General features: G+C 38.8%; 1 protein-coding gene, 1 non-coding gene and 1 pseudogene across 3 annotated transcripts; 2 read left to right on the forward strand and 1 right to left on the reverse strand.

The window, feature by feature from the left end:
• Positions 1-4,941: 4,941 nt before the first annotated feature.
• LOC112315769 (small nucleolar RNA U13) lies at positions 4,942-5,045 on the forward strand. The gene has a single exon (XR_002975918.2). It is a non-coding gene; the product is annotated as a small nucleolar RNA U13 (small nucleolar RNA).
• Positions 5,046-7,482: 2,437 nt separating this feature from the next.
• UBXN2B (UBX domain protein 2B) lies at positions 7,483-38,057 on the reverse strand. Of its 2 annotated transcripts, XM_053930024.1 has the most exons (8): positions 37,953-38,056; positions 32,372-32,475; positions 26,216-26,366; positions 24,294-24,377; positions 23,367-23,476; positions 20,760-20,897; positions 15,813-15,974; positions 7,483-11,863 (listed from the first exon to the last, which is right to left on the reverse strand). In XM_053930024.1, the coding sequence occupies exons 1-8, from the start codon at positions 38,031-38,033 to the stop codon at positions 11,701-11,703; spliced, it is 993 nt and encodes a 330-aa protein (XP_053785999.1). In that variant the 5' UTR covers positions 38,034-38,056; the 3' UTR covers positions 7,483-11,700. The 2 variants fall into 2 exon arrangements, with proteins under 2 accessions (XP_053785999.1, XP_053786000.1); XM_053930025.1 differs by lacking the exons at positions 7,483-11,863; positions 15,813-15,974; positions 20,760-20,897 and adding an exon at positions 22,842-23,049 and having other exon boundaries at positions 37,953-38,057.
• A 17,911-nt stretch (positions 38,058-55,968) lies between these two features.
• LOC112315354 (transmembrane protein 170A-like) lies at positions 55,969-56,252 on the forward strand (annotated as a pseudogene).
• The last annotated feature ends 15,837 nt before the right edge of the window (positions 56,253-72,089 follow it).

The raw sequence follows: 72,089 nt of genomic DNA on the forward strand, positions 1-72,089 counted from the left end.
TGACCCAGCAATTCCACCTCTGGGAACGTACCCTATGGAACCTGAAACACTAATCTGAAAAACTGTATGCAAGGAAAATCTTACCTTTTGCACCATATGGATGTATCTTGAGATTATTATTCGAAATGAAATAAACCAGTCAGAGAAAGACAAATGCCATATTATGTGTTTTATATGTGGAACCTAATGAACAAAATAAACTAGTGAACAAAATAGAAATAGGGGCATGGACACATGGCACAGACTGACAGCTGCCAGAGGGGAGGCGAGGGAGGAGACTGGATGAAAGAAGGTGGAGGGATTAGCCAAAGAACACATGTGTATAACCCATGGACACAGACACCAGTGTGGTGACGGCCTGAGGGAAGGAGGGTCAGGGACTGGGTGGAGGTGGGCAGCGGGGGCTGGGGGGCGGGATTTGGGGACATCTGTAATAGTGCCAACAGTAAAAATAAAGTTAAAAAATAACCTTTAAAAAAAGGAATGCAAACACCTTTTATAATTTTATTTTCACTATTAGATTCAGTTTTAAATATCTTATTTAAAATTAATTTAGAAAAAGAAAAAATAAACACAGTTTGTGAGTCATCAGTTGTCCCATGCACTTGAGATTATATTAGATCAAATGAACAGACGCCATGGCATTCCTGGAGCGAAATCTAGCCTCTTCGCTATTTTCATTGTACCCGAAACAAATGGCCTGCAAGGCCTGCGAATAAAGCGCTGCATTAAAAGTAGCTTCTTATTTCAAGACTGCACATAGAGAAGCCCCGGTCACTTATAATTATAAGCTCTGGTGCCATTTTTAATGTTAAATATACTTAAGATTTGTACGTACAGTGTTTTTAAAAGGAAACCTATGCACATTAAGCAAGTACCGGTTGACTATTTTAACATATATAAAAGGTTGTAATTAAGAAATATCAAAATTAGGAGAATTCTATAACATCATTGCCTTTCTGAAAAATAAGCACATGGAAACTCATAGATGTTTGCAGATATGCTCATCTGTTTAAAAGGTTATTTGGAAATCAGTGACTCCAGGTCATTTCTGCCTTCTTTGCTTGCGTGGAGGATTGGGTAATGGGGTTAATTTAGAGAACAGGAACAATGTCTAATGACTACCAGTGAGTATTTTCTTTGTAAGTTCAGCCAACCTGAGAGGGTTGCCAAAGTCCACACCTCCTCAAACTAGTGTGATTTTAAAGTGATATGTGATGAAAGGGCCTAGGGTCGTCCTTCCACAGCTTTTCAGTTTATAAAAGTGTTTGCATGTATTTTAGCACACTCCCCATTTACTGTGACTACATTTCATAGAGTCGACTTTCACTTTTTGAGCTTATCAGCATTAAAGTAAAGAAATGATGATGTGGTATTACATTCTAAAATGAAACATCAATGGCTAACAATTTTTTAAATTATGTGTAATTAATACAATACATCAAGTAATGGCTATTATAAGACTAGCAGTATTTTAACTCTGCTATAAAGGTAAAATCTATGAGAAAATTATTATTATGAGCAATCAGATTATATTAAAGTGACCAGCACACTTTTCTGAGCAATCAAATAGATCTTACCAGGGTGAGAGGTTTTCATCATGCCTCCATAGAACAGTGTTCTCCTTGATCTCTACATTTCTAAACTCACAGCACCTACCTGCTACCGGATTCAGACACACCTAGGTATTTCACATACTGTTATTTTCTCAGGAGGGCATTCCTTAGCCCTCTTCACCCCTATTCTCCCCTGGGGAACTGCCAGGACCACTCACTTACAGGTACAGGTGCCCCCATGCCTGGAAATGAGCCAAGCTGCCACTTACACAACATGTCTCTACCCCTTCCCATAAAACCCAATCAAAATGTACAAGGGTCTTCTATCACCATTATTGATTCTGTTGGCACTATTCTGAATCTTCCATTTTTAAACCATCAATGCATATATTCCAATGTTCAGAGGGTCCCATTCTTAATTCACGGATTTATTACTTGTTAACCATGTACGGAGTGACTCCTACATTTACCATATTGCTCTAGGCTGTAAGGATACCACAGTGGAAAAGAAAAACCCCTGCCCTCACAAAGTCAGTCTGAGGATCTGGGGTGATAAAGTTGATTCATATATCGGGACTCACAAAACGGGGACCACCCCACATCACAAATCTAAATCTAAGTCAGACAACTTACGGTAAACAGCTGTCAAGGAAACCTAACATACACCAATCACAGTGCTCCAACTCAGTTTTAATTTGCTCACCCTGCCCTAGAAAACAGGACCTACTATCTTTATAAGGAGATCCTCCCCTTTCCAGCCAATCGTGGCTTACTTCAGGTTGCCATTATAAAACTCACTCTTGCCCAAATCCCTTGCTCCACTGCTTGTGAGGCACTGTATTTCCCCTTTCCTCACCATCAGTGGATTTTTTTCCACTTAAATAAAGAACATTAACTACATCACTAAGTTTTTTTGGCATATGACAGGAAGTAAGAATGGGAAAGACTATCTCTACCTTAGGAGATGGGGTAAATGTCAAGCAGATCTTCCGGTCAAGATGGCGGTGTAGGCAGACGTGGCTCACTTCTTCGCACAACTACATTAAAATTACACCTAAAATACAGAACAACCATCACTCAGGACCATCAGATATCAAGTTGAATGGAAGTCTGACAACTACAGAATTAAAGAAACCACATCCATCCAGACTGGTAGGAGGGGTAGAGACACAGAATGGGCTGGTCCCACACCCATGAATGGTGGATAAAAATTCTGGAGGGATATCTTGGGAGGGATATCGTGGGAGCAAGGAGCCCCAGTCCCACACCAGGCCCCCCAGCCCAGGGTTCCAGTGCCAGGAAGATAAGTCCCCACAACTTCTGACTGCAAAAACCACTGGGAATTGAGTCGGTAGAAGAAACTTCTGGAGCCCCAAACAGTTTCGCTTAAAGAACCTATAACTGGACACACCTACTCAGACTCACTCCCTCTGAGCTCCACCACCAAGATTGAGAGGCACCAGTGGCATACAGGGAGGAACTAAAGTGTCTGGCATCAAGACAAGAGCTAGGGGGCAGCTTCCTCCCAGACGGAAAGGCAGCCAGAGGCCATTGTCCCTTTCTTAAACCCTCCCCCCACAGAGCCACTGAGATGGCAAACAGGTGCCATATCTGAGACTCCATCAACCTGGCTAACACTGACCTGCCAGGGAGATCCACAGAGACTCCAACCCACCCAGCTTATGGACCCACCCAAGCTGCTTTTCCATATAAATGGCTGATCTGGCTCTTGAAGCACAAATTCCTAAATCTGTTCAACAAGCAACAGCTGGTCTCAGTGAACCCCAGGCCTGGCACTAGCAGCAGCCAGCCTAGATTCACAGCTTGGCTTTGCCTGGGAATCTCCAAGCCTCACACAAGTAGCAGCCCTCTCAGATTGCTTTATAGTTCAGGCAAGGTGGCCCTGGGCAAAACACAGGTAGGGGCTGACCTTGTCCTGTACCACCCTGGAAACCCCGGGGCCAGCACACCCAGTGGACAGCTACAGACCACATTAGAGCACCACTGCCCTGTCCCTGCACAGCTGATCTACCAAGGAGGGCAGAGGTTGGGGGTCAGTGGTCACTGCCAGTCCTTGCAGCTGACTGGCCTGGGTAAATCCCTCCCATTGATCTGCTAATAAGAACCAAGGCTCAACCACAAGAGGAGGATGTACTCAGCCCACTCAAAGGGTGCACTTCACATACCCAGTTGGGTGATATGGGAGGCTGTGCCACTGGACCCTACAGGGCACCTAATACATTAGGCCACACTACCAAGATACGGAGTCAAAGCAGCTCTACCTAATACATAGAAACAAACACAGGGAGGCTACCAGAATGAGGAGACAAAGAAACATGGCCCAAATGAAAGAACAGATCAAATCTCCAGAAAAAGAGCTAAACAAAATGGAGATAAGCAATCTATCACATGCAGAGTTCAAAGCACTGGTTATAAGGATGCTCAAGGAACTTAGTGAGGACCTCAACATGATAAAAAAGATCCAGTCAGAAATGAAGGATACACTAATTGAAATAAAGAACAATTTACAGGGAAATAACAGTAAAGTGGATGAAGCCGAAAATCAAATCAATGATTTGCAACATAAAGAAGCAAAAAACAGCCAATCAGAAAAACAAAAAGAAAAAAGAATCCAAATAACGAGGAGTATAAGTAGCCTCTGGGACAACTTCAAGAAGTCCAACATTCAAATCATAGGGGTTCCCGAAGGAGAAGAGAAAAAGCAAGATACTGGAAATCTATTTGAAAAAATAATGAGAGAAAACTTCCCACATGTGGTGAAAGAAAGAGACATGCAAGTACAGGAAGCACAGAGAGTCCCAAACAAAATTGTTGCAAAGAGGCCCATGCCAAGACACATCATAATTGAAATGCTAAAGGTTAAAGATAAAGAGAAAACTTTAAAAGCAGCAAGAGAAAAGCAGTTAGCTACCTATAAGGGAGTTCCCATAAGACTGTCAGCTGATTTCTCAAAAGAAACTTTGCAGGCTAGAAAGGATGGGCAGGAAATATTCAAAGTCATGAAAAGCAGGGACCTACAGCCAAGATTGCTCTGCCCAGCAAAGCGATCATTTAGAATGGAGGGCAGATAAAGAGCTACCCAGATGAGAAAAAACTAAAGGAGTTCATCATCACCAAAACTATTATTATGAAATGGTTATATATGAAATGTTAAAGGGATTATTTAAGAAAAATAAAGATCAAAACTATGAACAATAAAATGGCAAAAATACATATCTATCAACAATTGAATCTAAAAACCAAACTAAGCAAACAAGAACAGAGACAAAATTGTGGATATGGAGAGCGTTTTGATGGTTGCCAGATGGGAAGGGGTGCGGGGGAATGGGTGAAGAGGTGAGGGGATTAAGGAGTACAAATAGGGATCCTTTTGTAGTTCATAAGTGTGATGATTGGGTGTTCACACTCTTGTGTGACATGTGCCTCCCACAAACCTTGTTAGGACACCGGCACATTACTCGTCCGACATGAAAAAAAAGAAGTACAAATAGGTAGTTACAGAATAGCCATGGGGATGTAAAGTACAGCACAGAAAATGGAATAGCCAAAGAACTTATACGCATGACCCATGGACATAAACAATGGTGTGGGGAGTGCCTGAGGGAGTGGGGGTGCTGGGTGGAGGAGGGCAATGGGGAAATCAGGAGCACTATAATAGCATAATCAATAAAATATAATATAAAAAAAGTAAAAAAGAAAAAAATTCAGGCAGATCAACAAGAAAATATCAGGTATTGCTAATGCTCTATAGTAAACAGAGTGATGTACTGAGGGAGACAAGGGGATGATCTTAGGCTGGGGCATCAGGAAAGGCTTCTCTGGAGAAATCACATCTCAGGTGAGGTCAGAGGACAACTGTGACGCTGCCCATAAGCAACAGGCTGCTGCCAAATACAGGATTCTGCTCTTTGTAAGCCTTCAATAAATGTCCAGCACAAGTAGTTATCGCTAAGATATGTACCCCTTATTGGCAATAAATCACACAATGCTTAATATTAAAGATATAAAGTCAGAACAGTGTGAGTTGCCCTAGAATACCTATGTATACAATATTTCAAACAGTGGCATTTACTTACACTGTAAATATTTAAAATAGGTTTTCAAGGGGAAAAAGACTTCCTAGCCTTGATGTTATCGCCACATATTTTATATCATGCATATATAAAAGATTTTTGCATATAGTTTTACCACATGAATAAAAATGACCAACTGACCTCGGGAAACGTCAAAACTGACATTGATTTGTAGAAAGGATGAACATTTCTTTCTATTAGATGTTACTTCATCCTACCACCTACTATGCTCAAAAGCCCAGGCCCAATTTAAAATTCCGCGCTGCTGAAGGCAGGACTCCACTTGAACTCAATCATATTCATGCTTCCACTTTTAAGCCTATGGATGTTCTGAATATTTGTATTATTGCTACTTCTAAATCAACATATATTCTTATAGAAAACTAAAAATTATACTTTTTACCATCCCTGATTCTAGGAAGAATGGTAAAATCTGTTAATACTAGATTTAATAGTGGTTAAATCTTTTTAACCGCTGTTAAAAGGAAATGACAAACCCCAAATGGAGTCACTTGTGCTAAGCAAAGCGAGATGTAATACCTAAGTTACCTGCCGTTGCCCAGGAATGCAATAGCCACTGGTCGGGGGGAATTTTTTGGTCATCATCTATAAAGTAACCTGCCGCATAGGCCTTTCCCTTCCTCAAAGGAATACAGATAACAGAACATCCAAGCCTATAGAAGAACTTTACAAAGAGTTTATTTGAGTCAAATTGTGAGGATATGCCTGGGAGCAAGATCTCAACATATTGAGAATATGCTTCAGAGAATTATAGTTCTGCGGTCCCTTTTACACATTTAAAATCAAAGAAGAAAACGATAAGGAAGGTACATGAAGTGCACTGATGGTACATTTATGTTGGGAGAAAGCAAAGCAGGGAAATCTCTAGGACTGGATAAAAAGCAACATGGAGAAACACACACTACATCTACATCGGTGGTACAGGATAGTTAATAACTGACATTTACAGCCACAGAGATGGTATTTTGGGGGAACAAGACAACAAAGAGGGGTTCTGTGGTCTCAGGCTCTGGTGGGAGGTTGTGCCCTGAGGAGTCTGTAAAAGGAAATTACTTTGACATATCTAAGGTATGTTATCTTCGATTCAAAAGAACAATGGAAAGGGCTCACTTTGCAAAGGTAAAGACTGACCTTTGTAAGAAAGTAATAGGCCTGGGCAGTTAACTACCGGCTATGACCTGACCAGCTTGGAATTTGTGATCAGTGCACCCTGCGTGGTTACTTTTGGTTACTGAGCTTGTCAGCCTGCCGGCCGGGTGACCTCCTGAGCTTGCCAGGTTTACGACACAGCCCTTTCTGTTCGCAGGAAGATGAAGTAATCTGCCACACAGACTCCTTCCATCCCCCACCCCAGGAATGTTACCTTGACCTGAAATAAACTTTCTTGTCTTGCCTTTAAAAACCTTTCCCTTTCTGTACCCTTTGGAGCTCCTCTCTACTTGCTAGATGAGATGCTGCCTGACTCATGAATTGCTCAATACAGCCAATCAGATCTTCAAATTTACTCCACTGAAGTTTTTGCATCACTGAGCAGGGACAAAACTCAAGGGGGAAAACCGGCTGCACTTTATCAACGTATGTTGTGACAAGGTTTTCAGAAATCCACTGTGGCAAAGAGTTGAGAAAAATTTGCACCTTTATTTTGGTGGAATAAAACCAGAAACAGTAATGGGAAACTGAGATTCCATTGCTACAGCTCAGTTTTTTCTCTGCCCATCAAAAAGATGCATTGCAGGAAACACCACTCCTGCTTAAAATACTCTATGAAGCCACTCAAATAAAACTGCAAATCAAGGAAACTTTGAAAAGGATTTTCAGTGAGTTTCTGTGAGAACATTCTTTATTGGTAAGCAGACACTTGCAAAGTTTGTGACTATATATGCCATGCAAAACCACCGACTTCGCACACGGTTGCCTCGCTGTTCACTGTGACAGACTCTTCTGAGAGGCTCACGGACGTTCAAAGGTACCATGACTGCAGCAGTAAAAAGAAACCAGGAAAATGACTCTACATGAAGCAAAATACCATGCAGTTCATGTAGAGAAGCCCCGTTCATCCCTTCTGGACGTCTAATTCTTTCTCCTAATGCAAACCCCGTCCTTGGGAAGACTACCGCACGCAAAAATGGCAGCTGTTCTGTATGTGCACATGATTGATAAAAGCAAACCCCAAGAATAAAATGTCATGTAATTTTACAGGGTTTGGCTACCCCCCGCGCACCTTATTTTGTTAACTCAAAGCAGAACAATGCCCTTTTATTTAAAACGCTCATTTGTTTCAATAGCTTATTTCCTTAGGAAGATGATTTTGCTCCTGAGAAAATGTAGTGTATCCCTTGTCAACTTTCTGAACTGAGATTCTTTAAACTATTATTTCTATATTCTCCAAGTTGTTTGCAGTGAGTGGGGAGAAACAGGGTGTCCTACTCTGAGGAGAAGAGTTAGGAATAATCTTCTTACTCTATATTATGACCCTCACAAGTTTTCTTTGTGGTGGTGGGACCAACGCTTCTGTCGGTGGAATTTCTGATAGCACTCCCAGTTTTATCCCGCCCCCCCCCCCCCCCAGGTAAATCCTCTGCCTTAAAATAACCAGGGCCCCTGAGAAAGGTGAATTCTAAATCTCTCATTGGCACATTCAGGTCACCTGGCAGCAAGCAGGAAGAGTTCTCTAGATACCTGGAAGCGGGGTGCTGCCACAACCATCACCTGGAACTACAGAAGCGGCTTTGAAACTGGCCGGTGAGGAGAGGGTGGGAGACATTTTAGGAGCATGACAGAAAAAGCCAAGATCGCCTTAACACTGCCAGTCAGGGCTCCAAGGGGGGAAGCCGCATGGCAGGGACTCGCCACAGAAAACATCTAAATTGTGGTGAATAGACTGTGAGGAGAAATAGGAACACGAAAGGTGCTGCCTGTGAGAGCTCAGAGGGAAGCGAGGAGCATGATGTGGGAAACTGCAGGAAAAGAGATTATAGTTAGCGGCCAAAAGCTCAGCTGCGTTGTGTCCTGCGGTTATGTGAAAAGCAGAAGTTTTAAGTGATGAACTTAGTATGTTTAGCTAGAGATTTCTAAGCAAAGTGCAGAAGGTGAGGCCTGCTTCCTTCTTGCAGATTGTAGTAAAATATGAGGGGAGATAAACTGAGGGAACAACTGTTAAATATAAGGAAAACAGGACTTGATGACTTGAAAATTCGTAGCCTACCCAAACGGCAAAAGACATTAAAATGACGAGATTCAGGAAAGCCTGCGCTAGGGAAAGAGGCAAGAGGGCAGCTGTACAACCTCTGCTAACACCTCTTGGAGAAAGATAAAAAGGCCCGAGTGTTCAGTCACACGAAAGGCTCTTGGAAGAGATTAGGAGTGTGACTTACAGATGCTCTCAGCCACCTCAGAACAAAATCAGAGATGGACTTATTTATTTTAGGCAAAAGCATGTGGAGGAGCCTCTAGTCTACAGTGAATCCTGTAACATACACAGAAGATCCCCCAGTTTTTTGTAATGTTATATATACCAGCAGACAGCGCCCTCTTAAACTAAAAGGTATAGAGGGTGTATGAAATGGGAGGTGATCGGATCTCCCAGAACTCCAGACAAGAAACAAGTTGATGAAACTGTATGGCTGCAAACACGCACTACGAAACCTTTCACGAGAAAGTTGAGGACTCTGAGAGGAAGCCGTAAGCCTAGAGGACGGTGCTGTCCGCCACAACAGACCAGTTCCAGGCTCTGGGACCCAAGGAGTGTGCCTAGATTTCTAGGTTGCTTGGCACTGGCGTGTCCGTTTTTCATTCCGTTTTCTGATTTTTGAATGGGAGTATCTGTAACTGGTTTTCTATGCCTGTCCTATCTTCACATTTGGGAGAAAAGAACTGGTTCTAGGCTCACAGGTGGAGGGGACTGTGCTTCAGGAGCCATACACAGGTCCTCACTCAAACCTGGTTTAGATGATTTATTTAAATGAGATTTGGGATTTTTGAGTGAGATTCAGATAAGATACTGCATTTGAAGCTGATGCTGTAATGGTCTGAGATTTTTGAGCACTTCTGCATGGGATGACTTTTGGGGATGGATGGGAATTTTTGAGGCAGCAGTAAACTGCGGGGAACAGTGCCCCCACCCCCGGCCCCTTAAATCCTTATGTTCTAATCTCCAAACCCATGAGTTTTGCAGATGTCATTATATTAAGCATTTTGAATGAGATTATCCTGGATTATCCATGTAAACTAAATGTAATCACAAAGATCCTTAAAAGAGAAAAGCAGAATTAAAGTTGGCAGTAAAAGAGGTAAGAACAGCAGCAGATCAGAGGGGGAGGGATACAACCATCGGTGAGGGATGCTAGCAGGCTCCACAAGCTGGAAGAGGCAAAGCACAGATTCGCCCCTGGAGCCTCCAGAAGGAACCTGTGATATGTCACTTTTCATGGTAAAAGAGAATTTAAAGATGTGGTTAAGGTTCCTGTAGACCTTATGATGGGAAAATAATCCTGGATGACCTAGTGGACCCAATCTAATCACGTGAGTCCTTAAAAGCAGAGAACCTTTCCTGGCTATTGTCACAAATGTAATGACAGAGAAAAGTCAGAAAGATACAATGTTGCTGGCTTTGAAGACAGGCACAGAAGGCCACAGGCCAAGGAATGCAAGTGGCCTCTAGAAGCCGAAAAGGCCAGGAAATGCTTCTCCCAGAGTCTCCAGAAAGAAATGCAGTCCTGTCAGCACCTTAATACTAGCCCAGTGAGGCTAGTTTAGTTTCACCTGAAGAACTGGAAGATAATGAGTCTTCGCTGTTACGGGCCACCGAGTTTGTAGCAATCTGTTAGCAGCAGCAGTAGGAAACTAATCAGGAGTGGTGACCTAAGATGAAGTGGTCTCTGGGCAGAACGAACAGCTTCTCTATGATTCCTGACATAGCCCGCCTCACTCAGGACATAGCTGGCTTCAGCAGAAATGCAAACATTCCTGCTGGCCATTCTTTAGATCTAGGCAGCCTGACAGAATCGACACTCTTGTATTTCTACGCTTGTTTTGTTCTGGAGTAGAATACATTCTGGTTTTGACACTTAGAATAGTGTTAATATCTACAGTGGGTCCCCAAGAACAGAGGACTCCAACCTGTTTGGCACCAGGGACTGGGTTTGTGGAAGATGGGGTGGGGGGTGGGGACAGGCTGGAACAGGAGGTGAAGCTCAGGCAGTAATGTGAGCAAAGCTTTACTCGCTTGCCTGCCGCTCACCTCCCGCTGTGGGGCCCGGTTCCTAACAGACCATGGTCTGGGCCCGGTCTGCGGCCTGCGGGTTAGGGACCCCCACCCCAGAAATACATGCCGAACAAATAAATGCATGTGATCAGGCAGGCTCTGAGAGGGCCTGTGATTTCTCTGTGTTGAAGTGCTGTTGACCCCATCTTAAGACTGCTGACTGTTATGTCTGTTTCTAGGTTATGATGCTCATAGTTCTGTAAAATACAAGGCCAAACTATCTTTTCTTGATACAGTAATACAGCTAAATCCATCAGTAAAAAGGATGCATAATATCTTAATAGGAGAAATAATCATCGTATGATCAAAGCACTTCAAAATCAGCATACAGATACTCTTTAGTATATATTACAGAAAAGTGTTCAAAATATTGGATCAGAAGATTCCTTAATGGCTCTCGATCGATGCAGCATGAAGAAACTTTAGTACAAATTTCCCTAAATTTATCAGAATGGAGTTTTGTTCATTTTCTCTACCAACAAATGTTGTTACATTAACACGGAGAATGTAACAACTTGGTTTGACTGGATATTTAAACCTATGAACATCAGTCAGCCCTACAACTAAAAACTCAAACACATTTATCTTGAGATCCATTCCTTGCCCAAATTCATCTGTGCTAAGGTTGGAGGATAGAATAAGAATAAAACCAAAAAGTATCTGTATAAATAATAAAAACAGTTTGGTATTTTTGTAAGAAAGTTTTCCTTTTAAATATGGCACATTATCTCTCTTCCGTGTTACTGCATGAACAGGAGGAGCAGTATTATTTTAGTTGCTGGAGAAGCACAGTGTTAAGAATATCTGCTTCCTGTAGTGTCAGGCTTTCATCTGTTAGCTCTTTGTTTGGAAATGAAGTCACGAGAATAAAGTCAAGAGTTGCAAATTCAGGGCGGGACTGTACGATGAAGTCCCGAACATCCAGGATCCTGAAAAATAAAATAAAAATAATTTGTGATATGTAAGTTTTATCGCTATGAAAGCTTTTAGCTAAACTTTGATAATAAAAATTACACAATTCTAAACCTTTAAAAAATGTGTTGTAACTTTCTTTAATTTATGCTCTTTCAATGGATGGACTTATCTTAGCTTTAAGATAAAATGTGAGGATTAACTTTGGAGAGTACCTAGTATCCACTTTTACTGTAAAACAGAGACAATCTTCACGAGTTATGCACAAAATGTCAATCATGTTATTTTTTTTTAGATTTTATTTATTTTATTTTTAGAGAGGGCAAGGTGGGAAGAAAGAGAAGGAAACATCAATGTGTGGTTGCCTCTTGAGTGCCCCCTACTAGGGACCTGGTCTGCAACCCAGGCATGTGCCCTGACTGGGAATCAAACCAGCGACCCTTTGGTTTGCAGGCTGGTGCTCAATCCACTGAGCCACACCAGCTAGGGCTCAACCATGTTATTACAATGAAAGTGCAGCCCTAGTTTATACAGAGTGTACAATATTTTAGCAGCACATCACCCAGACAAAGCCACCTCAAATTGGCCTGTGTCAGAGTGATTCTGAAACTATAAAAAGTGTAAGTCATACGAATAATTTTCAAAAATTATTTTGACATAGGGCAGCCAGTGAAGATGGTGGCATACGTAAATGCAGTGCACATCTCTGCCCACAACCACATCAAAATTACAACTAAACTAGAGAACAACCATCATTCAGAACTCCCTGAAATCTAGCTGAACAAAAGTCCCACAACTAAGGATATAAAGAAGAAGCCACACTGAGACTGGTAGGAGGGGCGAAGATGCAGAGTGGGCTGGTCCTATACCTGTATGTGGAAGATAGAAATTGGGAGGAACATGTAGGCTGCAAAAGTCCCCTCCAAGAATAACGGGTCCCAGTGCCAGGGAGAGAAGTCCCCATAACTTCTGGCTGTGAAAACCAGCAGGGATTGTGGCTGAGTGAGATAGAGGATTCTGTAGTCCCAGGCATTCCTCTTAAAGGGCCCACACACGGACTTACTTGGACTCACTCACTTGAGCCCCAGCACTGGGGCAACAGCTCAAAAGGCACCAGGGACACACAGGAAGGAACTTAATATCTCGCATCTGGGGGTGGGGTAGGAGGGGCAGCTTTCGCCCAGACAGAAATGCTGGTAGAGGTCACTGTTCCTTTCCTGAGCCCTCCTACACAGAGCTGGCAGGTGGGCACCATATCGGAGTCTCCATCAACCTGGCTAACACTGTTTGACCTGCCATGGTGACTCCCTAAGACCCTGCTCCACCCAGTTTGTGGGCCCACCAAGCTTTTTCCAGTGCCTTTTCCATACAAATGGTCTGTCTTGGTGTATGATTCAGCTCTTTCTAAAATCTCTAAAACAAGCAGCATATGGTCTTGGCGTGCTCCGTACCTCTTGCTAAGTGGCCCTAGGCCCAGCATGAATGGCAGCCTGCCTTGGTTCACAGCATGGCCTTTCCTTGGCATCACCAAGCCCAGCACAAATAGCAGACAACTGCAGATCACTTTGTGGCTCATGCCGGGTGTTCCAGGCCGAACACAGTGGTGGATAACCTCGGCCTACACCTCCCTGGAGGCCCCAGAGCCAACATACCCAATGGACAGCTTCAGACCACATTGAAGCACTACCCAACCACCTCCACAAGTGATACACTCAAGAGACAGACTCAGTGGGCACCAGAGCCCGGCTGAAGTAAGTCCTGCCCTGTGGGATGGTCCCCTGCACAGCTGATCCTGCCCAGTGGTGACTGCAGCTAGTCCTTACAGCTGGCTGGCCTGGGGGTAAATCCCTCCCACTGACACGCCAATGGCAACCAGGGCTTAATGACTAGAGCAGTAGGGTGTATACAGCCCACATGAGGAATGGGGTGCACCTCAAGTACCCAACTTGGGTGATGGGGAGACTGCCACTGGACTCTACAGGACACCTACTATGTAAGGCCACTCTGCCAAGACTGGGGCACATAGAAGTTCTATCTAATACATAGAAACAAACACAGAGAGGCTGCCAAAATGATGAGACAAAGAAACATGTCCTGTCAAGTCCCTGAAAGAACAGATCAAAACTCCAGAAAAAGAACTAAACAAAATGGACACAAGCAATCTACTAAATAGAGAGTTCAAAACACTACTAGATACTAGTTCAAAACACTGTTTTAAGGATGCTCAATGAACTTACGGGAAGAGTAGATGAACTTAGAGAGAACTTCATCAGCATAATGAAGGACATGGAAGTCATAAAAAAGAACTAGTCAGAAATGCAGGATATACTAACTGAAATAAATAATAACTTCCAGGGAATCAACTGTAGAATGGATGAACCTGAAAATCAAATCAGTGATTTGGAATATAAGGAAGCAAAAAACACCCAATCAGAACAGCAAAAAAAGAATCCCAAAACATGAGGATAGTGTAAGGAACCTCTGGGACAACTTCAAGCATACCAACAGTTGCGTTACGGGGGTGCCAGAAGTAGAAGAGAGCATGAACTTGAAAACCTATTTAAAAAATAATGACAGAAAACTACTCCAACTTGGTGAAGGAAATAGACATACAAGTCCAAGAAATACAGAGTCCCAAACAAGATGAACTCAAAGAGGCCCACACCAAGACACACTATAATTAAAATGCCAAAGGGTAAAGACAAAGAGAGAATTTTAAAAGCAGCAAGAGAAGAGCAGTCAGTTACCTGCAGGGGAGCTCCTATAAGTTTTTCAACAGGAACTTTGCAGGCCAGAAGGGACTGGCAAGAAATATTCAAAGTCATGAAAAGCAAGAACTACAACAAAGATTACCCAGCAAAGCTATTATTTAGAAACAAAGGACACATAAAGAGCTTCCCAGACAAGAAACAGCTAAAAGAGTTCATCACCACCAAACCAGTATTACATGAAATGTTAAAGGGTCTTCTTTAAGAAGAAGAAAAGAAGAAGAGGAAGAAGACAACGACAATGGAAGGATGAAATATGAACAATAAAATGGCAATAAATATGTATCTATCAACAATTGAATCTAAAAAACAAACAAACAGAACAGAAACAAACTCACAGACACAGAGAACATTTTGACAGCTGCCACACGGCGGGGCGGGGATGGGTGAAAAAGGTGGAGGAATTAAGAAGTACAAATTGTAGTTACAAAATAGTCATGGGGATGTAAAATACAATATAGGGAATATAGTCAATAATATTCTAATAACTGCATGGTGTCAGCTGGGTATGAGACTTAATCAAGATGAGCACTTATTAGTTATATAATGTCTTATCACTGGGTTATACACCTGAAGTTAATATAATATTGTATATCAACTTCAATTGAAAAATAAAAAATGATTTAAAGGAAAAAAGATTACTTTTACGTATACATAATAACTAAGATCATAAATGTATCCCTCAGAGGGATGTAATGAACAAAAATATTAACACAAATGTCGATGTCCAAATGAATGTTAAAATGGCATTAACAACGGTTTATATGAAGTACTTGACAATACACAATTAAACTTTACACTACAAATTTATATTACAAAGAATTAGCTATGTAAAAGTTAATCCCGATCAGAATTACCATAAATTTTTATATGAGTAAAGTCCAAATAAGGTTTTACTATATTAAATTAAATCTGATTCCACTTCACATGGTTTTAGCAACAGTGCAAAACTGTAGCATTTAACTTTTTTCTTTACTTTTTTGAGTGATATCTGGATTTGCATTAATATTTGGACAGTTTACAAAAGATGTTTAATTACTAAGTATTTCACTTCTACACATAGCTATGACCCTTTTCAAGTTTTTCTTTCTTTTGTTAAAAATTTACTGCAAATCTAAAGAATCTTCTGCATTACTCAAGTCACATGCAATTTACACAGGTAAGTAACCATGTGCGTGACAGCCAACTCGAAGCTTACCTGTGTGTACTATTGAATCTTTGTATCAAACGACTCCCATCTACCAGCCTGATCTGAATCTTGGTTGTTGGCACTGAATCATCAATAAGAACAACTGCATTGAGTATTGACTTGTCCTCCTCTTCTGGTGAGGAAGGAGTACTGACAATTTCAGGTGTAAGGCTATGAAAGAAGAACGCAAGAATTAGAACACAAATCCAAACACATGAGACAAGATGAACTGGAGAAGTGGACTAACCACTTAGTCCTACACCTGGCTCTCGAGCTATCCCCCCTCCTCCATGGCTGCTGGACCAGCAGGAACATGGCTTGCTGTGGGTCTCCTATACTTCTTCCAACTTCTTTCATTATATTATACATTATTTTGGATCCTATGATTTTGATTTAGTTTTCCAATCTCTTTCAAAAGCCTATCTGTGTATTCTTTCCTCCTTTTATCCTTTGAAATTTCATGAAACTGTTTATCACGCATCAACCTTTAGTCAGAAATCTGAGCAACTTAGAGTTAACATCAAACAATGGCTAAGAGCACAGACAGACCTGGTTTCAAATCTCAGCTATGCTCGTGTGTAAACTTAAATTAATCTCTTTGACTCACAGTTCTGTAATTTATAAAACAGGGGAATGTTATGGTATGAAGGTATGTTACACAGGCAAACCTCAAAGATAATGAGGTTTGGTTCCAGACCACCGCGATGAAGTGAGTACCACAATAAAGCAAGTGGTAATCTTTTTGCTGGTAAAGGGTCTTGCCTTCAATTTGTCAAAAATGTAACACCTATGAAGCCCAATAAAATGAGGTGCAATAAAACAAGTTATGCCTGTACCAGTAATCCTAGGACAGTGTACCGACAGGCGCCAGCTACTTTTGCACATATCATAACTTAATAGGAAATAAAAAGTTTAAAAAGTTATGTTAACTTAATGTTTAGCCTTCAAAGTTTCATCTATTTGCCACTTAAAACTTTCTCCTTATCAAATAGTATAGGAAATGGAGAAGCCAGAGAACTTCCATGGACATGAACTAAGGGGGGTAATGCTAGAGGGAGGGAAGATGCAGGGCAGAGGGGAATAAAGGGCAGAAAAAAATGGGACAACTGGAGAGCATTATGCTAAGTGAAATAAGCCAGGCGGTGAGGGACAAATACCATATGATCTCACCTTTAACTGGAACATAATCAATAAAAGAAAAAAGCAAACAAAATATAACCAGAGACATTGAAGTTAAGAACAATCTAACAATAGCCAGAGGGGAGTGGGGAGGGGACAGTGGGGACAGGGGTTTACAGGAACTACTATAAAGGACACATGGACAAAATCAAGGGGCAGGGTGGAGGTGGGGGAGGCAGGTGGGTTCGGATGGGGTGGGGTGGAGGGATGGGGAGAAAATGCAGATAACTGTAATTGAATAACAATAAAAATTTTAAAAAGTGGGACAACTGTAATGGCATAATCAATAAAACATACTTAAAATAAACCTTTCTCCTTATCTTCCAATTAATCAAATGATAGTGACATTATTAATATATTGTTTATATGTTTCAAGAATTACATTAAAAAGAAAATCTTAAAAAAAGGAAATAGCGAAATTAATTGATAAAATGAGGTTTCCAGAGAAGCTGGAGGAAAGGACATAGGATGTAAGCATACTAATTCCCTTGGACAGGAGAAACATCTTCTGGCTGAAAAGAAAATAAATTTAATAAACTTAGAGGTTAAGGGGAATATATGAAGAAAGTTAATTCTTACCAGGCTCTATTTTCTCCGCAAAGCTAGAAGCAAAGACATGTGCTGCGGTAGAAGGGGGAGAACGGGAGGTTTAGGGAAAGCAGGGATGATGTGGGAACATTCTTTGACAATGGGAGAGGAGCAGCTGGCCTGCCCAGCCCTGGTGTGCAGTCGCCCCCAGCAGCACCAAACAGCACAGGGACAGACAAATCCCATGGCTGTACACTAAGGCAAGGGGGCCGCAGAACTCCTGGGTTAAGAAAATGCGGAAAAGGGAGGAAGGAAGAGACTAGCTGTTAGATTTTAGAGAAAAACAGCCCTGAAGGTCCAGAGACCAAGGTGAAATCAAACCTCAGGTATAGTGGCTGGAATGAGTGAGGGTAGCAAATAGAATCTTTTGGATTGAACAGTATGACAAACAGTGACTACTAAGTACAAAAAGAGATCTGCTTCACATCATGGTCTTCTGCTCAACCTGCTCTTACTCGCTAAACTTATTTTAATAAAATAGTACCATCTGTTCTACCATTGTTAACTGTGCAGTTCTATATCTATGATTTATGCTCCTATTATATTAACTGAAGGTACCGGTTAATGCTTTTCTTTATGTTTAGCTTTACCCCATAAATATCTGTATATCACAATAAAAAATTAGGTTAGTTTTCAACTATGTAATAATCTTTTTGCAATTAGACTGCCAGCTATGGAGGACAATATAATTATTTCCTTTTTTTTTCTTGCTTCTTTTTAATTATTTCTCTGTTCAATAAATAGTTGTCTGAAAGTATGGGGAAATGAACTACTTTAAAAAGTTACTATTGTAACTGTCAGAATTTTTATATTTCAACACACAGTCATATGTTGGTACCCACTTGTCAAGCCCTAGACTCATCACATTTTGACAAGAAAAAAAATGTTCTGGCACTTGGCGCCTGCTTGAGACTTGTCGCAGTTGCTAGAACTTGGATGAGTTATGCCACTGCTCCGCAAGAGAAAATGTGTTATCACTTGTCACTTGTTCGGTACTCGTCGGTTTTGGCACTTGTTACAAGTTCCAAATGAATTAACGATAAATACTGAGGTACCACTGAATTTAATGTAAAGTCTTCAAACGTTTCGATGCAATTCTTCGCTTTCTTGGAATACATATATTCAATTATTCAATATTTGGGTTCATGTGCATCACACAGGCTCATGGTACTCTGATAAATTTCCTATACTCGAGAAGCTGAAACTTCTAAAGGCTACATTTCTCAGACTCCTCTGCAGTTAGGATTTTATACAATTCCACCCGTACTGAGCAAACCAATGGTGAAAGTAAGCACTGGAAGTGGAAGCAACACTTCTTCTTACCACGGTGCTGGAGGCATTTCTTTCTTCTAGAGCCACGATAGAGCGTTCTAGCGTCTGGTCCCGAGATTCATGAGCACTGAGCAAACTGTTGGGGACACAGGAGGTGTTTCCTCTACAAAGTTCCCTGTTGGCTTATTTCTGTCTAAGGAATGCTTGGTTTGCTCTCTCTTTCAGAAATTCTACAAACTATCCAAGGCTCTGTAAGAAACTCTTTACTATTTAATATAGCAACTAGATTTAGCTTTCTGCACTCAAACACCCTGACCAGTATGGCTAAGTGTTAGTGCAGCATTACTATCTCTAATCTTTATCATTCTCCTCCATCATTTTCTCCTTTTTTGGTCATTCTCTCTAGCTACCTGCATAATAAGAAAAAGAATGGCCTTTGTAAGATACTATAACCAAATAATCTCCTAATTTTCATTAGTGAAAATTACCGATTATAATCAGCTATCTTTCCTTTTTGCTAACTTCTTCAATTCTAGATTTATTGTACTTCTATTAACAAAGACACGCAATCTAACATTAATTATTGGTCATAAATTCATATAATCAAAAAAGAATATGTACAGAGAAAAGAGATGACTGGGCATTTTATCTATATTCTAATTAAAATAATAATCTCAATAAATATTAAGTAAAAATGAGAAGTACTAGAAAGTATTTTAAAAAATATATCTGTGGTCAGAGTTATAAAGACAAAAGGAGGGGAGAAAGAGAACAGTTCAGAAGTCTGACCTGTGCTGGGAGTAGAGAGAGATGAGGAAGAACATTCTCAAGTAGACTTGTGACCAGGCACTGAAGGACCTGGGTGCTAAAAAAAGCCAGGTCAATACACGTTCCTGTATTTCCTACATGTCTCAGAAATCAGTCTCTACGAGCAGAAAAGGCTACAAAAATAGGGACCTGAGATATGAAAGACAGGAATTAAGAATGAATATTGAGTGGGGAATAGAGAACCAGGATGCACAAGGCAATTGAGAAGAACTTGGAAGGGAAGGACTCATATGAAGAGAAACAAAACATGTATAAGAGTACACTGGACACATGGCCAACGCCGCAACTCCACGGTCACCTGTAGCGATATGCGGACAAATGGGGGGTGACTTTTACCAACTTATTTTACAAGGTTTATGAAGTCTTTTAAGCCAGGCTGTCATAAAGGAGTCAGTCCACTCGTACACTATACTATGCACATTGGTTTCTAAACTGTGCTCATCAAAGTCCTAGGGGTTCTTTGGAAAAGTCTCAGAAGATCATTCCTCCTTCTCCTGTGACCCCAGGAACTCAGGTTTTATGTGTTTTATATATTGGGCTTCCATAACTTAAGTAAGAGTTTGGCTACTTAAAATACATTGAAAACAACCAACTTAAATACATTGTTCTTGCTGCAAGAGCTTAATGGCAGACAGGCATGCTTAAAGCTATCATCTAAGACATCTATTGTTTTACCTAATCAACAATCCTTACAATACCCCCCTTTGAGCCCACGTAATCAGAAAGAGGCAGGACAGCAAAATGGTAAAAGCAGACTCTAGAGCCAGAGTGCCCGGTTTGAATTCCACATACTAATCACTTCACAGCTCAGTCACTGTGGGCAAAATACTGCATCTGCAAGTGGAATAATAGGATGGGCATGTGAAGAGCTGTTGTGAAGATTAAGTGAGTTCATGTATGTAAGGTGCTTAGAGGGTCCGGGCTATGACAATTGCTATCTAAGTATTAGCAATTAATCAGATCTGCATATCTGATTCCATCAGCAAAGTCTTAGTTTTTTACTTTCTAGGTTATTTTGATTTTTTTTTAATCCTCAAAAGAAATTCACATTGAACAAAGACAAGTCTTTTTCTCATTTTAGAATTCTACCTTCCAAGTTTTTGTCCTTCTCCACTAAAAGCCTTGAACCTCCACCTGGGTTTTATGTATTCTTGATCCTGATGGTCCTCCATGTCCAAGTTCACTTGGCCACCATGAACCAGTCGCTGAAGCTCCGGAGGAATTTCTCTTAAAAAGGAGAAAAAGGTCTTTGGTTAAGTTTTGAAAAAAAATGAATCAAATTGTGAGCTACAATGGAAAACCACACTTTTTGTAACACAAAAATTTCTGTGATGATTGGTTAGATGTTTATGTACAGATATTTCTGTAGATATTTCCTTCTTAAAGTTGCATCACATTTTTCCTTAGTGATTCTCAACAAGGGGTTTTCTTTGTTGTCATAGTCATCTTGGAGTGGTTCTGACAAATCTTGAGACAGCAGTGCTTACCTAAATTAACACTAGACAATTCCTGTGAGGACATATAGTTAATGCAGATATTTCTTTCTAAACTCTCTGAAGGAAGTTTGCACAATGATAGGGGTATTTTTATTAGTGTATGACTCTGAGAGCTGCTGTTCAGTGAGGGCGGGGACGAAAGACGCTCTGGCACGGGGGAGTTGTCTTTCACAAGGAAGACTTGTCTCGGGTTCCACTGACACGCTGAATGCCCTGCCAGAGGGTCATATGATGCCAACATGTCTGAGCCTAAAACCTAAGGCTTACGCTGTGTCTCACATATAAACAAAAACTCAAAAACTGGGTTTTTTGGTACTGTATTAATATGCTTTGAAATTTCCATCTTCCATATAAACTGAGGGAAGATTACAACTTGTTTTACTTAGAACTTGACCAAGTCCCTGATTGCAACGCCACTTATAGTAATGAAGTTGCCAACTTCACATATCTTATTGTTCTGTTTTTACGACTGTCACAGTTACATGAGAAGTGCTAGACTGCACATAGGAGCAACCTACCTGACTGTGTTGTTGTATCATCTGGTGTGGTCATATCCAGGCATTTAGAAATTGAAACATGTGTAATTTTATGGTAAATTACTTTCTTTTATTCCCTGAATATTTTAAAGATATAGTTTACATTTTTTTTGAAATGATATACATAGATAGATGATTTTTTTAAAAAGACTTTATTTATTTATTTTTAGAGGGGAAGGGAGGGAGAGAAACATCAATGTGTGGTTTCCTCTTGCATGCCCCCTACCAGGGACCTGGCCCGCAACCCAGGCATGTGCCCTGACTGGGAATCGAACCAGCAACCCTTTGGTTCATAGGCCTGCGCTCAATCCACTGAGCTACACCAGCAGGGCAGATGATATTATTTTTGAGTTCTCCTTTGATGATGATAAAGATGGTGTTACAAAATATTTGTTATAAAAAGGGAATAATGATTATACAGTAGATAATCATTATCTGACATCATTCGTTGTTTTCAAGGAGTTTTTTTAAACTGTTCTTGATCATAATTTGCACTTGAGGACATGGTGTGGTTCAAATTAAACAAAAAAATAAGTATACCATGATTGTGTGAACAGTAGCCTACAAAGTTGAGATTATTTTCATTTAATACACTAGTTTTGATCTACAGCATAGTACATTCATCATCAATATGTTTTCTTCCACCATCTTGAAAAAAGCATTGATTTCAACAGTATTGTTGATCTTCACTTAGCAGATGAACACTTTGCCTACTCATTCACTCCCAGCTCTTCCAGCGATTCTGCAGGGTTCCATGTCCATAGCGTTGACTTAAACTATTATATACTTGTATTTATCACTCACCATATACTCCCCCCCAGGACAGCTTCCCACCTTTCTCAATGACTTCAGCATATTGCTAATAGCATCTCCTGTGTTGTTTTTTGTTTTGTCTTTGGATCCTGATATTATCTTTCTAGAATTCAAGTTGATAATTCATGCTAATTAGTGTTCTAAAATACCTTTCCTTCGAAGTGCCTTCGCTATCTCAACTCCAGTGAATTTCATCCTCATTCCACTGAAGCCACTCTCCTTGGACATATTTCATCACTTGGATGGGTGGAGAAGCCCCGCCTGCAGTTCCTGGGTGGAGTATAACCTCCTTCACTGCTACTTAAATCTCCCGGTTCCTCACCAAGATCTCAGCAAAATATCTTATCCTTCAGAAAGAAGAGCTACTGAGTTATGTTGTTCTTTAGATGGGTCAGAGTACTGTATATCCAGTTTACTTTCATAAACTATAACTTCAAGCTAACCTTTTGAAATCTTCTGCGAGGAGTAATGCCACTTTAAAAGATTTCTAATGTAAGTTGCTGAGTTTCAGGCATACATGCAATGACAATCACCCTGTCAACAGTAAGCAGGACAGTGGCTTAGTGGATGGGCAGCTACATGCTAATCAATTCACTGACTTACTACACTGAGATGCTTCTTCTTAGAGTTGGGAGCATAGCTTCCTCAGACTTTTAAAGGGACCAAAGTCTTACTGCCTCCCCACCCCCCGAGTTGAAAACCAGCAATATATCCTTTATCTACTTAAAACAACCCTTCCCCAGGAACCACTCACATAATATAACTCTTAACCAGTAGTGCCAGTAGTGCCCTACTGAACAGCATTCTGCTAACAACAGCAACAACAATCTAACACAAATAATAAAGCTTACCCTCTTTTAACAGACTCCAGAAACTGAGCATTTGTTGGGTCACTGTAAGGCCTCAATTCTCCATCATCTAAACTGAACCCGTTGCTCCACAATTTAAGCAAAACCTGAACCTTTTGAGCATAGGGGGAAAAAAGATAAAGTAATTAAAAAATCCATCGGCATCAAACAATTTTAAGTTTCAAATGTGGTATTTCTGAACATATTACATCATTTACTTAACTTAAAACATGGAGTATTTGTACATTTTTTACCCACAGTTAAAATAACGACATAAATGAAATGACGTGTGCTTGCTAAACCGATCTGCATTTGGTGTAACAACTGGACAATGGCTGAAATACTGAAGATCCCACAGGCCCCTCCCCTGCACCCTGGCCTGGAAGTAAAATTATTCTAGTTCACTGAGAAAATGAAAGCAGTAGAGCAGCCAGTTGCTACTCCACACCCACCCCTCTCTTTCTGTGTCCAATTTTCTGGTACAGAGCTTACATATTCATTCCAAGAGGCAAGAGAGAATTTCCAGTGACCCTCCAAGGCTAACCTACATGTTTAAAATGAAGTTATAACTATAAAATTTCAAAAGGTAATAGAAATAATGACTTAAGGTGTTGCTATATTTACAACTTAGCTCACTCTATATTATGACAGTACACCATTTATAATAATTATCATCATATATATGTAAGCTCATTTTACAATGAATCATATATTCTTTCAACAAATAGTTATATGTCTATTTTTGTAAGGCACATTTGGGATACAAAATATAAAATTTGAGACTGAAAACATACACATCAACATTTTAATCCATGTTTCACAAATTAAGAAAACAAAGAGATATGTATATAAACAATTTTTAATTTTAAAACAAACAGTAGTAACTAGAGGCCGATATCTCTAATTTCCCATTTGGATTACTATACCTACATCCTGCAGCTGGTTTTCTCCATAGATGTACTCGGACTGCTCACAAAAGGAATTACCCAATCTGTACCCTCCACCTGTAAAAGACTAACATACACAGCCAGTGAGCCAAAAATTCACTAAGGCTTATTAAGCAAAATCTTACAATAATGTGTCATATGTATTTTAAAACTAGATAAAACTGTAATTAGTCAAACTGGTTTGTAATTTCTAGGAAAATGTTATAATAAAATTAAAGTCCTATGTTACAGAGAAGTGTATTCAAGTAAGAAATTATGTTTCTTTCCATAAAAACATTCGTAATTCATGAGCAGAAATAACTTAAGCCAATCTTAAACTCAAAAATGCATATATACACTGAAATATAAATTTTCAAGTATAAGATTTTTAAAAGCCATCACTAATATTTTATGACAAGTCTTATAATAAAAACTATGTTTAAATCATATTTCACAAAGAGAGTCATAAAGAAAAAATTTTATAAGCAGGTATAAATTACCCTGAAGAAAAGCTCTATACTTATTTTATACGTTGCTTTTTATTCAACTTTAACAAGACAATTATGCTTTTTATTTTGCTACACTGACCACAGATCTTTTGTTTTTCAGGAAGGACAGCTTATGAGTTAAAAACTCCATTCCTTTTAACCACCATTTATATCATAAATGAGCTTTTAATGATCACACTGCTTTCTTTTCTATAGACTAAACTGTATCAATTCCACATTTTTCTTACAGAATTAGAGAACTTTCAAGAACCAAAATTACCTTAGATTTCACTAAAAAAAGAATTTCAAGCTATTGGTAAATAACAAAAACTAAAAATTTATTTTTCACTTAAAATAGTGTCTCTCAGCAGAGACACCTGTCAGGACGACACGTGTGCGCCCGGGCACACGGGAAAGCTGCTGGTCTGTGGCATCTGAGACGACGCGGTAGTTCAGCAAATCTCCCCAAATGATGTGACGGGGAAATCAGGTGGGGAAATGTTCATTGTGAAGACACATAATAATTAACACAGAAACACACTAGAAGTTTTCTTTATATACCAATACCGTGTCTATAGTTTTGCAGAAATTGAAGAAGGTACAAAAATAATCCAATGAAGGAAAAAGAGCCTTTTCAATAATGGTGGAGCAACTGGTCCTTTATTATGTCAAAATAGGAACCTTGACTTAAACTTTATGTAAAATTAACTCAAAATGGGTCACAGGTTTAAATGGAAAATGTAAAACTATGATATTTCTCTAGATAACACAGAGAAAATTTTGGGATCTAATATGAGGTGAGAAGTTCTTAGACAAGACACTAAAAGCATAATCTATTTTAAAAAAAGATAAACTGGAATTTACCAAAACTTCTGCTGTATGAAAAACCCTGATAATAAAATGACAATACAAGCTACAGTCTAAGAGGAAATACATGCAAAAAATATTATCTTACAAAGAACGCACACCTATTAAAATAACTCTCAAACAATTTTGTTTGTAACAAAACAATCCAATTTGAAAATGGGCCACAGTCATGAAGAGACACTTTACTAGTGAGGATAATAAAGACAGTGGCAAATAAGCACATGAAGAGCTATTCAACACACAACTGTTAGGGAAATGCAAACAACATTCGCCATTGGGGTAAAGGGGGAAACGTGTAAAAGGTACACAGGACCTTTCTGTACACATTTTATAAATTCCTGTGAGTCTATAATTATATCAAAATAAAAACATAAGTAGAGGATTTACATAAAAATGTAAGAAACTGCCTCAACTTTCAATCATTAATAGAAAGATTATAATCATATGAAAAGGAATAAAATATTTAAAAGAGAAATATATAGTTAGAAAAAAAGAATGTTACATAATATAAAAAACTATACAGGACATCAAAAATATAAACAGCATACTTAGTTTTAAAATTGAGCATTACCTTAGATTTGTCATCACCTGAAGCTCTCGTGGCTTCATTCAGAGGGACAGCCCCATGTTCCCTTGCCTCTTTGAAAAGTTCATTCACAATTTTCCCAGTTGATGGTCGAGCTATATGTAACCCACTGTATTCATGCTCACTTGAATAGAACCTTTAAATATCACAGTTCATGAATAAAAACTTAGAATACAGACATAAACTACTTTAAAGTAAAAAGCTACACAGTCTTAGAACAAAACTTTTATTTAAAAAGAAAAATGTATATGCCTTCTGGGGAAATACTTAATTTTAAATGTAGGATTAAAGAATTAAATAGTGAACAGTTCATATAGTTTCTCATGGGGTTTGTGGAGATTCCTGTAGCAAGCTCAGCACGTGGCATGAGAACCTGCTTGTTCTTCCTCCCTCCGGCTTGGCAATGGTGATCAAGTGCACGTTTGGTGTGTGGGGAAGAAGTGCTGATGGAAGCTAAGGCTCTTCCCCAAGGAACCCACACTCAGTACGGACCCAGTTAGTGAAGAGACCTCTAGATTCAGACAGTGTGAACACTTAAATCTAGACTACAAGGCTACACATAGAAGGTTTGCTCAATTTTTTGGATTGAAAAATTATAACCCCCTGTGTAAAGGTAAATAATTTAGACCACAAACAAGTTTTTTCAGTGTATAAACTAATATGTTGAAACTGATTCTTAGTCTCACTCCAACTTCAGAACATAAGAATTTCCTTTACGTTAGTGTCCTATTTTATTTTTTAAGATTTTTTTAAATCAAGAACAGAAAATACAACCAATGAAATATTAACATGCAGATTTCTAGTGTAAGATGACAATCAGAGCTCATGTTTTGAACTACCCATTCCCTCCAAACCAGTTTCAAATTTGCACTGAACCAACTCACAAAACAAAAGGAAGGGGGCAAATTGAATCAGCATGGGAGACTAAGAATGGAGGTCACCTTCAATACTTTCTCCAAAATTAGTATCTGCAAAACTGGACAGAAAGAGGGAATGGCAAACCAGCTCCCAATTCACTACAAGTGAAGAAAAAAGTCCACCTGGAGAACAAGTGGACACCAGCAAGCAGAATCCACTAACAGACGCTAACATAAGGCTGGCTCACAGCGGCTGAGGGCCTGGCTGGGAGTGGAGGTCGGGTTGCATCTGTCCTGCTAGCACTCTCGGGGATACACTGGGGCCCCTGGTTACCCAGAGCCAATGGAAGCCTTCCTGCCAAACCTATACTCAGAGACCATAAGCTGACATAGCTGGCTCTTATTTCTCTTCTCTTTATTTTTAAATTTTACTTTTCAATTACTATTTATATTCGATATTATTTTGTATTAGTTTCAGGTGTACAGCACAGTGGTTAGACAGTCCATATACTTTACAAAGTGATCGTCCAATATTTCAAGCACCCACCTGGCACCATACATAGCTGGCTCTTAAGACAAGTGTTAGTATTAGGAGCTGGACAGCAGATGATTTTAGGTAGCTAAGACAAAGAGAAAGGGAAATAAAATGATAAAGAAAGGAAGGGGAAGGAGAGAAAAGAACAAGAAGAGGAAAGAAAAAAGAAAAGAGAAGAAAAGCAAGGCTTCCGGATACAGCTATCTCCTGCAGCAGGTCCTTGGCTCCCTACCCCACATCTCTCATCTGGGAAGTACAAGTACTGTCTCTAGTTCCTTTTTATCACCGTCTTGGTAAGAAAGACTTTACTGGAGAATCAGACGTTGGAAAAAGACTTAACTAGCTCCCTTATGGTTAATGCTTTTCATTACCTGTTTAAGAAATCTTTGCCTACCTCCAAGTCATGAAGACACTGTTCTGTTTTCCTTTTATATTTAGATCCACAACCCATCCATCTTTCCTCTTTCGAAATTAAGTACGACTGTATCCTTGACCCTTGTTCTGTTTAAATTCATCTGATCATCAAAATATTTGTCCACTCCCATAACTAACAACATCCTCTATAAAGATGACTCTCAAATATGTTTTCAGCAGCCTCTTACTTAGGGTATAGTGATGAATTTAAAAGCTCCCTACTTGAATCAAGTTCATTTCTCCAAAACCAAATTTATGATCCCCACATGAATCTTCCCATTAGCAATCACATTTTTCCTGTATCTCAGAATAAGAACTTTTAAAGACTTCTGTCTTTACTACTCACTTATTCCCTATATCTCATGTCATCTAGTTTCAACAATAATTTTTTGAAGGTATCCCATATCGATGTTGGCCTTTCTCCTCCATTCTACTGATTCCACCCAAATCCAAACTTTTACATTCCTTGGATTACCAGTTGTTTTCTTCGTGATTTGTCTCCTTATCCTGTTCTCCCATTACTACTAATTTTATATTGTGTTTCCCTAAAAGTATGTAATAATAGCTAACATTTGTGAAGGTAATTTGTGCCCTTTTACTCCTCAATAATGATATTCTCCCCATTTTACGAATAAGGAAACTGAAGCTTATGGAATTTAAAACACTTTTTCATTGGCAAGACATAGAAAAAAATTATAACTGACAGTAACAGCAAAGCATGAACCCAAGCCTGGGTCCCTTCTCAGCATGGGCCGCGGACTGGCACATATCACATGTCCATGAGGCTTGCCCGGGAAGCACTCCACCTGTCCCGCCTTATTTGCCACTGGTCTATTGAAGTTCTGCTGGGTCCTTTTCAAGGCCCTTCCTGTCATTTTTATTATTTTTTTCCTTTGCGCTTATGTGTTTCTGGAATTTTGTCTCTTGTCTTCTGTGCTAATCAATATCCTAATAATTTTTAAGACCCAACTAAGTACCAACACTGTGCTAAACAACTCAAACACTTTATCTAGTTTAATTCTCAAACCAATACTAAAATCTAATTACTTGTAGAGGACATTTTTTTAAGTTCTCACACTTTTGAAGAAGGATATTCAAATTATTTTTAAAGTTCTACCTGTGATATATAATCTTTTGTGGATAAGTGTGTTACCACAGGTGTCAGGATATATTCTGAAAGTGTTTCTGTAAATTCTGTTCTTTCTCTTGCAAACATAGACCACATTATGTCTACAGTTCCAGACAGTAAAAATATATTAGCTTAAATGACAACAAGCAGATACATGTTTTAATATCTAATACTGTCTACAAATGTAGAATATGGAAATGAGCACTATTTTCTGTACCCAAGAAAGTAGTAGGCACATAATGAAACTGAGAAAATGTCAATATTGAATATGAACTCAGAAGAACTGTATACTTAGCATTAAAAAACATCATACTTAGCAAAAAAGAAAATATTGCTAATAATGTGTTTCACATTGTATTTTAAGCAGATTAAACATAGCTTATGCCTCAAGCAATATCATTTCAGGCAGCTCCTCCTTTTGGATATGTAATAATTCTAGATCCAATCTGAGGCATGCTGTCCTTAAAAACTGCATTATCACGTTACAACTACTAACGACAACATTCTTTCAGATGGCCTATCTAAACATATGTAGCACACAAGGGAAAAGAACATGCATTAAAATGTCTTAATGATTATATATGAACGGCAAAGAAAATATTAATATACTAATCTTTTAAGTCAAATATTTTGATTTATTATACAATGAATAAATTAAGTCATTCAAAATATACCCACATTGGGAAAACAATGGGCAAATAGTTAAATATTCTTTAACTATTTGTACATAAATATTTTAAGTATTTTCAAAACTTTGGAGAATGTATAAACTAAGGACAGTTAAAATATATGATATAGATATTACACACATCTATATGTATGTATGTATGTATGTATGTATATAGACACACACATGTCAAATAAGAATTAAATGAAAGGTGGGATACTCAAATAGTGCCAAGATACCAAGCTACATGTTACACAGGAAAAGCTGTACCTTACAATGGAGTGATGTGGTGGTCAGCACCTTAACCAAGTGACCATATCACCAATTGTGGGGAAACCTGAAATTATATGGCTCCTGATGTGATACAATAAATACCAGACAATACTAGTATTCTGGACAAACATGTTTAACAAGAATCTAATCATGAGAAAACAGTAACTTTGAATGTGGGACATTATATAATACATCTGGCCTAGACTTCAAAAAAGTCAATGTACTGCATTGGCCAAAAGGTCCATATAGTTTTTTCCATAAAACAAAAGATACATTTTTCATTTTTACCAACAATCTTATTGATTTGGATATTTTGAGTATGTCCACTGTCTCCTGCTATTGGCTTATAGTGGGGAGAGGCCAGGGATGCTGCTAAACATCTTCCAGCGCATAAGACAGCCCCCCAGCAAAGAATTATTTGGCCAGAACATCAGTAATACCAAGAAACTTTGCAAACCACTTTTGACACATATGATCAATCACAGCACCTACTCCATATCCTGCACAAATCTTTTTCTGCATTTCAGTTGTTTTTACCTTTCTTAAAATAATAAAGCATAATATGCTGAAAATGTTGCATATTTTCTTCCATCTTCAGTATTAAAATGGCCACACAAAAACTCACCAACTTTAATGTTTGTTTAAAAATGCTGTCACAATACAATCTAACAAAATTGTTTTGAATGAAATTAAAGACAATTAACTGTTACTAGAGCCATTGTACAGAAAAGACTACATGAACTCTTTGGCCAACCCCATAAATTTTAGATTATACAGATAAGCTTAAAGAACAGAACAAAACGGTGGGGAGGATGTCTGATTCGGATTTAAAACAAGCATAATCAAATGGAATGCATGGCCCTTGGCTCTAAGAGATATCTGACTAGGGGTTGTTAAGTGATTTAATGAAATTACTGTTCATTGCCTAAGGTGGATGTGTGATCAGGGTTATAAAGGAGTGTGTACTTCTCAAAGTGTATCGGCGGCTGCGGTTTACTTCCTAACGGCTGAGTAAGAGAGCGCTTGCATGAGTGTAATGCCGCAACATGTTAGCAACCGACCAAGCACACAGAGCACGTGTTCATGGTGCAATGTTCTGATTATCTACAGGTTTGAAAATTTGTAAAATAAAAAGTTGGGGGGAAATTTTAAATATTATTTTCTCATTCAGGTCCAGAAATATATGTCATTTCTAGTTCCCCTACAGAAAGAAACGATGCGGAGTAGCAACAACAACAAACAAAAGTAAAAGATGACAGACTTTTCAGTGAATTTTTTAGCTTTTGGTAAAATGACAGACTTTCTGACACTGAGACATAATGGGAAAATTCAAGTGTCTTCCCAGTAATGATATTTGCAGTACTAAAAAGATGGTAATAAAGATTCCTAGGAAGAAGAAAACTTGTGGAAATAAAATATACCTGACTCTCATCTCTTAAATCTTCACGGTTGGTTCTTTTTATAGCCCAGGGATTTTAACAATACTAAATACTATCTAGGAGATCACTTATTAGATGGATATCCATCCAAGGGAAGCAAAGACAGATTCCTGAGTTATAGATTCTTAAATGGAGAACAATAAACATATAAGGGACTCAATGGATGGGCTTTAAAAAAATTTTTTTATTTACTGATTTTAAGGAGAATAGGGAAGAGATAGCTAGAAAAAAAAATAAAGAAACATCAATTTGTTGTTCCACTTACTTATGCATTCATTGGTTGATTCCCGTATGTGCCCTGCTTGGGGATCAAACCTGCAACCTTGGTGTCTTGGGACAATGCTATAACCAACTGAGCTACCCAGCCAGGACTGGATGGGCTTTAAGAAACAGAGAAACCCTTAAAAACAATTGACAAAATTGTCCATAAATGTTTTGAGAGGAGAGGAGCTGTAGCTTTCATTAGAAAGCTACTCATCCTCAATGAGTCCTATGACTCAACAAAGAATCACACAATTCTATGTTGTATGTATTTAAGATTATGTTTCCATAAGTTTCTTCCAGCTTTCTGAATATTAGTTTTAGAAATAGTACCTAAATAATATTTATTTTCACAAATTACAGATTTAAAAAAAATGTCCAAGGCCATTTAAAATAATTTGGGGTTAGTAAACTAAAAAGGGATTCAATTATTTTTTTAAAAAATTTTTATTGTATTTTTTCCATCACCATTTAATCCCCTTATATACCCTACCACGTCTGCAATCACCACACTATCCATGTCCATGAGTTCCTTTTCCTTTTTGCTGGATCCAGAGAAAACTTACCTTTGAGGTGGTGTTCGTGGGCTTTTAAAGACTGAAGCTTTAGGTCTATCAGATGTGGAAGATTTGCATTTCACTTCATCCTCACACAATTCTGCCAAGGCCAACTACAAAACAACAGATTCATTACTCAGGGTAACACCAGAAATAAACTCTTCTACACAACGAGAAATTATGAGTAGAACATTGACTTGTAACTGCACAGTAGAGGTATATAACTCCATGTTTCTAATGGAACATGAAGGCTGCTGCATCAGACGATGACTCCCGTTCAAAACAAAACCATGGCATCTCCCATTTGTAAAACAAATGCCACATACATTAGGATAAATTAAAGTTACAGTCATTATTTAATTATTTTCAAATAATTATTTCAACAGTTTCAAACACTGTGTTTGGTAACAGATCATTTTTAAAGTTGAACCTACAATTCTGCAATTCTTTCAAAAACACCCAAAGATGTTTCACAACTTGCTCTCATCAGATCTTAAAAATTATCTCATTTAGCTGTTCAAGTTTTCAAAATCCAAACACAAAACAATTTTAAAATTATTCTATTTAAAAGTCTACCAGACATGCGAGGGGGACCCAAAAATAACTGGAATTATCTTCTGGAGGGTGGGTCCATTACAGTACAGGCTTCCCCCACTAGGTGAGTGTTCTAGAAACCCGTCTGTATCAGTGTACCAGCTGGCAATTCTGAGAGGCTGGGTTCAGCTTCCATGAATTTTTTTGGAATTCTCTATATGTCTGCCAATTTCACAATGGGTGGTTTACCAGCACACCTGCCCACACCTTGCTGAGTGTTCAGCAGTTTTGACCAAAAAATGGCATAACCACCGTGCCCCACACTCCCTATTCACCGAATCTTGCCCCAGGGACTCTTTTTTTGTTTCCCCAGATGAAAGAAGTCCTTAAAGGGAATGAGTTTTGCTGACGTGGTAGAGGTGAAACAAAAAAATGGCAGAAGCACTAAAAGGCATTTTCTTGATAGGTGTATTACATCAAATGGATGTAATACACCTTTGAAGGTGACTGAAGTTTAAACATGTAAAAACATATACACAAGTTTTTATAAATAAATTCCATTTTTGGGGGGGCTCCTCCCTTGAAAGTTTCATAAAGTTTAGGAAAATGAGCTGTTGAAAAATGAAAGACAATGAATTACATATAAAGTTTGTATAACTTTTAGAAAGTAATATTACCAAATTATGCATTATAGATATACGGATGGCTATCTTCAAAACTAAATACGCAAAACATAATTTTGAAATTGCAATTTAAAAAGTTATCCAAATATTTCAATATTAAGTTACTTTTTCCCCACTTTTGACATCTTTGGCCAACAGCTCAAAAACTTTCCTTTTTCAATTCTAATTGGCATGGCCTTGGGAAAACAAAAACAAAAAACAAAAGAACCAAGATAAAGTGATCCTTCTAGAAACACAAGAGATAAGAGAACTACTTCCAGAGCTCCTTTCCCACTTAGCCCTTAAAAACGACTACAAAAACACGAGAGTGCGTGAGATGGGAGGGAATCAGGGGCAGACAGTGACTGACAACTTGGGCCCAAACTTTTTGGAAATTTTACCTCCCTGAGATCTCTTCAAAAACAGCATTTCTTTATGAATTTCCTCCTGAGCTGATTATATTATTCTGGCCCTATGAACTACTCTTACAGTATCCCGTTCCCCATCAATGGAAATGTTGTCTGCATTTCACAGGCTCATTTCATCCGCCCTTCACAAAGCCGTTCCTAATTTTTTTCAACGAAAGATATTCCTTTTCTAAATCCTCATGGCATATGCTGTCTATTCCTGACATTCATATTGAACATTATATGGCCATCACTTGCATAATTTTCTTACTATTTTATTTCCCCAGCTATATTTTAGGCTTCCCAAATTGTTTCTAATTTAGTACTTAATAGGCAACCAACAAATTCATGTTCAATTATGTAGATTATGAACACAACATGAATCATAAGAGATAGAAATAAAGTTATAGATTTTAAAATTTAAATATTTGCTATAGTCTTGTATCTTGTTAGGTTTTTGCTTTAAAAGGATCTAAATTAATCTTGTCAATCAAATAATTTCTTCTGTGAAGTAAATAAAATAAGCAATGCCTTTTGACACTGTGCAATGTGGAATATACATTAACAAAATAGGAACATGGAGAAAATTATGTATGAGGAGGGAGTCCACCTTGCTGAAAGGTCCTAGTTATGGTACCTTATTAACTTAGAAGAAAATGAATGATATTCAGAGGGAATTAATGCCACAATCCATGATGTCCCTGTAGCGTATGGCATAAATTCATTAGTTAATATTCAAAGAAATTTAATTTATATTATTTGACATTACAAATGACATCATATCAGCAGAGGAAATATTTATTTAAACTGATCAAAATAAAGTGAAGTTCTGGTCAAAACCAACAGAACAACAACAACAAACTCTCAGTCAAATAAAGAGGTAAAACATATGTATTGTGAAATAATGACATATTGTGAATTATCAGGATGGACTGTTCCACAAGTGAAACAATTTGATTATGAAGGTATTTCCAATACACAGAGAGAATAAAGTATGTAAGCACTGATAATCTTTTTTTAATAATTTGCAATGTGAAGAACATAAAAAGAAACCTGAAAGCAAAGTTACTGAAAATGAGAAAAATATGTAACAAAAGATTAAAAGTACTGGAATTGTCAGTCTTAGAATAACGAAGACCAGAAGGTATAATACAGGTATTTTACACAGAATAACATCAGCATCACCTAGCAACCTTGAAAATGCAGAGGCCCGAGCCCACACTAGATCTAAAGAAACTCTGGGGTGGGGCCCAGCAGTCTGTGTTTTAACAAGCCTTCCTTCCAGGCGATTCTGATGCCCACTAAAATTGAGACTCAATGATACAGAATACTGAGATCCAACAGGATTAGGATACTTGTGGCAGTTGTAACAAAGTATCAGACAATCTTATTCTTTTACTTATAGAACTTCCCCTTTGTCCCCACCCAAAGCTGAATCCTAACCCTGAAGTTATCCTGAATTCCCTCCAACTCCAACATATATGGAAATGCAGAATTAAGAACAGAAAGCTTTTTCTTTTTATATTATTCTGCAAAAACTGGGGCAGAAGCATGCATAAGGTAATCCAATACTTTAAGTTACAGTTAAATCTATGTGTATGGCTTGACTGAGGGGCACCAGAAGGTACAAAGGTCTCTGAAAAATGTCCAAAAATAAAGAATACTGAGGTTTTTAGGGTTAGTATTGTCACTAACAAACCTGCCCCAAACTTTCCCCCAGGATGTTTCCAAATTTGGGGAGATGAAAGGAGGCGGTAACTACTCTTGGTTTGATATCCACAGGAGATTTCTGCAGTTTGTAAGTTGGAGCCCATAGTGCTGGGAGGTTTTCTGGGAATCAACCATTCATCTTCCTCCTTGTGGGAAACCTCTCCCAATTTGGGGGCCGACAAACCCTGCACTATGTGGCAGCTAAGATACATGTACTGAGGAGTACATTTGCTTGTTCCATTAGTAATACATCACCCTTCTCCTCTATAATACGGTGACAGACTCTTAAAGCAAGCTGTCAGGGAAGCAAAAAAGTGTCTACAGAAAACTGGGCTAATTAGGTAGCTCTTAAGATAAGCATGGCTAGATTAAAATATAAGATAATGCAAACATAATTAATATCTAAGAAACCAGTCAGGGAAAAGAACATTATCCAATTCTTTTAAACCTTTGATACATACTCTATTTCTTCATATGTCATCACTTGTTGTTTTCAGGTTTCTTTGCAATTTCTTCACATTCTTACTAAATTCTAAAAGGAAAGATTGTCAATACTTAGTGTATTTAATATACCAACTCGCATTCATTAAAAAGAAAAAAAAACAACCCCCCCAAACCTCATCTTCTAATTGCTGGTGGAAACAAAGGCATTCTCACAATTAGTGGCATCACCAGTATATTTCTGATCATTAATCACATACTAATCCACTGGATTGTTGGTAAATTTGCCGAGAATCAGTGATCAACAATCAAGCTGTTCTCATTGATCACATAAAAAGAAATGGGCTTAAATTAGAGAAAGGATATTACGTTACATAGTTTTAACTTTAATGACATCAGAACGGATTAACGAGTGAAAAGTTACAATTTTTCTCCTTTAAGGGAAAAGGAATCAAATATTTACCAAGCAAGTACTGGGCGAGGATAGTATTCACATATTATATTCTACACAGGCATACAGATGTCATTTTTACAGATGTCATTTCACCCATGACACCACCCCCACCACCTACAGTTTATAAAGAAAGGCACTGAGAATGACAGAGGTTAAGACATTTCTCCTACATTCACACAACTACCAAGTGGCAGGACCAAGGTGCTAACTGAAGTGGGTCAACCAGAAACTCCATTTCCTCCCCAGCATCCCACGCTGCCTCTCAGTGACGGTGGTCTACAAAAGTGAAGGTGGGTCATGGCTTCCTGTGCCTTTACGACTACTGGATTGACTAATGGGCACTGGAACTATTCTACACTGATCTGCCCATTCTCCAAGTTCCTCATTTTATGCACTGCTTATTTGGGCACTCAATCATATGCCATCTTGAATGTTATGTTAAATATATTCATATCTTATATCTGCAACAACAAAAAATAGGTGGAAATGTCTTTTTTACATTGTATCCTTTCCAGCAGTGTCCAGACCCAACTGTGGCTTTGAAGCCCTATGTATCTCAGCATCCCCCAGAGCTCAGCAGGATGCTACCTGGCAGGCGCTGGGGATGGTGGTTCAGAGTATGGGAAGAAGGTGTGGCTACAACGTTACTAGAACTCTTCTACCAAGGCTGAGGAATTAGCGTCACTTATGTTTAACTATATAGCTCTATACGTAGTCACTTGTTGAATTTTATTAGTGACCTTGTAAGGAGACAGAAAGCAAGCCTAAAATGAGCCAAGTAGTGTTAAGCATCTGCTGAAGCAAAAGCTGGTGCATTCCTATCTAGTAGCTACCTAATGTCAGTGTCCTATAACATCATAAAGTTTTATTTTCTGGATTTTTAGTTGCAATGTTTCATAGACTGTAACTTTTTATAACTGGGCTGTGCAGCTGTAGGATGAAATATTTTAGTTCACTCCTTTAAAAGGGAAAAGCTACCTGATTTAAAAAAAAAATTTATATACAAGAAATCAAGTCAGAAACAGCATCCGAGATAAAGACCAAGCCGGCACACCTGTTACTACTTTTTAAAGTGATCACTGATTTCCCCACGGCCACGGTAACGCTTTCCTCCGCAGCTCGTCTCCTCAAGCATCGACCTGTGAGCCACCCAAGCGACACCCCACAATGACATTCTAAATGAACAACTACATTAACTTGCCGGTGGGGAAACGGACACTTGTTTCCAGGAACACTACTCCACGCTCCGCCGCCCTGGGTCACAATTCTGTCCCCACAACGGATCTGGGGAAGGCTCGGCGGCGGCCGCAGACAGCCTCGCACACGCCCCCGCCCGCGCCCCCGTCTGCCGCCGAGCCCACGGCCTCGGGAGCTCACCGCACCTGCAAGTCCCGCGCGCTCGGAGGCCGGGGCCCAGAGGACCTGTCGCGCTCGCCTGGCACAGCGTCTCCTCCTTCCGCCATCTTTCACCCGCTCGAGGTGCCCGCAGCCGCAACTTCCGGGACCGGTTGCTTGGCAACTGCGGGAGGCGGTCCCTGCGCGCCCCCGCTTCCCCCGGAGCTCGCGCCCGCCCCTCCTTTCCCGCGCCAGGCCACCTGTCCTAAACCCTTTTTTACCTTCTTGCCGGGAATTCCTAGGCTCAGAGAATCTCTCCACAGAGAAGTCTCTACGGGAGTCTCCGGTTCCCTCTGCGGCTCGTCTGAAAGTGCTGTAGGCCTCCCTAGGGGGCAACGCAGACTCGCAGGTTCTTTCTACAATGGGAACGTCCTTTGCATGTTTATCTGAGCAAGATTGCTGCTTTACTTTTCTAGTTCAAATTCTCTCGTGTTTCCTACCGAGGACTGGGTGGCCCCAAAGCTTGATTGGTGTTGAGAATAAAGGACATCGGAAAAAGCTCTATTGCAATCAGAACTAGAGACTACTAAATCTTTCTCATTGATCTGAGGTTTATGCAATCAGAACTAAAGACTGCTAAAATCCTCACTGATCTGAGGTTTATTTAAACTCGTGTCTTATCCCAAGCACTTTACGCCCCCTGGATGCACAGGTAAAGTAGTCCCGCTAGCCCTGGCGGGTGTGGCTCGGTGGATTGAGTGCCCGCCTGGGAGCCCCAGGATCGCAGGTTGGATTCCCAATCAGAAGGGCACCTGCCTGGGTTGCAGGCCAGGTCCCCAGTAGGGGGCACACGAGAGGCAACTACACGTTGATGTTTCTCTCCCTTTCTTTCTCCCTCCCTTCCCCTCTCTAGGATAAATAAAACATTAAAAAAAGACTAGTCCCGCTCAATATAAAAACTCACCACCTCCTGGGGAAAAAGAGTGACGTGAACAGATAATGAAATGTTAGAGCTTTGCAGGAAATGTCGTGAGTGGAATGTGGGGTGTAAAGGAAGTATTCTGTTGGTGCCTACTATGTGCACCAGGCTGGCTAGGTGCATTCTGTATGTATTCTCATTCATCCCTATGCCGGATAAGTATTGTTATTACCGTGTTATGCCTGAGGAAACCAGATGAGGAAATTTCAACCTGCTGTAAATGTAAATGGCGGTACCAGATAGTAGAACTTGCATTTCTTGTCCCGATATTCTTTTTAATACAACATTCTGCCCTAGAAATTCCTGGATCTTTTTTATGTCCCATAGAGCCAATGATATTTTGGCTGAATCTTAAGGGACAAATACTTTCAGTAGACTGTGGACCAAAATGCACCACGGGAAAAAGCATAGATTTGAAATATAATGTGTGTTACTAAACAGCTGCATGGTTGAAGCTTAGGAGAAAAGATAAAAGATGGTTTGGGGATGGGGTGTGTGAATCTAGACTGCGGAGTAGGCTTACGGCAGATTCTGAAGGGTCTTGCCTTAGTGAAGAAATTAAAAATTACTTCTGGGTCAGTGATTCTCAAACGTTGTTGCTGTACATTAGAACTCACTTGCCTCCCCCCTTACCCCCCGTACATACTCCTCAAGGAAGAAATATTTGCTACTTTTGCATTGCCTGTGGGCAACAGTCTGGAAAGTTCATGCATACACAAGATGTGGTGGCCTCTGATGTGTAACTATTCCCTCTAGATAATAGCTGAAATAGCCAGCGGAAAGTTGCCTCAAAGTGTCAGCTTCCATTAGGAATGTAAAGAGTCTTTTGTTTCTGCCCACAGACGTTAACTGGTTAACCTCCCCGTCTCTCACCCCCATTCTCGGGCCTGCTGTCATTAAATTAAGAACACCTCAGAATTTTTCTCTTATCAGTGCTTGACATTGTTTCTTTGGGGAAGAATAAGCTTGGCAAGTTTGACCTAAAAGGAGACAGAGGGAGCCTCTTGAGGTGATGGAAATCTTTTATATCTTGATTATGGTGGCCATCACACAGGTGTATACATTTCTTAAAACCACAGTGAGCTATTTACTTAAAATGAATGCACTTTATTATACGTAAGCTACATTTATAAAGTTGGTTGAAAAAACTTTGCCAGATAATTCCGATGCCCCACCAGGGTTAAGAATCACCAATTTAAGGCAGTTGAGAGCTATCAATGGATTTTTAATTTAGAAAGATCATAGATGCATCACTGGTGGTTGAGTCAGATTTAGGAAATTCAAAGGTTATTACAACAGTGAGGCATGGTTAGGACCTAAGTTTTATCAGTGGCAGTGAATATAGAGAGAAGCAGTAGTTGGTAGAGATATTAGGGTCAGACTGAAAGGTGCTAGTGTCTGACATGTGGGAAATATACGACAGAAGGAAGAATAGAGAATGACATCAGGGGTTCTGGGTAGATAATTTCATTAATGGTACAAACTGCAAATTACTGAGTTGAAAGAGAAAAATAAACTTCAAAAGAAAAAACTATATGAAATTTATGTGGGATCTGGGGTAAAAGTACATCGTGGTGCAACTGTAAATTTGGGTGCAGATATGAGGAGGCTGGGAGAGAATTCTGGATTGGGGATACAGATTTGGTGCTGACTGCGTAGAAGTGATAGCAGAGTAGGTGAGTCTTCCAGGGCGGTGAGCTGTGTGAGAATATGTGAGGACCGAGAATGCTCAGAAATATCACCAATGAAGGACTCAGTGGAGACAGGACATATGAAATAGACTTAAGGAATACTCAGAGGCAAGATGAAGGAAAGAAACTGAAAAAAATTAGTGACAGGGAGGTTTCAAGGAAGAGACCGATAATGTCATTTCTTACAGGTAATCAGGTAAGATTAGGACTGAAAAGTATCCACTGGATTAAGGAAAGAGGAGATTACTGTTGCAAAGCTCAGTCCTAATTTCACAGAGAGGAAAATCTATATTTTAGTGATTTCAGAGTGACAGCTAGGACAGGAAAACTATATTTTCAATGTACTTAAAGTCAATGGTGTATAGGAGGTGGCTTATACTAGCTTGTGAGAGCCTGTTGTTAAATTTTCAGGAATTCTATAGGCAGTTGTTAAACACAGCTATTATTAAACATTAAATTATATAAACTTATAATGAAATCATGCTCAAAACTAATGTAATGAATACTCAAAAATCATTTCCTGATTATTTAAATGCTTTTTGTTATTATCTATGCTCTTCAGGCTATTTACATCTATTGTATCTACGTGGCGGAGATGCCGTGTGACGGCATGCTAGCGCACACCTGTTCCTTACCCCATTCAGCTGGAAAACTCACTGCGGTGGGAGTATTTACACCTCCACAGTTGGTAAGAACCACAAACAACAATTTGATCTATTGTTTTGTTGACTGTCTACTCTAGATTTAAGAATGTGGTGGGGAAAATGTTTATAATGCAGTTAAAACTTAAAAGTGTGCTGTGTCTATAGCTATTAGGTTGTGAATAGCAAAAAAAAAAAAAAAAAAAAAAGGTAAGGGAGACATTCTTTTCCAGTATTTGAAAATTATTAGCCAATTGAAGAAAAAGGCTGCTCATGTCACATCATCGAGTTACTGCATTTGTTTGTATTGTTTCACTCACTTCTTGTTAATGTGAATAAAAGTATCAACCAACATTCACACGGTCCCTTTAAACTCCCCTTTCTCTTAGCGTGGGGTGAAAGTTATGGTGTCTTTTCCCATTCTTCTCCAAAGAGGTATGATCACAAGTACCTCATTCCCTCTTTACTCTCTATTTTATGTCCTCAAAGTCGTTGAGGGGTTCAAAATCAGGGAATTGATTCTGTACGGATTATCTTCCAGGAGCTTCTGTCTCACACTTGCTTTGACATATAATATGTATTGTTCTTTGGGATGCTTAAACTAGACACTTCATTTTAATGCCTTGTTACACTTACTTTTTTCCTTCATTAGACTGTAAGCTCATACAGGCCCTGGGCCATGTCTTTATCCCTAGTGCCTTAATATATATCCTGGAATATAATATGTACTTTTAATAATGAATGAAGCAAGGTGGTAGGGGTCCATAACTCAAACCCAGGTTTGACTTTCTCAAAGTCCATTTTCCATTCATAGAAATCAAGCTGTAACAAGATATATCAACAGAGATCTTCACCATATATGGGTATGAGAGATAATAAAAAGCGGGCCTATTCATCTTGGACTAATAAACTGTATCCAACTTCAACTCCCAATATAAATGAAACTCACACATAATTTTACTCAGTGGGAGGCATGATCAGAGGTCACCGTGGTACACAATGGCCTTATTTCATCATTTAAAATATTTTAATCATGGTTTTTAATTTCTATTTTAGGTTTTAGACAGAGAGGAAGGGAGGGAGATAGAGAGAGAGAGAAACATCAATGTGAGAGAGTCACATTGATTGGCTGCCTTTTATATGCACCTCAACTGGGGACCAAACCTGCAACCCAGACAAGTGCCCTGACTGGGAATCAAACTGGTGACCTTTTGGTGTGTGGAGTGATGCCCCAAAAACTGAGCCACAGTGGCTGGGGAAAGCTTGGTTTTTTAATGCTTACAAAATATAGAATATTTACAGTTGCTTATTTTCATGGGATGTTATTTCATGGAATCTACAACTTTCTGGGTTTGGATTTGTCTTCATTCTACAGAAGTAACTGAGAAATAACATGAATTTCCTCATATCATCCAGCTATTAAGTGGCAGAAATAAGTTTTAAATTCAGGCCCAGTTACACTTAAAGTGTATGCTTTTTCTTTATACCATCCATGTGTCATCTGGGAGCTTTTTTGAATCTCCTTACATTGGTGACTGTTCCCATCCTGAAATTTCCTCAGGGTAATCCTCATCATTCTCTCCTCACCTACCTGACCATCCCTGCTGAGCTCCCCCTAACATTTCTTCTCCTGTCCATCTTCTAACTATGTTCCCTAGAGTTCTGCCTTCAGCCCTCTGTCTTCTCACTGTATATGCTTTCACTACACAGGATCATCCACTCTCGTACCTACCATTTATACACAGTAAATTCTTATTTGCACTAGTTATGTGTTATAAAGCTGCTGAGAAAACTGAATTAGTGCATGCTGAACCATTGCTCCTAAAGGAAATACAGAGTTAGGTTCCTGCAAGATTCTGGTCACATTTTGATTGTTTCATGACCTTGTTTTATGACTGCTTCTGTTGAAAGACACTTAATTTAATATTTATCATTGGTTCATTAACACTGAACTCACAGCCAGCAGTATGGTAACACATGCCTGAAGGGAGCTTACCTAACATGTATTTTCTCTGCAAGGCACATCGCAGCCTTCTAGCGCTTAGGGTCTCGGTCTCATGAACAGCAGTTCTGCATGACACTTGGGGCCATTTTCAACAGCAAAATCACCAAAAAAATGCACAAAAATGCAAAAACTATGACATAAGATCATGCATTTGTTTACAGGATAAAAGCTAAAACAAGAAGCTAGAACATTTTCTTGTTTGCCCTCAGCTGGGAACATGTTCAGGTTTTTTTGCTTCTGTGCGCAAGTCTGTGAATGACCACACAAACCCAAGAGTATTGATTTGGGGTTACAAATACATTTTATTGAGTAGGCGAACTTGGAAATATGGGATCTATGAGTGAAATGGGGTACAGGACAAGGGGTGCCTGGGGAAAATAGGAGGAAATCCACACAGCCCATGGTTTGGGGGATGGGGAAAGTGGACAATATGATTTAAGATACTTTTCACAACGAAGGCTAGTGTCATAGCTGTGCTACCTACCACCTTGGGGCAACATGGTGTGAGTTTCAGGATATGTCCTGACGTGTGAAGTAGCAAAGGAAGTAGGTCTCCCCGGATCGTTGAGTCTCTCTGGCCCTGACTGGGGATGGCAGTTGAATAAATGTAAACAATACGGGAGAACCGGCAAATGGAGCTCACTGTGGGAGGAGTCACAGATGAGCTCACGCAGGAGGCTCCCGATCAGGATTTAATCTAAGGGCAGGCAGCCATGAAGGGATTTGGCCATGGGACTTAGAGGGGAGTGTAAGAACCACGAGGAGGGAGGAGTGATGTAGCAGCATTGTGAAGGGAGAAGTAAGCACGCACGTAGTTTGCAGTCAGGATCAGGCCTGCAGCCTGGTGTGGCGAGGAGCGAGACTTACTCCTGCTCTGATCGTGCCTGCTCTGACTCCACTTGTTCCTTCTAATACTGATTGTTGGGTCATTCACGAAGGCACCACACGGACGTGCCCATTCCCTCAGGTACATGAATAGAGGGTTGACTGTTTTTAGGCCTTCCAAATCTATTTTCCAATACCTACTTTTTACCATTACATTTCAAATTGTTCTTTTAACTGTTATTTTTATTTGGATATCTTAAACCAAGCTCCCCCCACCCAGTCCATTTCCCTGGATGCTCCAAAGGTGAGGGAAAGAGAAAAATGGATTTTTTTCTGCTTATATGTAGGACAAAGAGGCAACTGCCTGAAAGGAGGGAGACAACCTTTGTTCCTGGAGATGGGACAGAAAGGGTGCTGGGTTCTCACTCAGATCCTCTGGAATGTAAATACATCTCGAAGGCCACAGGTTCTCCCGTGTCTCTTTTATGACCTGGAGATGTCTCCACAGTCCCGGGCCTCATTTTCCCTCGCCGTGTAAACACAAACTATGAGAACTTATGGATTTCTCTCTCTGGATCTCTTCCTATGTATAAAGTTGTAAATTAACTTCCCAAGACTTCCTTTTAGGTCAGGATCCAACCTTTTTCTTTTTTTCAAAATGTATTCAGAAAGCTCCAGCTGTGTATAATACAAAAAAGATCTTCTCCAAGCGCCACAGGTCAGTGACTGACTATGCCAAAAGAGATGTCATCCTCTCTGATTTATACCTCACCTTCCTCACTCCTCAAAAATGTCAGAGGTTAGTGTCCAAGCTCGAGGTTTATGTCTGCTATATTTTATTGGGTTTATTACAAAGGCCTCTATTTTTCTGTATTCTCTGCTGAGGGTTTTAAGGGTCCAGGGAAGGTTTTGGCATCTCAGGTTACTCAAAGCAGTTCACTTGGACCCTCGTTACCCTGTATTTTCTGTGGCTCCAGCTCTGCTATGCAGTACTGTCCCCAGGGTAAAGGCGGAATTTCTCCCTCCCCCTGCCCCAAATCCAAATGTCCCCTCCTTTATTAACCATAACAATTGTTTCAAAATAATTATTACTGAGAAGTCCCTTGTGGTTTTCAGGGCAATTATCAGGTCATTACTTTTTAACAAATTCCCTTAGAAGAATTCTGGTGAATCCAATCAGCTCAATCTTATCAGATTCATACGTTTTCAATCATGTAGTTATCTCTGAGTTTACTTCCTGATTGTTCTTGGCTTTATGAAATGTTTCTTGGCCTATGAATGAGATGTTCCTGTATTTAAAAAAAAGAGAGAGAGAAAGAGAAAAAAAAAAGGGGGAAAAAAAGCATGTGCAATGCAAAAAAAGTTCACCAGAGGGAGCACCAGCTCACAGATTTCTGGTGTAACCTGAGAATCCCCTCCAGCTTCACATTCTTTCCAATCTTTGTTGAACAAGCGAATACACTGTTAGATCAAATATACATAACAGAGGATAAATATATTAATGTGATTGTTATTTTATAGAAATTTAAAGTTGAATTTGGTATAAAAGAGCAAATGAGAGAGAGAATGAATTACTGATGGGAAATTCTTAGTGGTCGTTTTCATTCATTTCATAATAGCTCGAGAAAGAAAGTTTAAAAAATTCTTTAAAGCATCTAGTGTAACTGAATTTTATTAATTGATGTGATTGCAAATTTTAGCTAAACTATTACTTACACCTTCATCTTTTTAGGAAAAGCACTCTCTCTGGAGATTTAACAAATAACCTATGTTTTGTTTCTCCATTGCCCCAGGCCCTCCCCAACTCCCGCCCTTCATCCCTGTCTCTTAACCTCAAGAGAGACACTCCCACTCCCCACTCTCAGAGCAAGGACCAGAATTAGGGCAGTGCACACGAGTAACAATAACACGATGTGTAACATTTCACCCTACGTTCCTACTCTGACACCAGGATCCTCTGTGCCCGGAAAGTGAGCCTGGCAGTTGAGTCTACATTTTGTAGAACCAACCGGTTATTCCTCATCATCATAATGCAGCATCAGTCTGAAAAGAAAAATCTTTGAGATTTATGAGCTATGAGACTAAAACAAAAATTGTATTTGGAATAAAAAGAACTGTCTGGCTTTTGAAAGTGGATGAGACTTGCTTGCTATTCGACTCTGACCGTAGCCAAGAAAAGACGAGGTCAAAGTTAAACAGTTTAGATATTATTCCTGTTTATGTTTCTTTGCGTTTTACAGTAGAAAAGATGCGGGGAATCTCTTGCTGGTTCCCTCTTTTAACTTTTTATTTGTCTTCTACTTCTTGCCAAGTAACATGAATAAATCTGATCAAAAGACTTGATTTCAGGCTCCCATTGTTCTCCAGCCATCAACAAAAGCATCAGCGAATTTCTTCAGACTAAGCACAGCTATGTAAACAGTGTCTGCTTCTGGGAGTAACAGCTTAGACAGAGGGATTAAAGGAACATGTCTATTCAATAAGTAAATATAGCCCAAGTAAGTGGCTGCATTTAGGGCTGCGCCAAGCAGTGGTATTTCCATTGTTGTTGCCCGGGCACAAGTCAGAGATGTTCAAAGAGTATCCTGGACTACAATGAGATATCACCTAGGGAGCCTGGGGGTTAATAATTAATTAAGGCCATTAAGGTAAGTGAGAAAAGCCAGAGAAATTTAAAAGATAGATACTACTTGGTATCAATTATATGTAGAATTTTTTTTAAAAAAGAAGAAGCTGAACTCGTAGAAATAGAGTTGATGGCAGGGGCCAGATGCTGGGGGCCAGGGAAATGGGGAGGGGCTGACAAAGGGGCAGCAACTTTCAGTCCAGTTGTAAGATGCAGAAGGACTGAGTATCTAATGAACAACATGGTGAATATAGTTGATGATATTATATTGTATAATTGAAATTGTCTAAGAGAGTAGATCTTAAGTGTTCTGTCCAAGAAAAAAAGTAAATTATGTGAGATCATGGATGTGTTAACTTCACTGTGGGAATTTTTCACTATATATATATATGCACACACACACGCATATGGTCTGTCTAGAAGGTATCCAGCTATGTAATATGAAAAATAGAGCCCTGGCTGGTGTGGCTCAGTGGATTGAGTGCCAGCCTGTGAACCAAAGGGTTGCTGGTTTGATTCCTACTCAGGGCACATACCTGGATTGCGGGCCAGGTACCCAGTGGTGTGTGTGCAAAAGGCAACCACACATTAATGTTTCTGTCTCTCTTTCTCCCTTCCTTCCCCTCTCTAAAAATAAATACATAAAATCTTTTTAAACAAGAGAGACATTTAATGAAGAAGCTACAAGATACAAGAAACATTGTACATAGGACAACGGCACCTCAGTCCCCTTCAAAGTAGGCACCAACTTTCAGTCCTCACACAGTCCTCCCAATTGCCATCAGCTGCCCCATCGTATTTTCCCGAATCTCACTGACAGTCTGAAATATCTTCCCTCTCAAAGGTGATTTTAGTTTTGGGAAAAGTCAAGAGTCACAGGGCACCAAATCTGGGCTGTAGGGGGGTTGAGTCACCTGGGTGATTTGATGTTTTGCCAAAACACTCTGACGTGATATGTGAGTGGGTGCATTGTTGTGATGAAGCTGCTAATCTCCAATTACCCATATATGTGGCCTTCTGAATCATCCAAATAGTTTCCACAGAGGAATGTTCAAACTTAATGCAAAATTTGATGCAGAGTCATTGCTTTACTTGCTCAGTCATTTTGAATATGATGGTCACACAGTACACATGCTCATTCAACAGTTCTGCTTCCACTGACTAGTACAGTGAGGTCGTCATTGTTCATGCATGTGCATTCCAGTCCACTCTCCTTGGCTCCCAGGTTACATCCATGTTGAACAAACCATTCTTGTTATATTAACAATGGCTGGACTTTTTGCAGGCAGACTATATATATATATATCCAAGCATCAGATACACTTTAAATATCTTACAATTTTGTTTGTCAATTATCCCTCAATAAAGCTCTAAAAACAAACAGACAAAAATTTATGCCAGAAAACAAATTCTAAGGGTTCCTTCACTTTAAGGCTATTTAAGTACCAAAGTCCATATAAACAGGAGAAATGAATAAGGAATAATTATTTTTATTTCAGGAGTTTACTTTCCAAAAGGCTGGATTTTTTGTAGGTCTTATAAATAAAACAATTCTATAGAATGTTTATTTATATTATAATTATAAAAGTTTGTGTATATTTTAGGGATATAAGTATTGTTAAAGAAGTGACACTGGGTAAATATTTTTATATTCTAAACACTATATTTCTTTTGAACCTCTCTATCAAGCACAGTTCTAAGTGTGGCATGGATATCAGATTGATTGACACTGGACCCCAGCCACTAAAGCCCTTTAAAATACAACCAAAGGCCTTTAAAATACAGTGAGTTCTCACTTGACATTGTCACTAGGTTCTGTGACTTTAAGTGAAATGATGTGTAGTGAAATGAATTGTACCATAAGCCAATGGAAATAAACACAAGTTCAGTTCCTATTACATCTCATCCACATTATAACACAACATTCAGTGAAAGGATTTTATTTGATGACCTGCTATATGCATCTGTCTATATCCTAAGACAGTTTGGACCCTTAACAAATGTGCTTCAGTATATCTTAGAGACTGACTTTACTCACAGACAGAACAGAGTGGCTAGATTATCATTCAAGGAAGGCCGGGTCTCGACAGTCTCTATTCTCCCCATTCCCAACCTCTACTAATCAGTCACGCTTCCTAAAATTCATTCCATTTGAATCACCGGACTATAGAGTTTTAGAACTCAAATGGGTTGGCAGTTGTCACTCTGGCTTGGCCCATCTTGTTTCCTTCTGGAACGTAGAGCTGGGACTCAGACTTGGTTAGGCTGCTCCAGGAGCTGGAATGGAAACATGCAAAGCATGGGCAGCCATAGAGGCAAGAGGCACAAAGAACTCTTAGGAAGAGAAAAATAACAGAAGGAAGCAGACCTCCAGAGAAAAGCAGAGGTGATGTGTGAGCACTTTCCGGGGTTCTGACATCTGTTGCTGCCTGCCCCCATTAACTTTGTGTCAGGCCTCTCTGCATGGAATTATTCCAGCCTTGAGAGGTGGGCATTATCGTCCCCATGAACACATGCACACACTAACACACATGCTCAGAGCAGCTGAATATGTGGCCACGTTACCCCACTGGTTGTGTGGAAGAGGCAAGTTTGACAAGAAGTCACTGGCTACAGATGCTGGTGTTTGTTTTCAGACACTGCGTTAACATAGCCGTCCTGTCCTTCCAATCTCTTGCAGTGCAGCCCGGCCCTGAGCAGATCTCAGAGGGGGCAGAGAGCAGGGAACGCTGAGGGTGCTGCACAGGCTTTAGGACATCCAGGAAGTCCAGGGGACATGAGAACACAGAGGAAGGGAGAGTGTTTTCCCCGTGAAAAAATTCCCCTATTTGGTGTATCTATTTTTTAATATTTTGTGTAAACTAGTTTTAAAAAAACTATGGAATACATAGAGTTGGATAAAAATCATTCAATCAGGGTATAAGGCAAATGTGAAATCTCTGTTTTCCCATGCCGGGCACACCAAGTGCATGCTCCTGAGCTTAACTGCTGAGCTCCCAGAAAAGTCCACAGATGTGCCTCAGGCTACTGCTCCCTCAGCTCAAGGGGCAGCCAGGGCTCCCAAATTGTCACTTTTTTCAGGACATCTGACTGGTGTGAGGCCTGAAGGAGGACACAGGGAGCAGCTTGGAGGCCAGAAGTGAGCAAAGGCTTCTGCAATGGCCCCCAATTTTTATCTCCATGTGTATTATTATTTAAAATTTGTGGTATATAAAGAACTCACACGACTTCACTCCAGGAAGACAACCCAATTACAAAATGGGCAAAAGACTTCAACAGACACTTCTCCAAGGAGGACATACAGAAGGCCCAGAGACATATGAAAACATGCTCACCATCACTAGCCATCAGTGAGATGCAAATTAAAACCACAATGAGATACCACTTTACACCGGTAAGAATGGCCAACATAAATAAATCAACACACAAGTGTTGGAGAGGATGTAGAGAAAAGGGAACCCTAGTGCACTGTTGGTGGGAATGCAGACTGGTGTGGCCACTGTGGAAAACAGTATGGAATTTCCTCAGAAATCTAAAAATGGAACTGCCTTTTGACCCAGCAATTCCACTGCTGGGATTATATCCTAAGAACCCCGAAACACCGATCCAAAAGAACCTATGCACCCCAATGTTTATAGGAGCACAATTTACAATAGCCAAGTACTGGAAGCAACCTAAGTGCCCATCAGTAAATGAGTGGATCCAAAAATTATGGTACATTTACACAATGGAATACTACGCAGCGGAGAGAAAGAAGGAGCTCCTACCATTTGCTACAGCATGGATGGAACTGGAGAGCATTATGCTGAGTGAAATAAGCCAGGCGTGAGGGACAAATACCATATGATCTTACCTTTAACAGGAACCTAATCAACAAAAGAAAAAAACAAGCAAAATATAGCCAGAGACATTGAAATTAAGAACAAGCTGACAGTAACCAGGGGGAGGTGGGAGGAGATAACGGGGGGAAGGGTTTTCAAGGACAACTATAAAGGACACATGGACAAAACCAAGGGGAAAGGTGGAAACAAGGGAGGCCAGGTGGGTTTGGTTTGGGGGGGAAAATGGTGGGGAGTAAATGCAGACTACTGTAATTGAACAACAATAAAATAATTTTTTAAAATTTTGGACATATGAGTTTAATGACCTGCTAGATCATCCACATGGAGATATGTGGTAAATACGTGGAAACAAGGGTTGTAAACTTAAGAGAGATGCAGGCATTTTCTGACCAATTTAGGTTTCGACATTCACTAGACTGGAGTATTTTTTAAGATTTGACATAACTTTTTACCACAATGAACAAAACAACATATTAAAACTCATTTCCAGAATTATCCAAAATATTTTTAACATGAGTTATTTTTGTCACATTTCTTTCACTGTCAAATTTTCTTTGACGAATTTCCCCAAAATACCATATTTTCACTTTAGAACTTACTTTATATTTATATAACAGAGCACCCTAACTGGGACATTCACAAGGGTCCCTTCCTCTAAGCCCTAATGGCTTGTATCTTCCTTTAAACTTCCTTGTCTATATTCTGGAGAAAAAATTACTAATGAAGGACTTATCAATTCTCCCTCATTTCTGTTAGTGTGGAGCGAATCCACCTTGCACCCAGCAGTGGCACATCTACCGCCTAAGGGTTTCCTGTTCTCTCCGGCGCGCCCGACTGACTGCACCTCTCCAAGCCACAGCTGGCTGGGGCTGCGACCCGGCTGTATAGGCTGTATAGGGAGTGCAGCTGAAGCAGGCTGTTCTCTGAGCTCTACATTTTGACTAGCCTCTGAAGGTCTTTTTTCTCCTGTACCAACTTCACCATTTTGCTTTCACTTTCAATCTTCATTTGGGAAGATTCTTATTCACAAAATCATTTTGGAGACCACCTTCAGGACCCAGTATCAAGTGACTGAGATTCACATGCAATGATAGTTTTTTTTTTTTTTAATGTTACTGTTACTATACTACAGTTGGCCCAATTTTTCCCCTATGTCCTCCCTCGCCTAGCCCACCCTCCACTCCTATAGTCAATCCCAACAGCGTTGTCCCCGCCCCGGTCACCATCATCTGTTCCATGTTTCCATGCCTCTGGTTCTATTTTGCTCGTTAGTTTATTTTGTTCATTAGGTTCCTCTTATACGTGAGATCATATGGTATTTGTTTTTCACCAATGGGCCTATTTCACTTAGCATGATTTTCTCCAGTTCCATCCTTGCTGCAATCTGGAAGGAAATTTTCCAAATATGCCTTTTTGTCAAGTTCACTATCTATGTATTTAAACTTTTGTGAAATTCCAGTTTTCTTTTGTTGACAATGCTGCTTTCTCTGAAAGGTTCTGATTGTTTTCTTCATTTTCCATTTTAACACATCTTATCACACTGTAACGGAATTGAATAAAGGTCTTGTTTTCCTTCATTGTCCTCTAAGTGTTGCATTCATAAGTTGTTTTCTTGATTATTTGTATCGGAAGATGATGGACTGGAACAGACCTGTGGAGTGCCGGGTAAAAATCATAGCTCAGTCTAATGGTCTTTCCGTCTTGAAAATAAAATCTTGGTTTACCTCAAGGAAATGGAACTCTGTACTCCAGAGTCACAGCTGACCCTGGGAAGTCCTGCTGTCTGATGTCCATTTTCCTCCACCATTCCCTGACTGAAGAAAGTGTGGGCAGCAGCCGGGTCCTGATAAGTCAGTTGTATCCCGGATGCAAGTGGCATCCATGTACCTTAGTGTTCCAGGGCTGCCGTGAAAAATCATTGCAAACTAGGTGGCTTAAAATAGTATTTTATTCTCACATTTCTGGAGGCCAGAAGTCTGAAATCAATGTATTGCCAGGGTGGTTCTTTCTGGTGGCTCTGAGGGAGAATACATTCCCTGCCTTCCTCTGAGCTACAGGTGGTGGCCCTCAATCCTTGGCATCTCTTGGCTTATCGATGCCTCACTTCAACCACTGCCTCTACATTCACATCACAGTCTTCTCTGTGTTCCTTTGTCTTCTCCTTTTCTGTCTCTTTGAAGGAAACTCAATTGGATTTTGGTCCCACCCTAATCCAGGATGATCTGATCTTGAACCTTATTTCTTCATAGAATGTTACTTCAAGTAAAGTCACCTTCTCATGTTCTAGGTGGACATGAATTTTAGGAGGACACTATTCAACCTAATACTCCGAATACATAATTCTGTCTGCTTGGGGCTGATGCACCCTTTTGGGGGCATCCAGACCACCTTGAGGGTGATTGCTTTAACAAGGCACGTGCACTTTTACAAATCAGAGGTTATTTAGGCTGTGAAAGAAATGGTATGGAAATGTTAAATTAACTTGGCAATCCATTCACATTGTCAAAACAATTTTAACATTACAGTTATCAATGAAAGAAAAGGAAAAGCTATTCCAGTAAAATAGGCTCTCAGCTATGGGACGATCTTTCCATGGTTGTAAAATTTTTTATTGTATATTAGTGCAATAAAATTTTTCATCAATGGTGGCCATCAAGAATTAGATTAAATCATTTTTAAAATGTCTTGATTAGGAGTTGCATGCAGCCATTTCAAGTGTAAATTCACATATGTATTAAAATTATATTGGTTGTGGCAAATTTACAAATACATTAAATATTTGAAAACAAATTTTGAAGCTTAAGTTTAATATTTAATATCTTTCTAAATACTGTATCGATTTTAATTAATTTTGAAACAGAAAAAATCATTTTTTTGGTACTAATTTGCACATAGATGCTCCTGAATCCCTTCCAGTTCACCACAGAGTGTAGGACAATGTTTTGGCTGTGAATCATAACTTGAAAAGGTGTAACATGCCTGAAAGACCTTTCTATGCATAAACACATGCATTTTTGTTTATGTATATACATGTATGTAATACACAGTTATACTGCATGTATCTGTGTAACTGTATAAATGTGTGATAGATATGTAAAGCCACATTTTAATATATATTTAATATAAAATTTATAAAATTATATAGTTTTACATAAGGGGAGTAATAGTGCACGTTTAATGCAAAAACTGGCTTTTTTCTTTAAACACAAAGTTTACTCTTCTTACAAGTATTCCTAGTACTATGTCATTTTGAAAAATTGCTGCGTAGTATTCCATATAGTATGGCTATATTGATGACCTGTGATTTATTTTATCAGTTTCCTATTAATAACAGTTAGGTTGTCAGATTTGTTTTATTTTTCCTATTGCCAATGATATTATAACTAATATTAGCAGAATAAATTTCTAAAAGAGGGATTGTGGTGTCAAAAGCTATGTGATTTTAATTTTTGATACATACTCTGAAATTATTAGCACACTTTACACCAGTTTATTCTCACTTGTTTGAGAGGTAGCCTGTTTCCTACACAATTTCCAACAGCCTCTTAAAGTGTCAGTCGGAGACCTGGAAAGTGCTAGCTTTATGGGTGAGAAGATAAACGGGAGATATGAGAAACTAGATTGCTCGTACTAAATAATTTTATCATGGTCATCTGTAAGATAAAACATAAAAACTTAATAGAATTTATCTCTTAACTATTCCATGAGGCAGTAAAAAATGGGAAATTATGATCATAATTTTGGTAGGAAAACCAACTTTGCCTTCTCTTTGAGAGTGTTTTATCCAATACCATAACGAACCCTGACAATGAACGTGTGTCTGTCACCCTCCAAGGGCAAATTGCAGTCCACAGATCCTGGAGTGAGAACTAGTAGGCCTAGAGTATAGGCATCTATATCATTGGTCTTTAAGAACAGGGGTGTCCCATCTGCGGCGCGCAGGCTGCATGCGACTCAGGATGGCTATGAATGCGACCCAACACAAAATTGTAAGTTTCCTTAAAATATGATGAGATGTTTTTGTGATTACATGTCACAATGTATTTAATGTGTGGCCCAAGACAACTCTTCTTCCAGTGTGGCCCAGAGAGGCCAAAAGTTTGAACACCCCTGATGGTGTGATTTGGGGAAAATCATTGAACCCTTTAGTATATATTTTCTGGATATATTTTCTCATGTTTATAAAGAAAAAGGTTAGGACCTGAACACTTTAAAAATATTATGAACCTAGAGATGTCTAAATTTAATCAATATTGCCATTGATGAGGCTTTGCAAAGTAAACCCTTCTGATTTTAATTCTCCAGTAGGTGGCGATATTAAAACATTCAAAATAGTTGCTGATCTAGTAATTGACAGCAACTCTCCCTTCAGAATTTGTTTTAGAAACAGTCTTTGCCATTGTAGTAAGATGTAATGTTATACAAAGAGTGCATTTATAAAATTTATTATGTTACACTCAATATATTCACTTATGATATCGATTGTTAATTTGTTTGTGTATAAAAATCAAATTTCAAATCCAATTACTTCATATGACATGATTTTCAATCTCTTGTAGTTTCTTTAATTCAGTTTATTGCATAAACTGTTTTGTTTTTAATTAATCTACTTAATTAGAAGACTAAGAGTGGATATAAATTAAACTTTGTTTAATTAAAACATTAAAAACACTATGCAATAATATAGTTGAAGGGGAGCCTCAAATAAGGTCTCTGGATATCTTGCTAGAAAGTCAACTTTTACTACTTGCATAATTATACAGAAAATCCAGAACATCGACCAAAAAATTGGAAGTCCACAAAGTTGCAAGATTTTAATGTAATCTTCCAAAAATCAATTGCATCCTAACATTAATGACATGCTATTAGAAAATGGAGAAATAAATGTAATAATTTAGTAATAGAAGTCTTGCATAAATGAGTAGTAATTTATCTTGGAGCATAAAATATATGTTAACAAAATATAATAAAAACCTCAGTAGGAAAAATTAAGGAAGACACAATTACAGAGATTAAATATAGTAAACATAAAAATACTGTTTATGTTATGCATAGATGAAATGTAAATACACTTTAAGAGGTTATATGAAACATTTTATAAAAATTGACAACAGTAAAAATCTGGAAGAAACAGGAAGCATGTACACAAAGCAATTTTTTTAAGATAGTAATTATGGGAAGAAGGCCCAGGCAGAAGGTGCGGCTGAGGGCGGTGGAGGTAGGGGGAGGAGCAGGCTGTGAGCGACAGCGAGGCACCGTGACACATTGGGCGGGTACTGTCCCTCATAAAACTCTCTGTGGTGAGTGACAGTGGGGTGGTGGTGCACAAGGGGCAGGAGTTGGGGGTAGGGGGCGGTAGAGATCCTGGGTCAGATCCTCAGCCTGAAGCTCAAGCCACCAAGTGGGCAATGGAACCCTGTGACCTATTCCACTTCTCTCTGCTCCTCCCCAGAGATGTGGTACGGTGTGTTCCTGTGGGTAGTGGTGTCCTCTCCCCTTGTTCATGTGCGCGCCGAATTACTGAGCTCTTCACCCTCAGACATCCCAAATATGGTGCAGCGGTTGCTGGAGTGCGGCAAGCAGCAGGAAAAGAAATGACACCGTTTGAAGCCCTAGCCTTGGGCCTTGGACAGATGTTTTGTGTAGTGGAGGTCTCCTTTTTACAGGTTTTATTTACTCTATAGGTACACCCTTATGCTACGACATGGAACCTAAGGTTTATAGAATCATCAAAAAGAATACAGTATGAGATGCAGTGTTTTCTTAGTTCTTCAAATGGAAGCAACTTGGGTGGAAAAGTACGTGAAGAAAGCATCTCAGCCTTCTTGAAGCTCCAGGAATTGAAAATCTTCTTTTGGACTCCTATTGTTCTCAACCAAAACATATGAGGTTTTGTTCTGCTCTGTTTTGGTGTTTAATTTAAGCAGTTTTACAGGCGCGCATTTACCCCAAGCCAGGTCGCCAGTGCTTCTGGGTTAGAGTCTCCGCCCTGACATTTGCAGACTTCTGTGAGAAAGTGCAGTGTTGCGCATTTCCGAAAAACTGTGGAAAATATTGGTTTATTTGAAGGTACTGGTTTATTTCTGAGGAGAGTATATGGAATGAGAAATCTTATTTAATCTAATCTTCTTTGGCTACATCTTCATGATAGTAAGTGGTGACTAGGTCTTGCTTGAGCATAGATTTGTGAACCAATTTGGTGGAATAAAACAGGAAAATAATCTACAAAAAAGATAATGATAATTAGCTTACTCTATAAAATTCCCAAATGCTTTACAAAACTTTTGTTAAAATGAAATGATAACTGGAGAACAATGTTCAGGTAATCATGAAAATAGAAAAAAATTTTAGAATGATTATTATGATAAATATGTTTCATTGCCAAAGTATAGCATGTTTACAGATTCTTATATGAAATATCTATGTTACTATAAAAACATTTCTGTAAGAATTGACACTAGTGAATGCTACCAATGTATAACCAAATGCTAGTTATTAATATACAGGTTAGAAGATTTAAGTAGGGTTATTTGGTGCTACTTAGAAGAAAATCTTTGACATTTTGCTTTATCTTAAAAAACCAAAAAGATTTAGGTTAGGAATGAGGCATCACTTACAGAAAGGATTGTTACGCATTGTTTCTTTGGCAAGATGTGTAACTTGCTGTAAAAGTTTTAAATAGGACAGGCAATACTCTGAGTTGATTTAGGAGGTGTCTGGAATGAAGGATAGGGTATGAGCTCAGAGAGGCTGCAAATTTCAATTTTCTTTTTTTAAAGGAAGAATGAATTCTAGCTGTCAAAAATCTTCCTATCTGAACACAGAAACCTAATAGACTAGGATAAGTGGTAGCTAAACTCTCATACTCAGCTCTCAGGGGGAAAAAATAGAGTGAGATAATAGCGGATACTTATGTATTATTACAGCTTAAGCAAAATTGAAAGGAGAAAGGAGCCTAAGAAAACCAGAGTCTCATTTTGTCAAGTGCAGAGAGTGCCACATGGGCACAAAAGCATTTCTCTGTCTCTTGGGCGCACAGCTAGACCGTTTACCTCAGCCTGCTTGGAAGGTGGGTGTGGCCGCTTAGGTGAGAGTGAGTTCGGATTTCCGAACTTGACCCATAAAACTTCTCTCGGGCTCTTGTCCATCCCCCAGCCCAGTGCAGAAGAAGGAACTGGCTGGGGACTCCGGGGCCGAGCGCGTGGTAGAGCCACACATGGCAAGAGCTTGTCCCTTGGCTGATTCTTGACTGAAACATTTGTATTCAACTTTGCATGAATGAAAAAATAAACTTTTACCGTGAGATTGTGGGATTTGTTTTATAGCAATTAGTACTACTTATATAACTAGTATGTGTTATGAATTTTAATTTTTTTCATCTAATTACATTTTGTTCTTAGTTGAAATGAATTCATAATGATATTTTATATGCTACTTTCTTTGCTTAACATTCCCATGAACTTATTTTTATATGTAAAGGATGTTGACATGCTAGCAGTCTTTAGCACACTATTTAAGTATATTTCATGTTACTGATATTCTCGTGTTACTTATCCATTCTCAACTGTTTGACATTAGGTTTCCAATTTTTCACCACTATGCTACTGAGTATCTCTACCAATTATTTTGGGGACTTGACTGAAAATGAAATTATCTGGTCAAGTAAATGAACGGTTGAAAAGGATAAATGTGGTCAGTGGCTATTACACACTCTGTGAATTCCTAAAAATCACTGAGTTCTGCAAAACTGTGCATGATCCACAGAAGAAAAAGAAATGGTGAGTTGGATTTATTTGAAACCAAAAACTTCTGCTCTATGAAAGACACTATTTAGAGAATGAAAAGACAAGCTAGATTTTAAGAAAATCTATGTAAAACATATTTGGTACAGAACTGGTCTCTAAAATATACACAGATTTTTTTAAATACAACAATAGGATAAAAAACAACCCAATTAAAAAGTGTGTAGCCCTGGCTGGTGTGGTTCAGTGGATTGGGTGCTGCCCTGCAAACCAAAGGGTCACAGTTTCCATTCCCAGTTGGGGCACATACCTTGGTTTCAAACCAGGTCCCTGTTGGGGGGCATGTGAGAGGCAACAACACATTGCAGTTTCTCTCTTTTTCTCTTTCCCTTTTCCTCTCTAAAAATAAGTACATAAAATCTTTAAAAAAAAGTGTGCAAAAGATCGGAACAGGCACCTCACCAAAGAAGATATACAGATGACAAATAAACACAGGAAAAGTGCTCACCATCATGTCCTTAGGGAAGTGCAATGAACACAGTTACAATACCACACAACTATTAGAATGCCTAAACTCCAAAACACCGACAACACCCAGTGCCGGCAAGGATGTGGAGCAACAGGAACCCTCACTCATCGCTCATGGGAATGCAAAATGGTAAAGCACTTTGGAAGATACTTTGGCAGTTTCTCACAAAACTAAATATACTGTTACCACGTGATCCAGCGATCATGCTCCTTGAATTGAAAAGTTAATTGCACTCAAATGAGTTCACAACCTATGTTCATCACACAAGTATCTGCACACAATTGTTTACAGCAGTTTCATTCATAATTGCCAAAACTTGAAATTCACCAACATGTCCTTCAGTAGGTGATGGATAAACAAACTATACGCCCATGCAATGGGAAATTTATTCAGCAATAAAATAAAATGAGCTACCAAGTCACAAAAATGCATTGTAGAACCTTAAATGCATATTACTAAGTGACATAAGTTAATTTGGAAAAGCGACATACTATATGATTCCACCTACGTGACATTCTACAAAAGGGAAAACTGTGGAGACAGTGGAAAGATGAGTAGTTGCCAGGTGTTGGGGAGGGGGAAGGATGAATAGACGGAATACATCTGGTCAGAATCCATAGAGTGTACAACACGAGTGAACGATGGACTTCAGTGAATGATCATGTAGCAATATTGGATAATCAAATGTAACAAATGCACTACACTTTTACAAGGTATTAATAACAGGGGAAACTGGGAACTCTCTGCTACATTTTTCTTTAAGACTAAAACTGCTCTAAAAAAGTATTAATTGAAAAAACAAACAAACCAAATAATAAACAAACAAATTCTACAAGACGAAAATGGGGTTAGGGACACCGCACTCATGACATACAATGATTTGACACATAATGACCAGAAAAAATTCTACTTTAAAAATACTTTAGTTAAGATCAAGATTTATAAAAACTAAAATTGTCAATGTTGGTGTGACAAAGAAGTAACAGTTGTACTTAGTTACTGCTGCTCATCGTTATGAATAATATGTGTGTACAGTAAGGGACGTGGACGTGCGTGGCTCACACCCATGGTGCATGGAGGGGGCCAGTAGATATTTGGCGTTGTGAGTGTGTTGTGTATTCCTTCCCGCCTCAGCTGGGCGCAGTGTTCCTAGTTTTTGTTGCAGAGAAATTGAGCATAAGGAAATGGGAAATTTATGGTATGCTCAAGTAGTTCTCAAATTAATTAATTGCACTAGAAAAACATTTTTATTTTCAAAGGAAGCATTATCACAAAGCTGACTAGAATTAAAGCTTTTATTTGAAAACAAAAACAGTAGTCTTCTGCTCCACATTTCTCCCCCACAAGTCCCGCCTCCAGTCAGGACTCCCAACTCTTATTTCCTCAGATAGTTAGGTCCATATATATTTTTGAATGCTTCAATTGCTATTTCTTTTTAAAAAATTTTGTTCAAGTACAGTTGTCTCCATTTTTACACCACCACGCCCACCTCGCCCCATCCACCCCTACTTCCCACCCTCGAACCTCCCCCCTTTGGCTTTGTCCATGTGTCCTTTATACGTGTCCCTTGATGACCCTTCCTCTATTTTCCCTCTCCCCCCTCGTCTCTGGTAACTGTCAGTTTGTTCTTTATTTCAATGTCTCTGGTTGTAGTTTGCTTGCTAATCAACTAAACAAACAAGCAAGCAAACTACAACCAGAGAAATTGCTATTTCTTTAGTTACAATGTTAGAAATTAACTACCGCATCCACTTAACTTTTGTAACTCTTATGCCTGCTCATTACCTGGTGGATGTTCTATGTTAGTATAGCCTTGTAAATATTGTTTCACATTAAGTCAAGTAGTTTATTGTGAATGTCTTTCCTTCCCTGCAGATTTTTTGTCTTTAACATTTGACTCTTATTAGCAGTATTTATTATGGTTGCTTTCACAGCTGTATAGTGGTAACTGAATTTTGATTTATATTTCTTTTCTAATTCCAGTGAAATGTGAGCATTGACATTATTTATATCTGTTCTTTATATATTCAGAATTTGAAACTTTCATTAGTTATGTTGTCAGTTTGGAATTTCATTGCTTTCTTTTAAAAACATTTATCCATGTCATTTCACAAATGTGTTTTCTATTTTTTCTGACATATATAGTTTTTAGTATGTGTTTTAGGCTTTCATTTATTATGGTGTATGATGTGACATTTGGATCTAATTTATTTCTTCTTCATAACAATATCCAATACTCCAGACATTTCATTGCCAGTAATTTTTTCTCTCATTGGCCTTGCTATATTTGTTAGTGCAGCTAATTGTTCGTGTCATCTATTCTCTCAAGGCCTGCATTTTTCTCATAGAAATCTGTGGCTCTTCTCTAATGTCTACACTGGGATTCTCTTTGTGTCCTGTTGAACTTCATTTCCTTGAGTATTGTTGCAGTATTGCTGGCTCTATTTCCTCTAATATCTCTATTACTTGATGGTTGGATTGCTCCATCTCTCTCTCTCCTCTCTCTCTCTCTCTATCTCACACACACACACACACACACACACACACAGTCATCAACTGCTTTTGTCATTTAGCTGAAAGTTGACTTTGTTGTGCTAGTATACCTTAAGCACTACTCTAAAGACTACCAATGAGAGTATCTTCATTCATTTCCTGATCTTCTGTTCTTTTTGATCTTTTTATCTCAGGGAGGCAAATGTTTTAATGTAATCTTGGTTGGTTTGCTTTTTAAATAGTCATGGTTTTATAAAACATTTAGATTTTGTTGCTTTTAATTGGATTTAGCTCAGAATAAGCACTATGTTTATTAATTCAAAATCTGTTCAGACATATGACTACTGTGTGTTATTGAATTAGGTTTTCATTTGGTCCTTGCAAAATAAATGGGAGATGCTGAAGTCATGTGAATAGAGTAGTTTGTTAATTGATTTTTAAAGAATCATATTTATAAGTTTTGTATATTAACCCCTCATCAGATAGATTGGTGAATATGTTTTCCCATTCAGTGGGTTGTCTGTTTACTTTGTTGATGGTTTCTTTTGCTGTACAAAAACTTTTTAGTTTGATGTAGTCTAATTTATTTATTTTTTAATTTTGTTTCCTTTGCATGAGGAGATATATCAGAAAAAAAATTGCTGTGAGCAATGTCCAAGATTTTACTGCTTTCTTCTAGTATTTCTTCTAGGATTTTTATGATTTTAAATCTAAAATTTAGGTCTTTAATCCCTTTTGAATTTATTCTTGTGTGTGGTGTTAAAAGGTGGTCTATGATTCAATTCTCAGTCAGCATACATGCCTGGGTTGTGGGCCAGGTCATCAGTAGGGGGCGCACTCGAGAGGCAACCACACATTGATGTTTCTCTTCCTCTCTTTCTCCCTTCCCTTCCCCTCTCTCTAAAAATAAATAAATAAAAAATCTTTTAAAAGAAAGGTGGCCTAGTTTTATGTTTCTGTACGTATCTATCTAATTTCCCCAACGCCATTTATTGAATAAGCTATCTTTAGCCCATTGTATGTGCTTGTTTCTTCTGTCAAATATTAATTGACTATAAAGGCATGGGTTTATTTCTGGACTCTATTCTGTTCCATTGATTTGTGTGTCTGTTTTTAAGCCAGTGCTATGCTGTTTTGATGTCTATGGCCTTATAGTATAGTTTGATATTAGGTAGAATGATTCCTCCAACTTTGTTCTTTCCTGAAGATCACTGTTGCTATTTGGGATCTTTTGTGGTTCCATATAAATTTTTGAAATATATGTTCTAGTTCTGTGAAATAAGTCATTGGTATCTTGATAGGACTTGCATTGAATCTATAGATTGCTTTGGGTTATACAGGCATTTTAATGTTGTTATTTTTCCTATCCGTGAATGTGTTATGTGCTTCCACTTATTTCTATCTTCTTCAATTTCTTTCTTCAGTGTCTTATATAATTTTTCAAGTAAAGGTCTTTTACATCCTTGGTTAAATTTATTCCTAGGTATTTAATTCTTTCTGAGGCAATTGTGAATGGGATTGTTTTCTTAATTTCCCTTTCTGTTAGTTCATTATTGGCATATTAAATGCAACTGATTTCTGGATATTAATTTTGTATCCTACTTTACTGATTTCATTTACTAGTTCTATTAGTTTCTTGGTGGAATATTTACGATTTTCTGTACACAGTATCATGTCATCTGCAAATAATGACAGTTTTACTCCTTCCTTTCCAATTTGGATGCCTTTTATTTCTTCCTTTTATCTGATTGCTGTAGCTAGGACTTCTAGCACTATGTTGAATAAAAGTGGTGAAAGCAGATACCCCTGTCTTGTTCTTGATCTTAAGGGGAGTATTTGTAGTTTTTGCCCATTGAGTATGATGTTGGCTGTGGGTTTGTCATATATGGCCTTTATTATGTTTGGAAATGTTCTCTGTATTTCCACTTAGCTGAGAGTTTTTATCATAAATGGGTGCTGGGTTTTATCAGATACTTTTTCTGCATCTATTGATATGATCATGTGTTTTTCTTCCCTTCATTTTTTCTAATGTGGTATATCACATGCATTGATTTGATTTGTGAATGTTGTACCAACCTTGCATCCCCAGACTAAATCCCACTTGATCATGATGTATGACCTTTTTGATGTATTGCTGTACTTGGCTTGCTAATATTTTGTGGAGGATTTTAGCATCTATATTCATCAAGGATATTGGCCTATGATTTTCTTTCTTCGTGGTGTCTTTATCTAGTTTTGGAATTAGGATAATGCTGGCCTGGTATAAGGACCTTGGGAGTCTTCCCTCCTCTTGAATTTTTTGGAATACTTTGAGAAGGAAAGGTGTTAGTTCTTCTCAGAATGTTTGGTAAAATTCACTTGTGAAGCCATCTGGTCCAACGCTTTTGTTTGGGGGGAATTTTTTGATTACTGCTTCAGTTCACTAGGTGTAACCTGTCTATTCAGATTCTCTCATTCTTCTTGATGTAGTTTTGGAAGATTGTATATTTCTATGAATTCATCCATTTTGTCCAGGTTATCCAATTTGTTGGCATAGAGTGGTTTGTAATATTTTCTAACAATCCTTTGTATTTCTTTGGTGTCAGTTGTTGTTTCTCCTCTTTCATTTCTGATTTTATTTAGGTGGATCCTCTCTCTTTTTTCTTGATGAGTATGGTTAAAGGTTTGTCAATCTTGTTTATCTTTTCAAAGACCCAAATTTTACTCTTTGTGACAGCATGGATGGACCTGGAGAACGTCGTGCTAAGTAGAATAAGCCAGTCAGAGAAAGACAAACACCATATGATCTCACTCATTTGTGGAATTTAATGAACAAACTGAACTAACAAGGAAAATAGAGACAGACTCATAGATGGAGAGCAGGCTGACAGTTCTGGGGGGGTGTTGAGGGGTGCAGGGATGGAGGGAAAAAGAAAAAGGATTCATAGACACAGAATACAGTGTGGTAATTGAGGGGGCAAGGAGAGTATAAGGGGAATAAATGTTAATGGAAAAAATACAATAAAAATAAACTGTTAAAAAGTAAAGAGTCATATTTATGATCGAGGAATTTACCCAGGGGCAGACACTAGAATGTAAAGGATTAGTTTCTGACTAACAAGTTGGAGGGTCACTTATATCTCCCGCTTCTTGGAAACATTTACTGATCTCCTTGGCTCACAGTGATCTTTTTGAGGCACAGCGTTTATTTTCTCTGTCACTTCATGGTCATTTATATTCTGCCTCTGAAAGTTGTCATTTTTCTATGTGTTAGTCTTTTTGGTCTAATTAAGCAATACGCTCCTTGAAGTTGGGTCCCTGATAAGTTCCTTCTCTTGTAAGTTTTATCATGTCTAGATCAATACTTCACCTAAAGTAGTAGCTCAAAAATATTGATTGTAACTTAGTCAATAACTTTTGATCATAGACTCCCCTAGTAGAAAAATTTTAACAATAAACTGTACTTTTTTGAGTCCTCAGACATACACACACATGCATCCAAACACGTATCTTTTTTGTTTGTTTTCTTGTCAGATATCTTTGCTGACACATTAGATTTTGTGACTCCTTGTTTTGCCAGCTCATACATGACACAATATTGCTAACTACAACCTAAAAGGAAGTCTCAGAGGGTCACGAATGGCATGCATTAGCCTCGCAGCTCTCTTACCTTTTTGTTTTGCAGGGTTATTCTTGTAGGGATGTTTCTTCTCATAGCAAGACACACAGGAAGTTCAAAAATACATCTGTAAATGCACTTCTCAGAAAATGTTTGGCATATAGCATTACTGATTGGAAGCAGACGGCTCTACTGACTTCAAGAATATCCTGATTAGATGTCGTTATTTCCTTTGTGGCTTAAATAACCATATATTAATCTGAATTTGAAACCATTGGTTCCAACCTCTTTTTAAGTTTCTAGAAATTGCTAACCACTAGCTTAGTAACAAGGGTAAAACTAAATTCAACATTCTGTTTTTGAGGTTGCAGAATAAATGACACTTCAGAAAGAAAAGATAAATTTGGCTCACATTACACTGACTGACAATGTTCAACCCAGGGATATCAGCAAAAATACACAGGTAGTAAGGATGACAAACCAACGTTCTGATTGAATGCATAACTTCGCAACAGAGAAATACTTTGCAGAGTCAGACCGAAGCCTCATAAGCATTCAGAGTAGGGTTACTTTTATAAGGAGTCTCTATTCATCGTTATTTTAAAAATGAAGATCTGTTAGCTTTAAAAACCTAATTGTTAGGAAAGGTCTTTGACATTCTGAAAGAGCGATCTTATCACGATGTCTCAAAAAATAGAATCTTCTAAGACCATTTTGTTAGGCAATTTTATAACTTCATTGAAATGGACAGCCTGCACTTACTGTGAAGTGCATGTTTTAATGAATTAAATCATTCTAAGCTAGATTCATAATCTTTAAGGTCTAATGCTATGCCTTTAAAACAGCTGTTCCATTTCACCGAAAAAGACGGCAATACTATCGTGAAGTGTTTCATATGTTTTAAATGAAGCAGGATTGTCTATTGTTTAGTAATTTATTCTTTTGATGGTGATGAGAAAAGAGAGAGCTGCCTGCTTCATTGCTGGAGAAATCTCAGGAAGCGCTGAGTGGCTTATTGATTCTTAGGTCTGGGATATTGCCAACTTACACGGTAGACTGTGTTGAGTTTGAAATGTAAACACTAAAAATATTTTAATGGGAAGCATTATAATGATCCCACTCTCATAAAATGCTCCTTTCTCTCCATTCTCCAACAGCAGACCAGTCCCTTCAGGCTTCCTCTAGCCAAGTTCTCACTGGCACCAGTGAAATGCTGCACAAAAGGGGCAGAAGGACTGTAATTCATTTAAATGGAGTCATTTTGCACATATGTAAATGTGGCATGCATTTCTTCTTGTCATGAGATGGCTGGTTAAGGAAACAGTGGAGAGATAAGAAGTAGGAATGGTGTAAAGCTGAATTGTGGCACTTCTATATGAGTCAGCATCTGTTTAGACCATATGAGAGGCTTAATCTTGGTGACGGTTCTACATGGAGTGTAGAGGGGAATGCTTTCTTGTGGGTGAACGGAAACCAAGGGAAACTCAAACCACTAAGTACTTTACATTTTTACAGAGTGAGAGCAGTCTTGGATATCTGGAGTAAATGGAAAGAGAGGCTTGCTCACAATTAAACGAACGGGTTCAACACACTTGTCCCTTGAGTGCCATTAAGAGAGAGCCACCATTATTTTGTCCTTATCTGTGAGTTTGTTTTGTTTGCTTGTTTGTCACTTTTTGTTCTATATCTCACATATGAATGAAAGCACGTGATTCTTGTCCTTTCTCGTCTGATTTATTTTACTTAACATGATCCTTACTTAGCATCCATATTGTTACAGATTGCAATATTTTATCTCTTTCACGGCTGAGTAGTATTCCACTATATAGTATAATGGAATGCAATGGATGATATACAAAATCACCCGTCCAAGGACACTTAGGTTGTTTCCATGTCTTGGCCATTGTGAATGATGATGCAGCAAAGAGGAAGGTGGGAAAATGATGGAGAGGGCCAAGAGGGTCAAATGCATGGTGATGGAAGGAGACTAGACTTTGGGTGGAGAGCATCCAATGCAGTGAGGGTACAGATGTTGTATAATAAAACTGTGCCATTGTACCAGAATGTGTCGTAGTGGTGCCTGGGACCCTACTCCTGTGCACCTGAAATTTATATAATGTTACTAACCAATGTTACCAAATAAATTTAATTTTTTTAGAATAATGATATAGCACTGTGTTTGGTGCTGGGCATAAAGATCCATTAAACAGAGCTGCTCTCATGAGGACCCTGGGACAAATGCAGCCAGAACACCATCCTCCACTTGCACATAAAATACTTTCTTCAAATTCATAACTACATATCACATTTGAATATCTTAATTTTAGCATGATAGTACCTTCACTCTTGTCACAATTACCTGTTTCTTAGTACCATTACTCTTTTTTTAAAGATTTTAAAGATTTTTAATTTTTTTGTTTTGTTTCTTTCTTTTTCTTCATTGTTGTTCATGTACAGTTGTCTTTAGTACCATTACTCTTACTTCTCCATTACCACCTGTTTTTATTAGCTCCTCAGCTATATTCTGGTCACTGCCTCACAGACCGCTGAGTCATGAAACGGGTGACTGTACAAAAGTGTGGGTGTTGTCTGAGAGATTATGTACGGCACCGTGAAGTGCATGGTGCATTGGAGAGCTGATATATCTAAACCCAAATTGGTGCAAAAGAAAGTGCTTTAGGCACAACAATAATTGATCACAAGAATTCTGGTTGTAAAAAGGCTAATAATGTGAAGCCAAGGCCCACCTGTAAACTGGATCATTTTAATTTGTAGGTATCCTGGGTTGGAGTGTTTCGAGTGCTAATTCCACGGCCTGTGCACAATGAGAAGAGCCGTGGCCTGAGGGCCAGTGTGCCCTCCTCTTACTTTTCAACTGCAAAGTGAAACTGGGTCTCTCCCAAATATGCAGAGAAAATACATGATTCAAGGAGAGACAAGTTAGGGTCTAAGAATTACCCAGATATTATCTGGAGAAGAAATAAGGGGGGAGTTCATTACTGTGTATAAGACAAAACATCTCAAGGCCTGAGTACTGAGTGCCCTTGCTTGTCTTGGAAGTTATCAATTTTTAAAGCTTCCATAAGATTTGACATAAATATGACAAGGGATTAAGGGATTTCCATTTTAAAAGGTTGTAAGTATGGTTAATAGTAATTTGTCCTACCCGCTCTCCTTTCATCTCTCTCCCCTTTGAATGTCTTAGCAGGGTCACTTAAAAAATTAATGTGTATTTCTGTCTCCCTCCCTCCCTTTCTTCTTTCTGTAAACACGTATTGAGCACCTATTGGCTCCAGGAATTCTGCCTAGGGGCTTAGAATAAAGGGGAGAAAAAGCAGAGTCAAGCGTGTAAGTGACCTAGACCTAAAAAATTTTAAAACTACAAGAAAATAGAGCAGTCTGTTTTCCCACCTCTTGGATTTAGAAAAAAACTTCTTCAACAAGTAACCATAAAGAAAAAAACTGTATCAAAACTAAGAACTCTCATAGAGCAACGTAAAGATAACAACAATAACAACAGGAATTGCTAGGCATTGATATGCACGTACCAACCCAATCGGTAAGGTGGGTTCCATGATTGTTCGAGGCTCACAGACGGGAAATATGAGATACACAGATGTTAAGTAACTTTCTTGAGGTTACAGAGCAGACACCGTAAGCAAGGTTAAAAGACAAGAAACAGATTGACAAAAGGTATTTGTAGATTGTGCAGACAAGAATTAATTTTGCAGTTTCTGTAAAAACCTCCTATAGTTCAATAAGAAAAATACTGGCTGATTTGAAAAGGAGCAAAGCAATTTAAAGTCGAGGAAATACAAATGTCTACTATGCGTATGAAAATATGCTCAACATCACTGACTAGGAGAAAAATGCAAATGAAACAAATTAAGATGGCAGTTTTTATCTGTCATGTAGGCATAAAGGAACAGATGTGACAGTCTCAAGCCTTTTAAAAGATATTTTAAGGCCATATATTAATATACTGTCAGGTGGGAGTAGATTTGGGTTGCATCCAGAAGAAAATGAAAACAAGCATACTCTAATATTTAATAATTTTACTTCAGGGAGCGTATATCCAGTGCTGTGCTGGTAAAGGTTTAATGAGTGGCCTTCCGGTTGGGGCACAGGGAGTTTGCTTTGTAGGTTTGCCATTTTCCATGGGGTCAATGTTTCTGCCGTGGTCATGACAGGAGGCAGAGTAGGAAAGATGCGCGCCATTGGCTCGCAGGAGTCGCTGGTGCTGGGCCCAGTGCATCGCGATGACACGTTCTGGTGCAAGAGCTCAAGAGACACGAGTAAGCATATTCACTGAAGATCATTGGTAACGGAAAAAAATTTAAAGCAGACTCAATACCCATCAGTAGATGAATAAGTATATGAATTGCGATCATTTGTGATAAAATCATATTGCACTTAAAAGCTGAGTTACAATATTTCTGCATATATTACTATAGAATTGTGTCTACCCGTATTGGGATAGTTCTCAAAACATAATGTGGAGTGATACAAACAAATCACATGACAATACTATCACATCATTCTATAGTATAAAAACATACAATGTAATAACAGATATTTTGAATTATATCTGTATGCCAAAGTGGAAAATGGACTAGAAGGACATATATCAGAGTTATATTTGCCTTTGGAGTGTGGGAGGAGATAATCATACGGGGAGAAGGCATAATAATGACTAAAGGCTGTATTAGTAATATCCATAATATTACTTCTTCTCTCACAGTGTACACCATTAGCCTCTTTGAACAGTGTATGGAAAAACTCTAAAAAAGATTCCTATTTCTTTCATCTATGAAGTTGTCAGTTGACGATGCATTGTTCTTAATAACAACTTTTCTGGAACCAAAAGAACACGAGTACATTAAAAACACGTATCAATTGTAAGACTTATCTCAACGTCAGAAACATTACAACGTTTCCTCAAGTGTGCTCCGAACGAAGGGGCACGGTAATCCAGCCGGCAGAGAGGGTTTAGCGGCTGTCAGGCGTAGCATTTCATTCCTTTCCGACACTAGATACGTGGTTTAAAAATAACACAGAATTATTAATCTATCTAGAGGTATATTAACCATTCAACATTTGAATATAATATAATATAATATAATATAATATAATATAATATAATATAAATATCAAGGATTTTGTGTACACAGGACCTGTGCTTGACGTGAAGCTCTCTGCCAGAGCCTTCCAGAAACTGCCAATCTCAACCACTCGGAAACGAGGCAGCAATGAAGAAATAAGCAAAAATGCCTCTGAGTGGCAAATTTCGAAGGCTTTGTCATAGGAGATGTGCCTTTCCCAATAAAATTGCATTGAAAGTGAGGGAGAGGATGGGAAACAGCCCCGAGGAGAAATGATTGCCTGTGGCAGAGATGAGGAATGACCGCTGCCCGAGACCGTGAAAGCCAGCAGCCGGGCCATTTAGCGTAAATGCAAACCGTGCTCCACGTTGCAACAACTCTGGAAGTCCTTGAAGTATAAACTCTTTTTATGCATTTGTTTCCTGTTTTCTTGTTTCACGGAGCACAGACAGCACAATAACCAAGGTTTTTAATCTTGCCTCAGGCTCATCAAGGAAATGCAAATTTTTCTTCAGTATGCTTAGAGACGCAAGATTTAGAAATATTTTTCTGAAGTCTTGCCTTATTGTGGAATGCTCTCTGAAAATGCCAGGGAAATGAGACATCACTTTATTCAAACAGAGAGTTCATATTTATACATAGTCTATGCTGTCCTGTATCCTTCTGAGAAGTAAGCATTTTTTTTAAAAACAAGTGATGTAATGTTTTTCCATAAGATTTCAGTTTGTTCGAAGAGTTTTAATCTTAGTCTTGTCATATTGTTTTCATTTGGAAATGATGGAATTGTCAGCCCCTAAATGGTGAAATGCCAGAGCCACAGAAATCTTGAAAGGACTTGCTTTCTTGTCTATGCAGAGTCCATTTCTGCCAATGAAGTCCAGGTTCCCCCAAGACTAGCCTCCTTGTTGCCACATTCCCCTGTCGAATGACACAAGGCCGTGCAGACTTCCTTTAGAGTAGGAAGTCTGTTTGTTGTCATCTGAGAAATGGTGTCAGCAGGGGTTCCCATTATGCCGATACCCAGGAAATTGTGTCTTCTATCAAGAGTTCATGGTGCTGGTCCCTGAGTGGACCGTTCCCTCTCTGGAAAAGCTGGGAAGTCACCATAACATAATCAAATGCAAAATCCTGAAATTAAAACAATCCCCTAGGTCATCATTGACTCAGCATGGAGAGAGGCACCACGGGACAGGTGTAACATAAAAAGAAAAAAAGTGAAACTCCAGGAAGCCTGCAATCAATTTGAAATTTTCTTCTTGAGAATTTACCGTGCAAGTAGGGGTAGAATTGCCAAAGAAAACACGGGACTCCCAAATATAACAGTTGGAACATAGATTTAAAGATTTCGTCTTTTATCTAAAATTCAGATTTATCTAGACATCTTGTACTGTTATTTGCTGAATCTAGCAACACCACGTTAGGGGCCTACTTCCCCTTTCCAGTCCTCAACAGAGAGGCTTGAGAGAGGGAGCTCCTTCCTCCCCCGAGGCAAAATGGCAGGGAGCTCCCCTGCTCTTCCCTCTTTGTACTTTAATGCAGAAAGATCTTATGCCAACCAAGTCCTAGAAAACAGCTCCTTTTGCTTGCTTTGCTTTCCTTCCCTGCCCTAGTGTGTTGGAATTCCTTTCTTTAACAAAATAAACTGTATTTTTTTGATGCTTGAGAAACATGCACAGCCATGTCAAACAGTGAAATGTTTCAAAAATCTGTGAGATTCCTGTTTGCTTTCTCAGCAGAATGATAACACCCATTCTGTCTTCTATTGTATATATACACATTTGCATTTAGATATAAAGTTGTACATGTACTTATATTTATGTATTCATAAATCTTTTCCTAGAAATTATACTTTCAATCCAAGTCAGTAAAATGCTAATTTTTGTGCACAGATTCTCTTGGCATCTACTAAATGCCCCACATTGGTGAGGTTTTGGGATACGGAGGTAGGACAGACATATTCTGTGTCGTTATAGAACTCAACCGTGTCCCCGAAGTGGTCGTTTCACAAACTTTACTATAATGTGTGAATAATAAGACAGGGAAGCGCAAGAGAGTTTTGGTTAGAAAATAATTTGGACCTTTTTGTGTGATTAAAATACATTTTGACTAGC

This window comes from Desmodus rotundus, chromosome 8 (assembly GCF_022682495.2).
Source record: "Desmodus rotundus isolate HL8 chromosome 8, HLdesRot8A.1, whole genome shotgun sequence".
Taxonomy (NCBI): domain Eukaryota; kingdom Metazoa; phylum Chordata; class Mammalia; order Chiroptera; family Phyllostomidae; genus Desmodus; species Desmodus rotundus.

Coding starts and splice junctions, on each gene's coding strand:
- UBXN2B (XM_053930024.1), bottom strand. CDS start 38,033: ATGGCGGAAGGAGGAGACGCTGTGCCAGGCGAGCGCGACAGGTCCTCT. Junction 26,367..32,371: donor CCACGAACACCACCTCAAAG/GTAAGTTTTCTC, acceptor TGATATTTAAAG/GTTCTATTCAAGTGAGCATG. Junction 15,975..20,759: donor GAAGGACAAAAACTTGGAAG/GTAGAATTCTAA, acceptor CTTCTTTCATAG/CCTTACACCTGAAATTGTCA.